The sequence below is a fragment of the Gymnoscopelus microlampas genome (genome assembly GCF_963454915.1).
Source record: "Gymnoscopelus microlampas genome assembly, chromosome: 24".
NCBI classification, from domain to species: domain Eukaryota; kingdom Metazoa; phylum Chordata; class Actinopteri; order Myctophiformes; family Myctophidae; genus Gymnoscopelus; species Gymnoscopelus microlampas.
Window position 1 is genome coordinate 14,941,032 of NC_139961.1, and position 72,089 is coordinate 15,013,120.

Below are 72,089 nucleotides of genomic sequence, written 5' to 3' on the forward strand. Positions count from 1 at the left end.
GAGTAAAAAGTACAATATTTGCCTCTGAGATGTAGTGGAGTAGAAGTAAAAGTATTGAAATTCGAAAATACTCCAGTAAAGTAAAGAAATACCTCAAAATTGTACTCAAGCACAGTACTTTAGTTACTATACACCATTGCTGCGTGTCTCTCCCACGTTTCCTCTCTGTCACAAAAAAAATCACACCAACACACAAAGGTCTCCACCTTTGCATCTTCCTTCCCACTCCCACTTATCCTTTTCAAAAACCATATACGTAACTATCTATTCTAACAGATCTCCTTTGCAAGCCGCGTCTGCCCCAGCCTGCCCCAGCCCCCGTCCGATATCTGGCCTAGAGGGGCGGATTCAAAACCTCCGGTGAAAACAATCGGTGGGCTCCCATTGGTTCACCGATCTGTGCGCCCTCCCCGCGCCCCTCTTCCTCCCCCCCCAATGTGCAGCATTGAGAGCCCTGACGTCACAACATTTGGAGCGACGCCCACTGCACTCTGGTTGGTTGGGGGAAATGAAAGGTTGACTCCCACTTCCTATGCAAGAAATTTCAACAGCTTGGTCCAGGCTTTCCTTTTTGAGCAAAACCCGAAGGGAAATAAAAGCCTGGAGATCAAGGCTATATGTCTGCCCTGGCACAGTTCATTTGGCTGTAGATTTCGCTCGTATGATGCTGCCTACAATAGTTCCTCGTCTCGTCTCAGTTTCACCGAAGTGATACACTTTCTCTTGGGTCTCTCTGTTAGGGAGCATTATCGTACTCATGTTACGGTTCTTCAGTTGCCGTTGGTGGCAGTCATCGTCGCCAGTTCCCACCGGCTGTCTCGCGGGAGTCCCGACCGCTCCAGACCGTACCGAATAACCGCTAGCTTGCTCAGCGTCTTCAGACTAGGACGTAAGTCCAAGATGAACAGCTCGTCGGGCGCGCTGTCTCCTCCGAAGAGGACGGCGCGATCCCCCACCGTGCAACAGCACATCCTGTAGCACACCTTAGACATGAACGAGCACGGGCCTTCCCCCTTGGTCTCGATCGTCTTCCAGGAGAAGGTCTCTGGATTGAATTTCCACAGATCGTCGAACGTCTGCTCCGAGTTGTCGCCGCCGAATATGTACAGCTCCCCGTTGTAGGAGAAGGCCGAGTGACCCCAACGTCGTTCCAGGAGCTTTGCAGGAGGCGTGCTCAGCCAGCGGTTTGTCTCGGTGTCAAACACTTTGATGTTGTTGTGGTGGATCTGGTTGAAGTTGAAGCTGAAGCCCCCAAACACAAACATATTCTTCCCTATGATGTTGGCGGTGTGATGATATAAAACGGGTGCCAGAGTGCCTTGTGTGTTAATTAAAGACCAGACCATCGTGGTGGCGTCCAACTTGGAGATGTCGTTAGTGCATCTAGCCTGCATATTGAATCCTCCAAAGACGTACATGACGTTCCCTGAGACGCAGGCCGAGTGGCCGAACCTCCCCTCCGGAAGTGTCCCGGAGATCCTGGGCCTGAACCATCTGTGGGCGTCGACGTCGAACGCATAAAGCACGTTGCCGAGCTCGTCGCACCAATTGATTCCCCCCCAGACGTAGACGATGTCCTCTATCAGCACGGCTGTGTGGTCCCAACGCATGGAGGGAACCTCGGCGGGGGTTGTTGGTGGGGGCAGCTTCATCCATCTTAAAGACACTGTGTTGAAGACATGCACATCAATGGGATTCATGTTGTTATAGATGACCGAGGAGCATTTCCCTCCAAACGAATACACCTTTTGTTCCACTGCCACAGCAGCGGCAGTGGTTTTCTCCGGCCCCCCAGTCAGGTGCACCATCCAGTGCAACATTTCACACACCTGCTCCAATGTGGATAAAAGTGGACCGGTCTAAATTCTAATGAACTGAAATCCCTCTCACTATTTGTTATCACTATTGTACACAGTATTGTTTTATATTTACGTTGATACAGTGGCAGAAGCGTCATGCGAAGCTTGACCAATCTGCTACAGTTTGGAAGTACATTTACTCCTGTAATTAAATAACTTTACTTGAGTATTTCCAGTTTTCAATACTTTATAACTTCTACTCCACTACATGCGGAGAGGCAAATATTGCACTTTTTACTCCACTCCAGCTATATTAGTTACAAGTTACTTTGCAGATTTGGTTTATTATTACAAAACATTAACTAATTAAGCCCTATTTTATACTTGGTCTATTTGAAAATAGCAGATCTACAAGCACACAGTGTGTTGCATCCATGACACGTGAGCTTATAGATCTTTAAGTATATGATGCCAATATTTTTGTAATTTTACTGCTATGTATAATAGGTTTAGAAACAAATCACTGAATTTCCTTTACAAGGTCTTCAAGGACAGGACAGTTATGCTTCCATTTGTTACGGCCCTGAGGTCATGGGGTCATGTTACTGTATGTGGGATGTGCTGTAAACTTGGAGAAGAAGGAAGCAAAGTTGGCATACTGTATCTGTAGCTCCCAGTAAAGAATGTATTTAGCAAAAAGTGTAACAATGTTTCGACCACTGTGAGTGAGCTCCCTGCTGTTGTCTGAGGGTGCTGTGCTGCAGCCAGGTGGTGTTTTGCTGATTGAGGGATTGGATAATAGAGGGTATGCACATCAGTCTGCGGTCCTGCGTACCACCTGTTTCTAAATGTCACATAATGCTGGAGGCAGCAGGACGTTGCGTTGTTGAGAACGAGTGCTTCCAAACTCCGACACTTTCAAGCTTTCCGTACAGCCGCAATGTTGGTGAGTTTAACACCGTTTAATACAATCAGATAGGACTTTTCTGTTTGGATGTATGGGGCTGTCAAGGCCAGACAGTCGTTTTTTTTTTTTGCCACTCCAGTAGGCGTTCCCGCATATATTCCGGGTACATTGATGTCACACGCATAGCCCCTATAGAGACTGAAGTTAGCGCCGGGGAGATGATTGGTTGCAGCCTACAGAGAAGGGTATAAGAGGCCTGTGGTGACCAGGTCCTGCTTTTTCCTCTCCTATCTAGACTGCCAGCTACCACATTATTTAATGTTTACTCATTGTATCGTGCAAAGATATTGAACTAATATACATTTACAGCCAGGGTTTGGTAGGGGTGGGGAGCATTTGTTTTGGGCCCACTTTGTTCTCCTGTTTTGTTTAATTAATTGTTGTCATTTGTTTATATTACTTCGGCTGGATAAGTTAGGGTGGTGACTGTTTAGTTTATAAAATGTTTTATTACATTATTTTAATTATTGGCTGTCACCCACTCTAAAGCTTGTCATAGATATATATACATAAAACCCATTCTATGCGGCTGACTTTCTGGTTGGCTCTATGCACAGCAGCCATATTGGAAAGAAATTAGGCCTCTTCTTACTTCCTTCACAGGCGTTACCAATGATACCAATGAAGGCTTTGTTCCATTCTGGTCGAACAGAGTCAGGGTGCTGGTATTGTGCATGTTGGCTCACTGGAAACACTTGAGGGGGTTCCAAATGGCCCCTTGCGGGGTGTGTAACTCTGAGAGTGTACAAATGGAACCAAATGGACCCATAAGGGTCCATTTGGTTCCAATTGTACACTCTCAGAGTTATATATATGAAGTGATATATATGAAGCTCTCAGGGTCCTAAAAATTAAAATGTTTGAGAACCACTGTGCTACATGGAATGGAACAGGCCACAGGGCCTTCATTAGTATCATTGGTAACACCTGTGAAGGAAGTAAGGAAGAGGCCCAATTTCCATCCAATAATATCTACACTTTCCTGTTGTGCCTCGGTTCCTCTAGCCCATTAAAACCGGGAAAGCATCTGTGTCATTTTAGATTTTTGCTTTGGCTATTCAAAAAATTTAAAAAATAGAAAATATGCACGCTCACTGCGCGCTTGTACATCTGCTATATTTGAACATTTTTGAAAAATCTTGAATGTAAATTTTGAATGTACGTATATTCTGTAAGTGCTGGAGAGACCCCTGTGACCGAACAAACGCTCTGTAGCAATGATTACTATAAGAATATAGTACTTTAACCTTTTTAACCAAAAAAAGAAAATACCAATAATGCAATATTTCTAAATATGTTTAAATGTTATCTTACTCACTTTGTCGATTATCTCCGACTCTGAACCAAAGCAAATGGCTTTAAACACACAAAGGTGCATGCATGCATGTGCACAGTCTACAGGCACAGTCTTTCAGGCGGTTGAATTCTGTGAAATCCTGGGCGGGTAATCGTGAATGAAACCTCTCTACCCCCCCCCCCCCCCCCAACTGGCCGATAAAGTCATTCTGACGGATTAGACTAGAGAGTAAATTAAGAAAAGAGATCACTTTAGTTGTGTTCATAATGGCGGTGACACTGTGGTATTGTAGATGATAATAATAACTAGTAATTTATGTCACAAATAATGACTGAACATCATAGGTACTTTTCAATGCAGGAAACAGTGTGAACTCCCCCCTTCCTGTCTGTATGTTCCATGCATCAAAAGAGCGGTGCTTTTCAGTGGTGTAAAGTAACTATAAGTACATTTACTCAAGTACTGTACTTAAGTACAAATTTGAATTACTTTAACTTCACTGGAGTATTACCAATTTTCAGTACTTTTACTTCTACTCCACTACATCCCAGAGGCAAATATTGTACTTTTATTCCACTACGATTATTTGAAAACTGTAGTTACTAGTTACTTTGTAGATTTTGATTATTATTACAAAACATACATTAACCACTTCAGCCCTATATACATTTCGGCCATTTGAAAATAGCCGCTGCAATATATCTGCTATTTTCAAAGCATTTTCATACATTTGGAAACTTGTGAAATGGGACATTCTGCAAAATGAGTTTTACTTTCAGTAGCTTACTTAAGTACATTTTAATGCTAATACTTTTGTACTTTTACTCAAGTACATTTTGAATACCAGACTTTTACTTGTAACAGAGTATCTCTACATTGCAATATTGATACTTTTACTTAAAGAACAAAATGTGAGTAGGCTACTTCTTCCACCACTGCTGTTTGATTGTTAAATATAGATGTCGATTTTTATTTTGTATTTTTTTCTCTCTTCCATGGAACAGTGCACTAAATGACCATGGTGACACGTCAATGTTGTCAGTTACTCGGAGGTCAGAGGTCAATCTCAAAAAGGGGAAGTGTGTACCAGATTGCCTGATTGAGTCATCATTATTAGGAAAATAAACTGATATAAAACTGATATAAACTGCAACAGCTGTCAATCAACCCATAACCTGGTCCCATATTGTGTGTTCCATTCCCATTGACTTATAATACAACTGTGGCAACAATATAGGCAGTGAAATTATTGTACTTAAAGCCTCAACAGTGTGATGACAATACAATTAACAGTAAGATGATCAAAAAGCCATGAAATAAAAACAAAAGAGAGGGAAAAAACAGTACGAATAGCATATGTTGCAAAATAGAATGAATAAAAAAAACCGAATGTAAATTAATTGTATGTACAGAGTGGTAGATTGTGACCTGGGGGTTTGTCTGTCAGAAAGTCCAGGATTCAGGTCCGCCCGCTGTCCAGGCACATACCACATATAGGCTCTTGTATTAATGTGATGATGATGGCAGTGTTGATTTCGTCGACTAAAACTATGATGAAAAATGTTCGTCGACTACCTTTTTTCACTGACGAAAACTAAATAAAAACGAAGTGCTATGATGACTAAAACTAAGACTAAAAAATATTGTCAATTTCGTCAACAAATAAAAGCTAGACTAAAATGTTAGTGAGGGACTAGTGGAGAAGAGATCCAGTAGAACTAAAAGACAAGTCATTTTATGTTTGGTTGCACTCCGGTGTTAGGGTCTAAAAATAGCCAATCTACAAGCTCACAACGCATCGCGCTGCGACGCGTTGTGAGCTTGTAGATCGGCTATTTTCAACATGCAACCAAGTGTAAAAGCAGCCATTACGGTACGCCAAAACACATTTTAGTCGACCAAATCAACTGTATATTTAGTCGACTAAAACTAGACTATTAACAGTAAAACATTTCAGATGACTAAAATATGACAAAAACTAAATGGAATTATATTCCAAAGACTATGACTAAAACTAAATCAAAATTTGCTGTCAAAACCAAAACTGGATGATGGATACGACAGTTGGTACTTCCGGACAATACAATGTTTGAGTGTTTCCTCATTTCCCTCATACTAATCACCAACTCCACAAAGCAGAACACCAAGCTGCTATTGCAAGTCTCCGGTATAGGAGACAAAAACGAAGGGGGAAAAAAATCGTAATTAATAGAAAAAAAGTCATTTTTTGGGGTGAAGTAAATACTCTTCACAGATCCTTCTCACAGATCCAGTTGTTTTTCTCTGATGAACAGCCCTTATCGGACCATTTTCCATCACTGCTCTGGTAGTATGCACAGTCCCAGTAAACGTAGCCACCAGGCTTTCCGCTGCCCCAGTACCTGCAGAGTAAACCACATCATGCATTTAACCACATCCACTCAGTCAGTCCATACATAGTCTGGGAGGGTTAGCGTCGGAGCTTGGACAGCAGGGGCGCGGCCACTGCGTTGTGATTCAAATCAACAGCCAATGAAGAAAAGGGGGCGGGATCCACATGCAGTGGGTGTTGCATCTAAATAGGATCGACGGGAAGCAATTTCCCCTTGAGAAATTTCGGCCGCCATTGTTGTGTACTGCTGTTTGCCTCTCGTCGGACTTTTTAGACGAGTTGCACAGCTCTCAGACCGGTAAGAGGCGTGTCCGCTCAGATTCAGAGCGTAAGGTACATTCCGCCCACAAATACCAGGGCTCTGGCCCAGAAGTTCTTCGCCGCGCCGGCGAAAACTTCTGGGAGCTCAGATTAGTCCATACAGGGACTTTGATAGAATCAGTGGTGGAAAAGGTACTCAGCTGTTTTACTTAGGTAAAAGTATCAATACTGCAATGTAGAAGCACTTGAGCAAAGTAACTAGTATACACTTCAGAAACCCGTCTACCAGTGACATCATCGTTAGGAAGGGTTTTTTTTTTACTTCAAGATTTATTATATTTTGATTTTTATTAACGCGAGAACAATAGCTTCCATAGCATGCTGCTAACTTTCCAGGAATAGAAAGCCTGAAGTTTCTATTAGCTTGGATTCCCCATCGATGATGTCACTGGTAGACGGGTTTCTGAGCTGTCGTCCACACAGGACCAAAGCCCTCCTCTGAGACACAGACTGAGTAAACAGAAATGGTGCCATATAATCATGAGCAGCATTAGTGAGGACCAATTATATGAAGACAGGTTGAAAATGGGTGAAGTCGTTCTTTAAGTAAATGGACTCAGATACTTTCCACCACCGGATAGAATTGCAATAGAAGACCGTCTAAAGCATTAGTTCTCAAAGTGGGGTCCGGGGACCCCCAGGGGTCCTTAGGGGGGTTCCAGGGGGTACCCAGCAAGATGTCTTAATATAGCATCACAATCATTTTAACCCCTTTAACCTTTTATACTTTGGCTATTCAAAAATAGCAGATCTACAAGCTCATAGCGCGGCACTCGGTGCCGCGCTATGAGCTTGTAGATCTGCTATTTTTTTGAAAAATGTTGAACATTTGTGCAAACCTTTGTATATATATATTTTTTTTTTAAGCGAACATTTGTAAGTCAAATCTTTGCTTCTGGGTCCCTGGAACAAAATATTTTTAGATGGGGGTCCGCGGCCAAATACATATCATTTTGGGGGTCCTTGACATGAAAAAGTTTAAGAACCACTGGTCTAAAGTGTCTCACCTTGTGGTCAGTGCTGTTCCATCCACCCACGTCCAGGCGGTCCCCTCTCTCTTCTGCAGTCCAATCCATACGTCACCCTCACCACTCCATCCACTGATGAAGTCCTGATCATTTGTACATGATTGAACCATAATTAATTTTATAATAATACATTTAGATCTTCACTATAATGATTTACTTAAAGGTAGGGTAAGTGATATTTTTGGGTTAAAACAAAAAGTATTTTGTTAGAAGGTTAAAGCACTATATTCTGATAGTAATCATTGCTATAGAGTGTTTGTTCAGTAACAGGAGTCTCCCCGTCTCTCCAGCTCTTTAATGAACAGAAAATACAACAGATAATAATTTTCCGGTAGGTGTCAAAATCTCAGCCAATCAGGAGAAAGTACCCATTTTTAAGCTTCATTTTTTATAGCGTTCCAGTTCCAATTTTGCCTGCTCATTTCTAAGTGTCATCACTTCCAATTTTACTTGTTTAATCTATATCCTGATTGAGTTATCTATCCTGATTGGATAAAATTGAAATGAAACTGAAAATGCATTTTCTGTTTTATAAAGAGCTGGAGAGACAAGGAGACTCCTTTTACTGAACAAACACTATAGAAATGAGTACTATCAGAATATAGAGCTATTGAACACTTATTTTAACCAAAGAAAATCACTTACCCTACCTTTAACTTTTTTACTTTACACAGGATTTAGCAAAGATGCTAATTTACATCCGCAATCCCCCCCAAAACATAAAAAACAAGCAGACAATAGAGTAGCCTACATTACATTACATAAAGAAAGCATCACAAGCATCATAATCACGCACAGTGGTGGAAAGTACATGTAACTACTGTAAGTACATGTACTCAAGTACTGTACTTAAGCACAATCTTGAGGTATTTGTACTTTACTTGAGTATTTCCAATTTCCAATACTTTTACTTCTACACCACTACATCTCAGAGGCAAATGTTGCACTTTTACTCCACTACAATTATTTGAAAACTTTAGTTACTAGTTACTCTTTATTAGTAGATTTTGATAATTATTACAAAACATACATTAACCACTTCAGCCCTACTGTATATATATTTCAGCCTTTTGAAAATTTTGCAGATCTACAAGCTCACAAATCTGCTATTTTCAAAAGATTTGTATACATTTGAAAATGTGAAGGGACATTCTGCATAATGAGTAGCCTACTTTTACTCAAGGTACTATAAGTACATTTTGAACACCAGACTTTTACTTCAACAGAGTACTTCTATATTGCAGTATTGATACTTTTACTTAAGTAAAAAAATGTAGTACTTTTTCCACAACTGATAAGCACGCACGCTCGCGCGCGCGCAGAGACAGATAGGCCTACTACACCAACCTGTTCTTCTTTGCTGTTGATGATCACCAGGTGTGCTCCTGTCTTTTCACATTCTCCTTTACTCTCCACCCAGGTCTTCTGTTCAGTAGATCTGTAGTAACAGCTGCATCCAGACTGCTTCCATCCACTGGGACACGACTTGACTGAACAGTAGACAGGAGTTTTAGAGATGGATTTCCTATCATACTGACAGATAATCAAGACATAGAGCAGGGGTCTTCAACGTTTTCAGCCAGGCCAAGGACCCCCTAGCTGAGAGAGAGATGAAGCAGGGACCCCCTACTCTATATTGTATGAAATTGTGTTTCAGATTCAAGTTTTTTTTTACTTAGTCTGCAATTTCTTCCCTCAACACCTATAGCCTCTTTGCCAAAAATAGCCGATCTACAAGCTCTCAACGCCTCGCAGCGCGAGGCGTTGAGAGCTTGTAGATCTGCTATTTTCGGCTAATGTTCCCCTCAGAAAAGGAATTCTAGGGTTCAAGTGTTTAATGTAAAAAAAACTAAATCCTATCACACAAAGATTTGGCGGACCCCCTATAGTAGCTCTGAGGACCCCCTAGGGGTCCCGGACCCCCTCTTGAAAGACCCCTGACATACAGTAGTAGAGTATTTATAAGAAGACAATTACTCAGGGAAGTAGTGAAGGGTAAGCATCTGTCTGTCTGTCTGTCTGTCTGTCTGTCTGTCTGTCTGTCTGTCTGTCTGTCTGTACATTCACCTGCTCTCTCTCTCTTGCACCGGCTCAATTCACGTTCCAGCTGGGTTATCTTCAGCGTCAGGTCGTCGCCGTGTATGGTCTGGCACAGCACGGTCAGGTTGTCATATCTGGACAGGAACAGCTCTCTCTCCAGGGTCAGGTTGTTAATGGCCGATTTATCTGCAAAAGGACACATCAAGGTGTCGATAAACACAGCTGTTGCTACTGCTCATGATGAGGTCCAACTTAAGCATCTGTGTGGAAAAGGAGATTCAAGTGTTCCTGATCGGGTGTGTTTTTTATGTCAATATGATAAAGTTACTAGGGTACTGTTTCCCAAACAGTGGGTTGGGACCCATTTTTGGGTCGCGGACCAAGTTTTATGGGTCGGTATTTTTATATCCCCCTTTTTTCGCTTCCTACATAAAAAAAAAACATCTATATTATTTCAAAAGATTTAAAAAGGTTAAATCACAACTTTTCATCCATTAGAAATCAACTCCAAAAGTGTTTCATAAATCAAAACAAATAAATCAAATCATTTGCATAAATAAAAGATAAAAAAGTCTACGAAGTAGTGAAAATAGCAGATCTGCAAGCTCACAACGCGGCACGAAGCGACGCGTTGTGATTTGTCTTGTAGATCTGCTATTTTCACTAGTTTGGGTCCCCGATAAACGTCCAATTTTTTCTTTTGGGTCTTGAGCTAAAACGTTTGGGAAACCACTGTAGGGAACACACACTATAGTTAACTAAGTATGGCAGGGGTCTTCAACAGGGGATCCGGGACCCCTAGGGGGTCCTCAGAGTTACTACAGGGGGTCCGCCAAATCTTTGTGTGATAGAACTTTTCTGAGGAGAACTTTAGCCAAAAATAGCAGATCTACAAGCTCACAACGCCTCGCAGAGGCGTTGTGAGCTTGTAGATCTGCTATTTTTGGCAAAGAGGTGTTTGGTGTAGAGGGAAAAAAGAACAGACCAAGTAAACAAAACACAATTTTATACAATATAGAGGGGGGTCCCTGTTTCATCTCTCTCTCAGCAAGGGGGTCCTTGGCCTGAAAACGTTGAAGACCCCTGAAGTATGGTATAGGGTTCTTGTGTGAGAAACAAGTGTCATTGTATTGGTGTAAGTGCATAGATTTGACCTTTGACCCATCTGATACTCACAGTCCATGGCCATGTCTACGGTTCTGGTCACGAATAGAACAGACAGCAGTGTGAGAATCACCGCACACGTTCTGACGATGTTTATCTGGATGGTGAGCTGCTTCTGGATGACGACCTCTCTCTGGAGATCGAGTTCTCTCTGAAGAACTGGAGGATATTAGTACAATAGAGTTCAACTTTAATATGATCAGCTTAAAAGGGATAGTTCACAAAACATTTTTTCTATCGATTAGTCACCCCATGGAGACTTGAATTTATGGATATTTATTTGTTTTTGTCGCATTCCTAAGCCAATAATTTGATGACCGGCAGCGGTAGTTCCAGTAGGAGACACAGAGAGTCTCCTTTGTGTCTCCTACCGGTACGATGGTCATCAAAAAAATTGGTTTAGGAATGCGACAAAAATCAAAAAAAAGTCTCCATGGGGTGACTAATCGAGAAAAATAGAAAAAAAATAATTGTTTGGGTGAACTATCCCTTTAAATGCTTTAATTCAAAGAACAGCGTGAATAGTATATAGTTAAAGCGGGACTATGTAACTTTTTTTATTCATGCATTAGATGTAATTTTGTTCAATCTGCATGGTAGAGTATCGTCACCTTGCTAAACTAATGGCCTAATTCATTTTTTGAGGAAAATTATATTTTTGCCTAAGTCAGCTCCTCATGACACTGGCCACCTCTGGTAAAATCGCCCATCTCCTAATTGAAAAGGATCATGCTGTTCACTCCCCTTTTAGTATAATGGCCTAACTCCCTAGTGTGACTTAGGCCAATATAGACATTTTATTTGGGCCTAAATCACATGGTTTTGTGATTTAGGTTTAAATGGGATTAAATCTGAATTTATTTTGGCCTATTTAAAAACTCTTATGTTACTTAACTGACAGACAGTGTTATTTTTATTTTAATAGACATCATTTGTTATGAACGTTTTGGGTGAAATGATTAAGAAATATCATATAGTTTTGTTTTGGATCTGTTTTTTATTTTTCCTGAAAAACTTAAAAAATGACTTGGGCCATTAGTTTAGCAAGGTGACGGTATGTTAATACAATATAACTTATTTGGATGGTAGTATTTAGTCTCCCTGCTCTTCTATTAAGACATTTAGATCCTGTGTCTAGGTGAGACACAACCTTTGACACGATCCTGTTTCTGGTTTGACACAAATTTTGACGAAGGTCAAGATTCAATTGTATCCCCCGAGCAAGCAGGCAGGCTCTACTAGCTCAATGGTAAACATTTCAGCACTTTGGCAGGAGATCCGGGTTCAAATCCGGGGTAGAGGAGGAAAGTTACACATGTGCAGCTTTAAGTGATTTGGTATATTGGACTCAGAATGCCTTTAAGACCTGGAACGCATCTGTGTCACTTTAGATTTCTTTGGCTATTCAAAGATAGCAGATATACAAGCTCATAGCGCGGCACCGAGTGCCGCGCTATGAGCTTGTAGATCTGCTATTTTTGAAAAATCTCGAAAATCTTTTTTTTTTTTTTCAAAAAACTTGTTAGGATTTAGAAAAAAAAATTAAGAATCTTCTCAGGTCTTAATGGGTTAATTTCTGCTGAAAGGTTCATATGCCTGATGTACAATAATGCATCTGAGCATGTCTTCAACATGCAATGATGACTTCATCTAAAATGCCACACAACGAAATGAGAGGAAAAATAAAACACAAGACATATTGGGTGAAGTGAGAAGCGAGAGCAGTGGTGGAAAAAGTACTCACATTTTTTACTCAGGTAAAAGTACCAATACTGCAATATAGAAATACTCCGTTACAAGTAAAAGTCCAGAATTCAAAATGTACTTGAGTAAAAGTACAAAAGTATTGGCATCAAAATATACTTAAAGTACCAAAAGTAAAAGTACAAAAATATTTGAAAATAGCCATAAAATAGGGCTAAAGTGGTTAATGTATGTTTTATAATATCATAATTTATATCTGGAAAAAGTAAAGTACAAATACCTCAACATTTAACTTAAGTGAATGTACTTAGTTACTTTCCACCACTGAGACAGAGAGAAACACTATAAGTGTGTTACTGTGTACCTGTAACCCCCCGCGAGCCGGAGCCTTGGTCTCTGAGACGTTCTGCTCCTTCATCAATGCGTTCCACTCTCTCCTCCTCCTCTCTTTTCTCCTTCTGTCTCTCCTCCCTGTCTCCTCCAGCGTGCCTCACACGCCTCGATGGGCCCGGCTTGTCAGAAGTATCTGCAGACATCTTAAGGAAGGACGGAACAGATCATTAGTAAAAGTATGTGTTAATAATATACATACCGATATTGTGCATTAAGTGCAGTGGTGTAAAGTAACTATAAGCACATTTACTCAAGTACTACTACTTTACTTGAGTACAATTTTTAGGTACTTTTACTTTACTGGAGTATTTCCAGTTGTCTATACTTTTACTGCTACTCCACTACATCTCAGACGCAAATGTTGTACTTTTACTCCACTACAATTATTTGAAAACCTTATTCACCCTATTCACTTTCCAGACATAAATTATTATATTATAAAACATACATTAACCACTTTAGTCCTATCTTATACCTAGGCTATTTGAAAATAGCAGATCTACAAGCTCACAACGCGTCGCGATGCGACGCCTTGTGAGCTTGTAGATCTGCTGTTTTCAAACGTTCGGTACTTTTACTGTTTGGTACTTTATCATCATCTTGATGCCAATACTTTTGTACTTTTACTCAAGTAAATTCTTAACACCAGACTTGTACTTCTACATTGCAGTATTGATACTTTTACTTAAGTACACAATTTGAGTAATTCTTCCACCACTCGCATTAAGTGATTACAATAATGCACTTTTTTTCAAAATGTGTTAGAAATGTTATCCATCTTACTCACTTTGTCCGTTATCTATGTTGTCCTACATTGGGGTTCCTTGTTGCAGAATTGACTTTTAGCAAATAGTTTTAGACACACTTGTTAATGTGCATGCATGCATGCATGTGCACAGACTACACACAAACACACAACAGTGCAGAATAAGCAATAGACTCTTGACCACAGACTATACGTGGAAACTTGCTGTTGACGTAACAAACAGAGTTATGGCTTTCAGGCGGTCGAATTCTGTGAAATCCTCGGCGGGTAATCGTGAACGAAACCTCACCACCTCCCCCCAACCACTGCTGTGGATGTTGGCCAGTAAAGTCATTCTGACAGATTATAGTGAATAAAGAGAGTTCAATTTAGTTGTGTTCATAATAGCGGTGACACTGTGGTATTATAGATGATGATAATAATAATTAGCAATGTATTATGTACATTTATTTCACAAATAAGGACTCATCATGGGTACTTTGTGGTCAATGACACCGCATTCACCTTTTTTTCTTTCTCATGCAGGAAACAGAGCTACAGCTCCCCTCTTCCTGTCTTCTATTATATTTCGTGCAACAAAACAGCAGTGCTGATTTTGCTGCATTAAGTGGTTGTTGTATTACAATAGAAAGCATAAAGTATGTCACTTCAGTATTCATACATACAATTCCATACAGTGTGTTAAGTGTATTTTATTGTTGATATGAGTCATAAATGGTAAATGGTAAATGGTGCATTTATATAGCGTTTCTATCCGAAGCGCTTTACATTGATTGTGCCATTAACCCATTCACACACACATTCATACACCGATGGCAGAGGAAACCATGCAAGGCACCAACCTGCTCATCGGGAGCAATTAGGGGTTCAGCGTCTTGCTCAAGGACACTTCGACACTAACTCTAGGGGAGCGCCCCAGCCCGGAATCGAACTGAGAACCTTGCAGTTTTCCAGTTCACTCTACCCGGCCACTCTACCCCTGAGCCACTGCCGCCCCAGTCATGACATACACTTGACATGACATGGCATCCCATTGATATTCACAGAGAGTGGATTCTGGTGTTCAACCGCCCCAAGTTCTACCACACAACTCCCCTTCTCCATTCTCTACACTGGCTCCACATAGTGGCTCGCATCCAGTTTAAAACCCCTGCCCGACCACTTCGGTCTGCCGCCTCAGGGTGACTAGTTGCCTCGTCGCTCAGTGGTCCTTCTGGCCGATCTACACGGTCACAGCTTTTTTCTGTTCTGGCCCCACAGTGGTGGAATGAACACCCCACTGATGTCAGGACAGCAGAGTCACTGCCCATCTTTCGTCGCAGGCTGAAACCCCACCTCTTCAGGAAAAACTACCCTGACCCTTCCTCTTAGCCTTGCCTACTTGTTGTCAATTATTTGTTACGAGCTCTTGTTTTATTGGATCTTGTTTATTCGACTTAGTGGTTTTAGCTCTTGCTCATTTGATTTCCTCTTTGTCTCATCTGTTTAAGAAAATAGGTAGCTGATATATTGCACTTTTACCTTAGCGCTAGGTATACTCTTAGTTGCTTGTTTTAGAAGATAATGCACTTAAGACTTCCGGTGATTAGTAGTTTCGTTCCCTACAGTACCTATGTTGAATGCACTTATAGTAAGTTGCTTTGGATAAAAGCGTCTGGATCTGCTAAAGCTAAATGCACTGTAATGTAATAATGTAATGTGGATCTCCTAGTCCAAGCTTTATTTAATAAACACAGGATCTGCAGTTTTACTGGGTCATATAGGTCCTCCAACTTTGAGAGGTGTCTGTTAAAGACTGAACCAAATTTCATGAGAATACATTCATTTAAAAGTAGGCTATTTGTGTACAGTACATGTCCTTACAGTTTTGGCCATTCAAACATGTTAATAGACAAGAATTGTCACGATCGTGTCCCGCTTCCCTGTTATTAGTGTGCCCTGTAGTGTCTTTGCCCAGAGGTTCTGTTCACCCCCTCCCCTCTCTGTGCGGCCTTGATTGGGAGACGTGTTCCACCTGGGGTCCCCAGCGGTGACTGTTTGGGTTAATTGAGACGTTGGGTATTTAATGGGTGTGGTTGTGTGATTTAGTTGCTTGTTTGTTATTCTTTAGTTTCAGTCAGAGTGGGAGAACTTGAGTTGCTATTTTATCTTCCCTGTGAGCTATACTTCTGTTTGCAAGTGTTTAAGTAAAGTTTGGTTCAAGTTCAACTCTTGGTTTCCTGTGTGTTCCTGCATTTTGGATCCTTACCCGTTTCTGAGCCTTATCGTGACAAGAATATTGCTTTGCGAGTTCATTTGTTCATAAAAACGTAGAACACGATACATTCTTAAGGAATTGCAGAACCCACCAATTTCTTTAGTATCAAGCTGTTGTCTAGATGTCCCTAACTGCAAGCACTGGCTTTTCTTTTACCACATATTATTGTAACACCCATCCTCAATATTGGCTGATACTAAAGATTACACATGTATCCTGTGAAGTGGTTAAGATCACCTTCAGTTTCTGTGCCCCCTCATGGCCTTGAATGACACCTACACACCTCATCCCATACGGTCACCTCAGTTCCAATGAATTCCTCCCCACACACATTTCTGTGTGTTGTCACTGCTGTTGTATCCTACTGACTCACCTGCCAGTGAGGAGCCCCCACCAGGCGGACGTAGGGCCTTCGTCCTACTCCTCCCGCCCAACACTCCCTGCTGACAGGTGCCGTCCCAGCCCGTAGGAGTACGTGCAATGACCAATATCACCCTCCCTACCGGGTTACCCACCCCCAAACTTGACTCCCCCAATTGTTTTTGCATAACCGGATGCACCACGGTGGATTCAAACCTCTGTGGTGGTGGACAGGGGCTTAACCACTGCGCCACCCGAGCGCCTTCCTCTCAATGAGTGCTGTTCTGCAACGGAAAATACAGCTACTAGTTTCGCAGTCACTGAGAGAGTTGAACAAAAATAATACAATGCACTCACGCACACACGCACACACACACACACACACACACACACACACACACACACACACACACACACACACACACACACACACACACACACACACACACACACACACACACACACACACACACACACACACACACACACGCGCACGCACAAAACAGGATGTTCGCGGGGTTTTAGCAGCAGAGGAAAGTTTCAGAACAAATGCTGTTGTTCATTGACCGCAGTGCACAGTGGCTTACAACACTGACTGCAGAATGTACAATGGACAGTTTGTATACTTTATATATTATGACATCTGACTGAAAATATTTGGCTATAGTACACTTTTACTGTAAAGGCTTGCTGAATAAATATGCAGGAAAGGCAATACCTTGTTTCTGTATAATAAACTCTTTGTCCACTTTCACCCATTAAAACCGGGAAAGCATCAGGTGTCAGGTGAAAAAGTTTGAGAACTACTGATTTAGAAGGCATTTGTAGAATCCGCCTCAGAACAAACGTTGTTGTTCATATTAAATATGTGATCACACATTGACCGCAGTGCACACGCACAGTGGCTTACGACACTGACTGCAGAATGCAAAATGGAAGGCTATTGTACACTTTTACTGTAAAGGCTTGCTGAACAAATGTTACGTTTTTATCTAAGTGATATTTTATTTTTGTTCTTAAAATAAGTGTTAAAAAGCTCTATATTCTGATAGTAATCATTGCTATGGAGTGTTCAGTAACAGGATCTCCCACCTCTTCAGCTCTTTAGTAAACAGAAAATATATTTTCAGTCTTATTTTATACTTCGGAAATTTGAAAACAGCCAATTTACAAGCCATAAAGTAATTGCGACCCATTGTGAGCTTGGTGTGGATCTGCTATTTTCAGAAAGGTTGGTGCGAGGAAGCCCAACTTCCGTAATTCTTTTAGCTATTGTGACATTAGCCAAGACAGTAATACAGTTTTTTTAATGAGCACTGATGATGATGATGATGATGTTCTTCTAATATGTATTAATTGTATGGCAATTACTTATACACATATATTGATGAGTGTGGCATTGTTATTGACTGCCTACTGTTGACAACGTGACATTGTTTTGTCAATAGAAGAGCAAAAACCACTGCTGATGTGCAGATGACAATATAAATAATATCGTATTAACATACTCTACCATACCATAGAGTTAAAAGTAACATACAGATTTGTTAAAATAAACTTTTATTCAAACTGCACAGTTTACAAGTTCATACAAAACCTTGGATACAATACAATAAATCATCGGAATGCAACAGTATGTTTTTGTCACATGTAGCCTATTTATGATACAAATGTGGCAACATTACAGATAGTGACATTATTGTACTTAACGCCCTAAAAAGTGTGACAACAACGTAACATAATAGATCAATAAACCCTAATACAGGCAAAATAAAAAAATAAACAGTACAAAAGAATGTGTTGTGAAATAGAATAAAAGCAAAATGTAAATCAATTGTATCGACACAGCCTGTGACCAGGGGTTTTTCTGTCAGAAAGTCCAGGATTCAGTTGCACAGGGTGGTGTTGAATCCTGGGTCTCCGCTTAGTGGTGAGCTTAGAGGACACAATGGTGTTGAATGTGAACTGTAGTCAACATTCAACAAACAGTGTTCACACTTGTGAGTTCCTACTCACTACTTCCAAATTGATGGTGTAAACATAACAGTGTCCTTAAAGCAAAATTAATAAACATGCGGTTTGTATTTATATGATTTTGGATACAAAAAGTTTGAGTTTGTCTCAGTTTCACTACTGATTACTAATACATCTTCACAATGCAGAACAATTTGCTGCTGGTTCATCAATGAAGTTAATCAGTAAAGAACTTCTCACAGATCCAGAAGGTTTGAAATGAACATGATGTAGAACTCAATTCTCCAATCCCATGCCAGTAGTATGCACAGTCACCATACTGTCCACTGACCCTGTTCCTGCAGAGTAAACAGCATCATTTATTAACTACATCCACTCAGTAACTCACATACAGTGACTTTGAATGACAATAGAAAAACTTCTAAAATGTCTCACCCTGTTGTCTGTGGTGTCCCGTCCACCCATGTCCATTTCTCCTCGGTCTTTTTCAGACCAACCCAAGATAATACATCTCCTTGGCTCAACCCTCTGATGAACTCCTGAACATTTGTAGATTATTAAACATAATCAACATTCTCTAATACATTCAGGTCACACGCACGCACGCACACACTCTCTCTCTCTCTCTCTCTCTCTCTCACGCACGCACGCACGCACGCACGCACGCACGCACGCACGCACGCACACACACACACACACACACACACACACACACACACACACACACACACACACACACACACACACACACACACACACACACACACACTGATGCACTAACCTGTTCTTCTTCATTGTTGATGATCACCAGATGTGCTCCTGCCTTCACACATTGCTCTCGACTTTCCTCCCAGGTCTTCTCTTCAGTAGATCTGTAATAACAGCTGTCTTCAAACGTCTTCCATCCACAGGGACAGGACTTGACTAAACACCAAACAGGAGTTTTAGTGATGGATTTTCAATGTAGGCCTAATGATTATCATGTCTAACCTTTATACCTGATATCAGAGATCTCTTTTTCAAGTGAGACCTGGCCAAAATGACAACTGTTAAAAAGACACATACTGTATAGTAGGCATATTCAATACACAGAACATTAAAAAGACTAGTGATTGGGATGGGATAGTTGGGATAATAATGTCTAGGGGTTAGTGGATGATAAACGTATTTATTTATTCTATATATGTTGTTTCTGTACCTCTTTTAAAATATGTACAGTATGTATGTTTATCTAGTATTTCATAAACTCTAAATGCCACTCACACATTATGCTCACACTCCTCTTGCACATGTGACCTGTTTTTCATAGCCCTAGAACTCTGCTGCTCATCACATATCATGACAGATTATTAAACACTGCCCCCTTGTGTCTCAACGTGACATAGCAGCCTGCACTAAACAGAACCTGGACACTACACTACTGAGTAGACATTTAGGGCCAGTGAATAGAGATATAGAGACACACTGTTAAGAGTCAACATAAAGAGGACAGTAATGCAGTAATATAGTATTATATGCACACACACACACACACACACACACACACACACACACACACACACACACACACACACACACACACACACACACACACACACACACACACACACACACACACACGCGGTAGCCTATAGATGGATAGAGATATAGATATATAAATTAGATATCACACAACTTCTACAGCACTACATCCATGACAATGATTAAAATATCAATAATAATATCTATGACAATAACACAAAACAATATCACTTAAAAAAGGTTTGTTACCTGTCTCAACTGCTGTGCCTCGACACTGGTTTAATTCAGTTTGTAACTGGATTATCTTAAGGGTCTGGTTGTCATATCTGGACTGGAACTGCTCTCTCTCCAGTGTCAGGTTGGCTGATTTATCTGCAAAGAACCAAACGTGTCATGCATCTGTGTGTAAAAGGAGCTTTGAGAAGAAGAACCACCTTGTTCAGGTGTGTTTTTTATGTGAATATATGTATCATGAATTACTAGGGAACACACACTATCAAGAGTTAAGCATGGTAGAGTTCTTGTGTGAAAAACAAGATGGGGGCTCGCAACTCACTTTAAAATGCTCCAATTTTATTCACAGTTTTGACCTTGCGGTCTTTTTGTCGAAACATTGTATATTGCTGCTGTGCTGTGAATAAAATTGGAGCATTTTAAATGAGTTGCCATCATTATTCTGTTTTTTCAGTTTGGCTCAGCACCAATAAGAAACGGAGGATGTGTGTTATTCTTTCTTTGAGAGTTCTTGTGTGAGACACAAGTGTCATTTTATTGTAGTTAGTGCATTAATTTGACCTTTGACCCTCTGATACTCACAGTCCATGGCCATGTCTACGGTTCTCACTGTGAATATAGCAAACAGCAGCGTGAGACACACTGCACACGCCCTGACGATGTCTCTGTAGATGGTGAGTTCTCTCTGGACAACTGGAGGATGATAGTACAATAGAGCTGAACTTTAATATGATCAGCTTCAATGTTTCATTTCAATAAACTGGGTGAATTCACATTAAGTGATTTGGTCAAATTAACTCAGAACCCCTTCAATCTTCAATTTCTGCAGAAAAGTTCATACCTCTGATGTAGTTGAATATTCATCTTATTACTATGCGATTGCAGAGGTGGAAAGTAGCTAAGTACATTTACTTAAGTACTGCACTTAAGTACAATGTTGAGGTATTTGTACTTTTCCAAGGCAAATATTGTACTTTTACTCCACTACAATTATTTGAAAACTTTAGTTACTAGTTACTCTTCAGATATAAATGATGATATTATGAAACATACATTAACCACTTTAGCCCTATTTTATACCTCGGCTATTTGAAAATAGCCGATCTACAAGCTTGTGAGCTTGTAGATCTGCTATTTTCAAACATTTTAGTACTTTTACTTTTGGTACTTTAAGTACATTTTGCTGCCAATACTTTTGCACTTTTAATCAAGCAAATTTAGAATTCTGGACTTTTACTTGTAACAAAGTATTTTTATATTGCAGTATTGATACTTTTACTTAAGTAAAACATTTGAGTACTTTTTCCACCACTGTGCAAAGACTTTCTTAAAAATGGCACATGAGGAAATGAAAGGTGAAATAAAACACAAGGAGGTTGAGGCTCTAATGTTAATAATATTTTTTTGATTGTCATTCATCCAACATGGTGGCATGTCTCTTGTAATCATTGGTAACTAATACTTTAAATATTGGGTGACAAGCTGCTGTAGTAGCCCAATGATGTGAGAAGAGATAGAAACACATAGATGTGTTAATCAGTGTTGATTTTGTTGACTAAAACTATGACAAAAAATGTTAGTCGACTACTTTTTTTCACTGACAAAAACTAAATCAAAACGAAGCTACGATGACTAAAACTAAAACTAAATATATTGACAATTTTGGCAACAAATAAAAACTAGACTAGCGATTCAGTAGAACTAAGCCCGCCAAGTCATTTTATGTTTGGTTGCGCTCGGGAGTTGCGCTCTGAAAATAGCAGATCTACAAGCTCACAACGCGTCCGCTGAGACGCGTTGTGAGCTTGTAGATCTGCTATTTTCAGCAGGCAACCAAGTGTAAAACCAGCTATTACGACGCCATCAAGCCACCACAAAAATACATTTTAGTCCACTAAATCAACTGTAGATTTAGCCGACCATAATCTTATGATATTTAGTCGACTAAAACTTGACAAAAAGTTAAACATTTCAGATGACTAAAATATGACTAAAACTAAATGTAATTGTATTCAAAAGACTATCCTAAAACTAAATAAAACTTTGTTGTCAAAATCAACACTGGTGTTAATGTGTACCTTGATCTCCTGTAACCCCCTGTGAGACAGAGCCTTGGTCTCGGAGACTGTCTGGTTCTTCATAAATGCAGTCCATGCTCTCCTCCTCTCTTTTCTCCTCCTCCCTCTCCTCCCTGACTCCTCCATGGTACCTCACACGCTTTGATGTGCCCGGATTGCCAGAAATATCTGCAGACATCTTTAGGAACAACAGAAAAGTAACTCAAGTTAATTAGTAAAAGTACATAATAATGCACATATTAATATAATGCTGATTATATTATAATCAAGATAATGCAACTATTTCCAGTGGTGAAAAAAAAAAAAACTAAATTTACTTAAAGTACCAAAAGTAAAAGTACCCATGATGCAGAATGTCCCCATTACAAGTTTTCAAATGTACAAAAATATTTTGAATATAGCAGATCTACAAGCTCACAATGTGTCGCATCGCAACGCATTGTGAGCTTGTAGATCGGCTATTTTCAAATGGCCTAAATGCATATAGGGCTGAAGTGGTTAATGTGTATTTTGTAATAATAAAACAAAATCTACAAAGTAACTAGTAACTAAAGTTTTCAAATAATTAGTAAAAGCATAATATTTGCCTCTGAGGTGTAGTGGAGTAAAAGTAAAAGTATTGGAAATTGAAAATACTCAAGTAAAATACAAATACCTCAAAATTGTACTTAAGTACAGTACCTGAGTACATGTACTTAGTTACTTTACACCACTGACTATTTCTAAATATGTTCAAATGTTATCTTAATACTCACTTCGTCCAAGATCTGTGTTGTCCTACATTGGGCTTCACTGTTGTGGCATACAGTACACTCTGACCTGCTGTCTGTTCTAGTCTGGCTTTAACACTGTCAAAGCAAAGCAAGTAGTTTTAGAGACACTGAATGTGCGTGCTGTGCTGTGCTGTGCACGCACAGCACGCACATGTGCACGCAAACACACAGTGCAGAATAGCCATACTCTTTACTGCAGAATGTGAACTTGGTGTTGGTGTGACCAACATGTGTCTTTCAGATGTGTGAAATCCTGGGCGGGGAAAGTTAAAGAAAGGTTCTCTTCTCCTCCTTTAACAACTGTTGCAGATGCACCCTCAAACAACAGGCCAGTACATTGAAACAGATTATAGACAGTAAAAAAAGATAAAATAAGGAAAATTTAGTTTCATTTAGTGTTCATAATAGCGGTCACATGTTTGTCATATTGTATACTGTATATAATAATGACTTGCAATGTATGATCAGTGGTGGAAAGTAACTACATTTAAGTACATTTACTCAAGTACAGTACTTAAGTACACTTTTGAGGAATTACAAATATTGTACTTTTACTCCACTACAATTATTTGAAAACTTTAGTTACTAGTTACTTTGGAGATATACATTATTGCATTATGAAACATGCATTAACCACTTTAGCCCTATTTTATACCTACTACTAGGCTATTTGAAAATAGCCGATCTACAAGCTCACAACGAGTTACATCGTGATGCGTTGTGAGCTTGTAGATCTGCTATTTTCAAACATTGTAGTACTTTTACTTTTGGTACTTCAAGTATATGCTGATGCCAATACTTTTGTACTATTACTCAAGTAACATTTTGAACACAGGCCTTCACTTGTAAGAGAGTATTTTCATATTGTGGTATTGCTACTTTTACTTAAGTGAAATATCTGAGTACTTTTTCCACCACTGATCATGGGTAGTTTGTGGTCAATGACACCTGCACAATGCAGGCAACAGAGTGAGTTAAACACACAGCTCCCCTCTTCCTGTCTGCTGTTATATTTCCTGCAGCAGAAACAGCAGTGCTGTTTGCATCATTCATATACAATGGCCATTGTATTGTAACAGTGAGCATAATGTCACCTCAGTTATCCTTTTAGTTCAAATTCCATTCAGTGTAGAGAGTGAATGTCATTGTGTACACGTTGATCTGCACAGAGTCCAAGCTTTATTTAATAAATTACACAGGATCTGTTGTTTCACTGGAGCAGATACTGAGGGTCCTTTAACCTTAAAGCGGCACTATGGAACTTTTTAATGAATACAATGTAAGTTTGTCCAATCTGTATGGTAGAGTATGTCAATACAAAACAATATAGCTTCATGTATTTTGTGGGTGGTTGTATTTTGTCTCCCTGCTCTTCTATTGAGATCATGTCAAAGGTCATGTCTCACCTAGACCAGTGGTTCTCAAAGTGGGGTCCGGGGGTACTTGAGGGGGTTCCAGGGGGTCCCCAGCTAAATGATGGATAGGAACCAAATGGACGCTTATGGGTCTGTAACTCTGAGAGTGTACAAATGGAACCAAATGGACCCTAACGGGTCCATTTGGTTCCATTTGTACACTCTCAGAGTTAAATTGACATTGATTTTACAATATGAATTGGGCTCCCAGAGATATAAATGACATTAAATGGGGGTCCGTAGCCCTAATGCATGTCAAACTGGCGGTCCTTGAAATTAAAATGGTTGAAAATCCCTGTTAGAGCCGTAAAAAATAATCATCTCTTATGGGGGTCCCTGGCAAATATTTTCAAATGGGGGTCCGCGGGCTAGTAAGTGTCAATTTGGGGGTCCTTGACATGAAAACGTTTGAGAACCACTGACTTAGACACAGGATCTGACACAGATTTTGACCTCAAGGTTCAAATTTGAAGAAAGAAATGATAATGAACTGACCAATACATACACTTAATTAATTCATTCTGAATCATCTTTTAACTTCAGCAAGAAAAACCTTAGCAAAAGACCTTAGCCTTGTTTATGTAAAATTATGTTTTCCCACCCAGTAGACCTAATGTATGTTCACAGACGCACTACCGCCACTAGATGGCAGCCTTAGAGCACGAGATCTTTGTTTATAAAATGATGTCCAATTTGCGGCTATAGTTTAGTTTGTTTATTTTGCCTCCAAAATGTCATTATAGGCAATTGGCAATTTAGCCACTTAAGCCCTATTTTAAATATTTGTTCAACATTTTGAATTAGCCTATTTTCGCTATTTGAAAAAAGAAGAGGACATTTTACTTGTAGCCTACTCCACTAGCCTATCTCAGAGGCAAATGTTGCACTTTTACTCCACTACAATTCTTTGAAAACTTTAGTTACTAGTTACTTTGCAGATATACATTATTATTTTATAAAACACACATTAACCACTTTAGCCATATTTTCTGCACGGAACGACACATGGGCGTGATAAATGGGCGTCTCCAGCCCTGAAACGTGATCCCTGAATCATAGCGCAACTTGTTCCTGATTTGGACATTTCTCCATTTACAACCCGTACATCTACATAAACGTTCAAATTTCAAATATAAAGTGTTGACCCTACGGCCACAAATGTGACACGTTGAAACGCTTAAATCTAAGTACCCATATCTTTCGTATTGTTCAATAAAAAGCATTTTAATCCGATCGGCGGCCATTTTTTCATAGAGTTGAACGATATCAGAATGCAATACACCTTCTAACCGATAGGGTCGCGTAGTAGAAAGCATATGAAGGAAATTTGAAAAAATGGCCACCAATCAGATTAAAATGCTTTTTATTGAACAATACGGAAAATACGGGTACTTAGACCCAAACGGTTCAACTTGTTACATCCGTGGCTGTGGGGTCAGCACTTTATATTTGAAATCTGAACGTTTATGTACATGAACGGGTTGTAAATGAAAACATAAATAAATGAAAAACAGGAACAAGTTGCGCAAGTTGAACATGTTTCAGGGCTAATAATGGGCGTGATGAATGGGCGTCCCCGTGACTCTTTTTTTGTTTTTTTTACAAAACAACCAGCGCTCTCCCTTCTTCCAAACGCGCTCGTCTTGACGCGCGACGCGCACCATGGCGACAACGACCCCGGCGCTCAGGCCGCTGATCACAGCCCTCCGCGGGGGCCGCAGGTCCTCCAGGACCCCCCCGGAGCTGCTGCTGGACCACCGGCTGTCTCCATGCCGACACCTCAATGGACAGGCAGCGACCACCGACACTGCTGCTGCTGCTGCTACCACCAGCACCACCTCCACCAGCACTTCGATCCAGGGGAAATATAAAAGCATCAGCGACCTTCCAGGACCAAGTGTGGCCACCACTCTGTATGGGTTGTTTGTGAAAGGATACGCCAACAGGACCCACTACATGCAAGTAATGTCACTTTATATACGTTTTCTTTAGTGTTGTGTGTGTGTCCCAGGGGCGTAGCACCAAATTCTGGGCCCTGGGGACAAAGATTCACTGTAGGCCCCCCTATGATTGCTTTTCTTTAAAAAAATATATATTTTTAGGCCCCCTTTACCTGCTAAAGTAACTAAGTACATTTACTCAAGGACATTTTTTTTTGTATTTTTTTTACTTTCCAATTTTCAATACTTTTACTTCTACTCCACTACAATTATTGGAATTACCTCAGAATTGTACTTAAGTACGGTACTTGAGTACATGTACAGTACTTAGATACTTTCCACCACTGGTGGGCACAAGTAAGAGTGGGCACTTCATAGCCTGGTAAACCCTCCGTCCGGAAATCTCATTTCCATTTGATCAAATGGAAATGAGATTTCCGGAGGGAGGGTTTAGGCACTTCAGTGTTACATTTGTTATTTTTTTCCAAAATGTAAAAAAAATAAAAAAATATTTTGACTTTTTTTTTTGCCAGTAAAAAAGTATACACGATAACAAACATGCTTAAACATTCGACATTTAAGGTCTAATAATATTTCTACAATTGCTACAAATTGCTACAAAACCTGTATGTCCATTGTCCAGTCATTTTGGGGCATAAACAAGAAGTTGAATGACAAGAACGTGCATGACATGTTCACATCATGTATACATTACATCATTGGTTCTCAAAGTGGGGTCCGGGGACCCCCAGGGGTACTTGAGGGAGTTCCTGGGGGTCCCCAGCTAAATGATAGATTAGGAACCAAATTGACCCTTATGGGTCTGTAACTCTGAGAGTGTACAAATGGAACCAAATGGACCCTAACGGGTCCATTTGGTTCCATTTGTACACTCTCAGAGTTACATTAGCATCGATTCTACGATATAAATTGGGGTCCCAGAGATAGAAATGCCATTAAATTGGGGTCTGTAGCCTCTAATGCATGTCAAAACTGGGGGTCCTTGAAATTAAAATGGTTGAGAATCACTGCTAGAGCTGTAAAAATCTTCTCGTATGGGGGGGCCCTGGCATTTCATTCTTTTTAAATGGTTGTCCGTGGGCTAATAAGTGTCAATTTTGGGGTCCTTGACATGAAAAAGTTTGAGAACCACTGCTTTACATTACTTAAGACCTTTTTAATCTTTAAAAAAAAACTTTTTGGACGAAATATCCAATTTTACCCAGAGGTGCCCAGATATCCCTAGTAGTGCCCACCAATCCGGTATCCTTTCAAACACCAGCAGCAGCAATATGGAGTTGCAGCAGAACAGATCTCGTTTGAGATGCACTTTTAACACGAATCTCCTCTTCTGAGGGTCCCTGGCACAACAAATCAATCTTTTTCAGATGCGGGTCCGCCGCCAAATACACATCATTTGGGGGTCCTTGACATGAAAACGTTTGAGAACTAAAGTGCTCCAGAGAAACGCTGCGGGTTCAAATTTAAACTATTGTGGAGCTTGGCTGGAATTAATAGAGCTACTGCATTTCCTCTGCATTGGACCACACCTCCCCCATGAGGGGGCCACATTCCTTACCTGTCCCAAACTCTTGTTTTACTCATTTTACATTCATTTGATACATTCGATATTAACCCTTTAAGACCTGAGGCCGATTCTACAAAATTTATTTTTTTAGAATGTCTTCTAAAAACTGTTTTTCTTTTTGAAAAAAACGTGTTACTATGTCAGTGGGTTTCAAACTTTTTCATTTCAAGGACCCCAAAATGTATATGTATTTGGCCAAGGACCCCCCATCTCAAAATATTTAGTTCCAGGGACCCCCAGAAGCAAAGATTCGCGTTACAAATGCTTGCTTGAAAAAAAAAAAACCTAATATTTGCACAAATTTATACGATTTCTCAAAAATAGATGAGCTTGTATATCTGCTAAAAGTGTAAAATAATGCTTTTTTTTTTAGCTCAAATTCAAAAAGATACGACACAGATGCGTTCCAGGTCTTAATGGCTTAACGTTTATTTGTATTTTTTATTCATTTACAGATCGACCACAAGCGCATATACGGGCCCATTTGGCGATCCAAGTTCGGCTCGCTGGAGGTGATCAACGTGGCCTCTCCGGAGCTCATAGCCCAGGTGATCAGACAGGAGGGCCGCTATCCTGTCCGCACCGACCTCCCTCACTGGAGGGAGTACCGCGACCTGAGGGGACAAGCCTACGGCCTCCATGTGGAGTGAGTGAGTGGGTTGGCTTTAAAAGCAGTCAAAGCGGCCGTCTTGGAATCCGAAAGGGTCTCGGTTTGATCGCCGATTCCTCCTTGGCCGCATGTCAGAGTGTCCTTGAGCAAGACACTCAGCTCCTAATTGCACCCAATGAGCAGGCCTTGCATAGCTTCCTCTGCTGTTGGGTGTGATTTCTTTGGGCTGTTCAAAAAATAGCAGATCTACAAGCTTGTAGCGGCACCAAGTGCCGCGCTACTGATTTGTCAAAAACGCTATTAAACAGCTGACATTTGGGGAAAGCCGAGAGAACCGGGCAGAAGAGATTGGGCACAGACAGACGCACAGACAGAGCTTTGTAGAATTATAGGATGATGATGTCTGCTTTAAAACATATACATTCAAAGATTTGCATACATTTTCATGTTTTTTTTCTGAAAATAGCAGATCTACAAGCTCATAGCGCATGAGCTTGTAGATCTGCTATTTTTGAACAGCCAAAGAAATCTTAAAATGACACTGCGTTTCTCGGATTGAATGGGTAGACCCATTTAGACCTGAGGCCGATTCAATGAAATGCACGTTGCAAATCGCTTTGGATAAAAGGCGCTATAGAACCATGCACTAAGCATTTCTTATTTACCTGTTCCCCTTCTTTCCCCACAACGTCTTTAATCCAACCGTCTACCACCATCCCACCCAGTGTTGATTTTGACAGCAAATTTTGATTTAGCTTTAGTCAGTTTTTTGAATAAAATTCCATTTAGTTTTAATCATATTTTAGTCATCTGAATTGTTGTAGTTTTTGTCTAGTTTTAGTTGACTAAATATCATCAAGATTAAAGTCGACTAAATCTACAGTTGATTTAGTCGACTCAAATATATTTTGGCGGTGCCTTGATGGCGTCGTAATGGCTGATTTTACACTTGGTTGCACGCTGAAAATAGACGATCTACAAGCTCACAACGCGTCGCAGTGCGACGCGTTGTGAGCTTGTAGATCGGCTATTCTGCCCTGCCAAGGTAAAGTGCAGTAACTACGAAAAGAAAAATCACTGAAAAAAGTTCTTGAGGCAATTGTTTATGCCCCAAAATCACAAAGGCTAATTTGACCTTTGGGATACACAAATAAGTCGGTGTGTCCAAAAACGTAGTTACTGCACTTTACCTTGGCAGGGCAGTATTTTCAGAGCGCAACACCCGAGTGCAACCAAACATAAAATGACTTGGCTTTTAGATCTACTGGATCTCGTCTCCATTAGTCCCTCCCTAACACTTTAGTCTAGTTTTTATTTGTTGACGAAAATGTCAATACATTTAGTCTCAGTTTTAGTCATCAAAGCTTAGTTTTTATTTCGTTTTTATTTAGTTTTCGTCAGTGAAAAAAGGTAGTCGACAAAAAAAAATCGTCATAGTTTTAGTCGACGAAATCAACACTGACATTCCCACCGTCCCTCCCCCATTCAGCACCGGTCCAGAGTGGTACCGCATGCGTAGCGCCCTGAACCCCAAGATGCTGAAGCTACGCGAGGTGTCGGCCTACGCGCCCGTCATCCACCAGGTGGTCGGTGACCTGCTCCAGCGCATCGAGGTGCTCCGCCTGCGCAGCCCGGACCAGGCCACCATCTCGGACCTGCCCGCCGAGCTCTACAGATTTGGGTTCGAAGGTGGGTAATCGGGTCCTAAAACGAAACGACACAAACTACGTTAGGTCATTTCAATCTCAGTTGGTCAGAGACATTTCAACCATGCTGGCTTGAGAACAATGCAATAGCAGGGATGCAATAGCAGAGTATGCCAATTCGGTTTTTAACCCATTAAGACCTGAGGCCGATTCTAAAAACGTTTTCTAAATCCAAAACGTTTTTTGAAAAATATATAATATATAATATATAAAAATATATTTAAAAAATATATTAAAAATATTTTTTCGCGATTTTTCAAAAATAGCAGATCTACAAGCTCATAGCGCGGCACTCGGTGCCGCGCTATGAGCTTGTATATCTGCTATTTTTGAATAGCTAAAGAAATCTAAAAGGACACAGACGCGTCCCCGGTCTTAATGGGTCTGATGTTATTTTGTAGTCCGATCGATGTCACTTCTGTCTGAACCCGTAAATCTTTTTACAATAGCCTCTATTTTTAAGAAATTAACCATTGAGGGTTAAATAGGGTCTTAATGCTAATATCATTGACAGTAAAAAGTAGGCTAATATATATTTATATACATATTTATTATATAATATTATTTATTATTATTGTTATATTTTTAATTTTTATAGTTTCATTATAACCTAAACTGCAGTAAAACTAATACAAGAATACAAGAGGGGAAGGGGGGGGGGGGGGGCGAAATGGGGCAGAGTGTGTTTTTGGGGCGAGCGTTTCGGTTACCCCGCCAAGCATTGACATGCACTGACCTTGGAACCCACCGTGGGTTTGCTTTTGTGTCCTTGCTCGCTTGGTGGAAAGTACATTTACTCAAGTACTGTACTTAAGTACACATTTTCACGTTACTTGAGTGTTTCCAAATTTCAATACTTTTACTTCTACTCCACTACATCTCAAAGGCAAATATTGTACTTTTACTCCACTTCAATAATTTGACAACTTTAGTTACTAGTTACTTTGTAGACTTTGATTACAAAACCACTTCAGCCCTATACATTTTGGTCATTTGAAAATAGCCGATCTACAAGCTCACAATGCGTCGCATCGCAACGCATTGTGAGCTTGTAGATTGGCTATTTTCAAAAGATTTTTATACATTTGAAAACGTGTGAAATGGGACATTTCTGCATGATGAGTACTTTCTACTTTTGGTACTATTAAGTACATTTTGATACCAATACATTTGTACTTTTACTCAAGTACATTTTGAATTCCCGGACTCTTAACTTGTAAGTAACAGAGTACCTCTACATTTGCAGTGTCGATACTTTTACTTAGGTAAAACATTTGAGTACACTTTTTTTCCCCACCACTCTTTGCTCACACAGGGATCTCGTCCATCCTGTTCGAGACGCGTCTGGGCTGTCTCCTGGAGGAGATCCCGGAGGACACGCTGCGCTTCATCTCCGCCGTCAACTCCATGATGACGCTGTCCGAGACCGTTCTGTTCATGCCCCGCTGGACCCGCGCCTTCCTGCCCTACTGGGACCGCTTCGTCCAGGCCTGGGACGACCTCTACGGCGTAGGTAGGTAAGAGCTAGCCTGGTAAACCCCCCCCCCCCCTTCCGGAAATCTCATTTGCATTTGATTTCAGGAATTGCTCTGGCCTGTAGACCTGTATGGGCAATTTCTTGGCTGTGGGCTGGAGCTGGGCGGGAGTAATACCGTTGACTGACAACCCCTTCAGCCAATCAGCAGTTCTTTCCCCTTCAGCCAATCAGCAGTTCGTTCCCCTTCAGCCAATCAGCAGTTTGAATTTGTAGATCTGCTATTTTTGAAAAATCGTGAAAATGTGTGCAAATCTTTGAATATATATATATATATATATATATATATATATATATATATATATATATATATATATATATATATATATATATGTATATATATATATAAAAACATTTGAACATTTTTACATCAAATCTTTGCTTCTGGGGATTATACAAATGTCTTCAGTTTTATTTTTTTTAAACTTATGTTGCAATAATATCAGTGGTTCTCAAACTTTTTCATGTCTAGGACCCCCAAAAGTATATGTATTTGACCCCCATCTTGAAATATGTTGTTCCAGGGACCCCCAGAAGCAAAGATTTGAGTTACAAATGTTCCGCTTTAAAAATACATTTTGCCGCGCTATGAGCTTGTATATGTGCTATTTTTTTTAAATATAGACAAAGTATAAGATAATGGTTAAAGTTGGTTAAAATCTAAAATGACAGATGCTTTCCCGGTCTCAATGGGTTAAGTTATTTTGGTAATGATACAGTAACGTTACTGTAGCTCGTCTGAGATTCCTCAGGCCGGCGGGGCGTAGTCTGCGCTGCGTGCTGGAATTTGATCTACAGGCCAGCCGAGGACATGCTGCTCCAGAGTCGGTGGCCCAATTCCAGTGTACACACACACACACACATGGACTTTGAGACGCAATTCCTGCTAAATCCACGATAGCCTAGGGCTGTCCCAATGTCAAATCGTCAAGTGCATGAGAGGGCTCTTTTGGCAGACTTTGAGACCTTTTTATACACCAGTGTTGATTTCGTCGACTAAAACTATGAAGAAAAATACCTTTATTCACTGACGAAAACTCAAACGAAATATAAACTATATAAAAACTAAGCTACGATGACTAAAACTAAGACTAAATATATTGACAATTTTGTCATCAAATAAAAACTAGACTGAAATGATCCAGTAGAACTAAAAAACAAGTTATTTTATGTTTGGTTGCGCTCTATTTTCAGCATGCAACCAAGTGTGAAATCAGCCATTAGGACGCCATCAAGGCACCGCCAAAATACATTTTAGTCGATTAAATCAACTGTAGATTTAGTCTACTATAATCTTATATTTATTCGACTAAAACTAGACAAAAACTAAAACATTTCAGATAACTAAAATATGACTAAAACTAAATGGAATTTTATTCAAAAAAATATGACTAAAATTCAATCAAAATTTGCTGTCAAAATCAACACTATTATACACACTTTCCGTACACTTTCCGTACATCAAGTCTGCATTTCTGCAGATTTTGCCTACGGGGAATAGGGGATTACAATTCATTGCAGTGGTTTTGTCCCATGATGGCGATGATGACGATTTACGAATAAGCTTTCATCGGATTTGATCCAACATTATGATTTTGCTTATTTTGCAACATTGTGGATAGTCTGTAGTCATTCATTTCAAATGATATCGTTGATAGACTCATATTCATTCATGTATGTTTTGGCGATAGATGTATATTAATTCATAAATTCACTGTACATTATATTTATTGATAAACTGTATGTTCATATTCACTGTACATGTTATTTATTAATAAGCTGTATGTTCACTAACAGTGCAGATATCAAGGGCCAGCAGCTCAGTATTTAGTTTCGTTCTTGACTCTTGCTTCATTCTCACTGCTGTTGCTGCTACGACTCCTGGATTTCCCTCTGGGGATAAGCAAACGTTTATCTTATCTTATAAACAGGCTGACGCTCCCAATTAATTACATTACGTTATGGAAACTGACCCTCACTTTATCTCTGTCGTTGATAAGCAACAACTTTCATTGTCAAGATAAACACGATGTCATAAAGTGCTGTCTCATTGTCAATTGTGTAAAGTCACTAAGTATATTTACTCAAGTACTGTACTTAAGTACAATTTTGAGGTATTTGTACTTTACTTGAGTATTTCCAATACTTTTACTTCTACTCCACTACGTCTCAGAGGAACATATTGTACTTTTACTCCACTACATTTATTTGAAAACTTTAGTTGCTTTGCAGATATAAATTATTACATTATAAAACACACATTAACCACTTTAGCCCTATATTATACGTAGGCCATTTGAAAATAGCCGATCTACAAGCTCACAACGCGTCGCATCGCGACGGGTTGTGAGCTTGTAGATCTGCTATTTTCAAATATTTTAGCAACATATTTTCTTTTAAAGCGAACATTTTTAACTCAAATCTTTACTTCTGGGGGTCCCTTGAACAACATATTTTGAGATGGGGGTCGGCGGCCAAATGCCAAACGTTTTAAAAAATATATATTTTGTAAAATATTGAAATATTAATTTTCATATTCGAATATGCATATTATCCCAATATTCAGATAATATTCAAATATCGAATATTCGTTTGACAGCCCTAGTGCGCGCGCATGCGTACAAATGTTTATCTGCACCTGTGTATGAATCTACTCATGGACTTCTCTTTGCGTTTTTGGGGGGCAGCCAACCGCCTCATCAACAAGCGGTTGGCAGAGATCGAGGCCCAGGTGCGGCAGGGCCGGCCGGCAGAGGGCATGTACCTCACCTACCTGCTGTCCTCGGACAAGATCTCCCTGCCCGAGGTCTACACCAGCCTCACTGAGCTCCTGCTGGGCGGAGTCGACACGGTAAGAAATCAGCAGTGTGGGGGGGGGGGGGGGGGGGGGCAGATCGGGGGAGCAGATCTAGAGATCGGCTGTTTTCAAATACAATCTTGCGGGGAAATTATGATAAGCAGATCTGGCAACCCTGGGCGTGTTCTCTTCTCTCCTCATCAGCGCCCATACCCTAGGTGGGGGGGTATGGGCAACCCCTAGGTGGGGTTGGCGAAAGGGTCTCTCTGTGTGGAGTTTGCATGTTCTCCCCGCTGGGTCGTCTTGCACAAATACATGAATTACCTATTACCATTTGAGCATTGAATGCATGCAGCGTGCGTAATGGTTTCTCAATAATCTGTTGCGTTTGAACACATTTCCTTCAGAATAGCAAACAATCAAAGGGTAGCCTACTGTACAGGAATGCCGATCTACAAGCTCACAATGCGCCACGAAGCGACGCATTGTGAGCTTGTAGATCGAGCTTGTAGATCAGCTATTTTCAAATGGCCGAAATGTGGGTTGAAGTGGTTACTGTATGTTTTGTAATAATAATCAAAATCTACAAAGTAACTGGTAACTAAAGTTTTCAAAAAATTGTAGTAGAGTAAAAGTACAACATTTGCCCCTGAGTAGAAGTAAAAGTACTGCAAATTGGAAATACTCCAGTAAAGTAAAAATTCCTCAAAAGTGTATTTAAGTACAGTACTTGAGTAAATGTACTTAGTTACTTTACACCACTGGTAGCAACATATGTTTGTTCAGAAAACTGGCGGAACGCTGTGGTGAATTCATATGGATTGCTCCTGTGACATACAGTACTGTACTGTAGAAGTGAGTGTTGTAGTGACTACTACTGTAGGCCTACAGTGTGTGGTATATGTTTGTATTTTTTGTTTTTTGAAAAGTTAATACGTGTAACTGAAGTTATATATCAGATTTAGTTTTCTGTCTCTAAGCCAAATGAAGCGTAGCATACCTGTGAGATGTGAGTGGGAAGACTATGGTATCCCCGCTGCCTGGGGAAGAAGGTGTTAGGACGTGTGTGGAGTCCCGAGGGGAGACAGTGGCCAATGATAACGCAGGAAAAAAAGGTCAATTTGACCAAAAGTCCATCTGTGTGGTAGGTGGACTTTATGCCGTCACACAAGTGTCATGGTCTTCATCAGGGAGTGATCGGGTTCAGTTCTCGCGCTTTATATAATAATCTGCATATTAGCTTTTTATCCTCTCCTCCACATGTTTTGAGTGCTCCTGTTCTTTTTACAACCCAGTAAACAGATCATCTCATGCCCCCTGGTCAGCCGGGGCGCCTGATGGAGGGGAAGGGAACTGGTTGGAATAACGTGTTCCTTCCACGCAAAAAAAATAAAAAAACAAAAAACAGATCATCTCATGCCCCAGAGAATCAATCAATCAATCAATCAAAGTTTATTTATATAGCACGTTTCATACATCAAGTGCAGTTCAATGTGCTTCACAGAATAGGTTTAAAAATAAAGATTAAAAACCCGGAGGAAGACAGCAAAAAAAAGGAAAAAAGAAAACGTTTAGAGAAGAAAAACAAGAAAATAATAAACAATAATAATAATAAAGCAAAGCAAAACATATACATATACATATATATACAAGTACATGCATAGAAGGCATGCAGAGAAGTGTGCATAGCTAAATATCCCAAGGCACAACACACACACATGATGTCGTAGATACCGATCCCGTGGGTGCTCCTCGTCATAAACACACACCTGCCAAAGTTTGCAGGATTGGTTCGTTTTGAACAAAATGCCTCAAATCCTGAACGCAGCATGCGATTTCCTTTGGCATTCTAAAATATCCATTACAAAGGGCAGGTTGTAGTTCTTGGCAGGGGGGCAGGAGAGACACACTTGGCAGGTATATACTAGCAGTGGTTCTGGTTTTCGAATGACTCTTCAGAATGCCTGACGTTTCTAACCTTTCACTACTCTGCCTGCAGCAACCTGTCTGCAGTGGTGGAAAAAAGTACTCAAATGTTTTACTTAGCATTACACATTCCTAGCTGATTCTGAACACAATATGGTTGTGAACATTGGAAACAAGTAAAGTAAAGGAAACAATTAAATGTTGAGTTTTATCCCTGCAACAGCCTGTCCTGTCCAACTGTCCTGGAATCCACAAACTGCTCACTAGTATAAGTTCTAGATGGGAGTGAGAATACGAGACTCGGTGCTCAGCTAAATGACTTGTGGAAGTATAGACATGCTTTTACAATGCATTTCCCAATGGCTTTACAGCTTACAACAGTTGCAGAGCACAAACGGGGCTCTCTCTTCTACGTTGTGTAGTTGATTTGTTGTTTCTTGAGGGCATACGTTTGTGTGCACACAGACTTATAATGACATACTTGGCCAGTCGGGCTGCATTCCCTGGTGTGGTCTAGGTTTAGCTGTGGTGCATGTTACCATGTATTCTCCAATACACTCCACAATGTGTGTGTTTGCGTGTGCGCGTGTGTGAACCTTTCAATCATCAGTATTTGAAATTAAACTTCAACTTGCAAGGACTTGTGTAACTTGCTCGAGATAGGTAATCCAACATGCTAAATATACAGTAATTGTTTTTGGTGTAGCTGAGCGAACAGCACAATGATGTTTAGCCAACATGGTCTTTTAACATCCACGTTAGTGTTTACATACGCCAAACAAGGTGTGATATATATGGCTGATTCTGTGAATAGACAATGACTTGTATGGATGGTGGTTTGGTCCTTGAACCACATGAACCCGAGGGTCCCTATTCTGGGCCAAACATTTGGCAAAAATAGCAGATCTACAAGCTCCCAAACGTGTGACATTATACTGTACTGTATCTTCGGTGTAGAAAGAAAAAAGGAGTGGACCAAGTATAGAAACCTGGGGTACCCTAACCAGCGTTGCCAGATTCTGTGAGAGAAACAAGCAACCAGGTCTAGATAAACCAGCCCAAAAAGAAGCGACTAGATCGGCTATTTTCAAATAAAATATTGCGGGGAAATTATAATAAGCAGATCTGGCAACCCTGACCCGGCTAACCCTGGTCAATTAAGTATATTTAGGTTTTTGTGGTTAAGAGGCCGAGAGTGCCTCACATACAGTAACTGTTTTTCAACCCTCTCTCTCCATCTCCCTGCTGTCTGCCTCCCTCGTCCCTCTCCTTCCCTCGCCCTTCTTTGACTTCTCTTCCCCGCCTTGCCCTTCCTCCCTCCTTCTATCCACCTCCCTGCCGTTGCCTCCGTTCTTTCCTTTCTGTCTTCGCCCCCCCCAGACATCTAACACGCTGTCCTGGACGCTCTACCACCTGTCCAGGGACGCCCGGGCCCAGGCGGCCCTCCACGGGGAGATTCAGGCCGTGTGTCCCGGGAGACGGGAGCCCACGCCGGAAGACCTGGCCAGGATGCCGTACATGAAGGCCGTGATAAAGGAGACGCTACGGTGAGACCGACCACCACCGCCTATACGCAAAAAAAATAGTTCCTGCGTAGTAATAACTCGTCTAATTGTCAAGATGCATTCCACGCCTATAGAAACAACGTGTGTCCTTTGTGCTTCTCAAAGTGCGACCCTCTCTTTCACGCATTTAACCCATTAAGACCTGAGGCCGATTCTACAAATGCCTTCTAAGTCAGTAGTTCTCACACTTTCAAGGTTTTTTTCCCAAAAAATGAAATACAAAGCAGACATACAAGCTCACAGTGCGGCACTGGGGCGATGTCACCGTGCCGCCATTGCCCGTTGACAAGGCCCACACATGCACGCACGCACACTATAAACACACACTCCGCAGGCTGTGACAAACGACACACTGTTGAATGCACTTTGCTCATTGGCTGTTCGACCAATGAGCGGTTGTGTCACCGCGACCCTCCGTTTTTTAGTTATTGGCTGTTGAATGCAGCTTGTTCTTGCCAAAAACGCAGGAAAAAACAAGAAAGCAGAGAATCTTTTTTTTTCTATATCCTTTAACATTAGATCGGACGGGCCTGGGTTTGTTGTGATCACGTTATTTCCGGGTATACTCTTCTCCGTAAGTCATAGGATCACTCATAGGTTGGCGAAGAGCGCCATCTAGCGTGAACACTGAAGGCACCAAAACACGTCAAACACATCATTGGCAGTTAATGAGTTAAGCTCATGAATCTTGACTCTGCAAAGTAACTAGTAGCTAAAGTTTTCAAACGATTATAGTGGAGTAAAAGTACAATATATTTGCCTCTGAGATGTAGTGGAGTAGAAGTAAATGTATTGACATTTGGAAATACTCCACTAAAGTAAAAAAAATACCTCAGAATTGTAGTCAAACTACAGTACTTGAGTAAATGTACTTAGTTACTTTACGCCATTGGTGGCCTTATAGCTGCCGTTTCTGGTCAAAGTGTGTGTGTGTGTGTGTGTGTGTGTGTGTGTGTATGTGTGCCAGGATTATCTCACTGTCTGCTAGCCTGTTTACAACCGTGACTGTCGTCATGCCTTTTGATGATCTGTTATCTGCCCTGCAAGCTTTGGCCTACTGTATTTGCACATGAGCTACAGTATTACAGACACAGATTACGGTGATTAGCCTGATTATTTTTCACTTCCTCTATTGCTCTGTCCAGTGGTGGGAAAAAGTACTCATATTTTTTACTTCAAGTAAAAGTATCAATACCGCAAGGAAGAAATACTGATCTGTTACAAGTAAAAGTTGGGAATTCAAAATGTAGTTGAGTAAAAGTACAAAGGTATTGGTATCAAAATGTCCTTAGAGCGCAAAAGTAAAAAGTACTCATTATGCAGAATGTCTCATTAAAAAAAGAAATGTATAAAAATCTTTTGAAAATAGCAGATCTACAAGCTCACAATGCGTCGCGAGCTTGTAGATCTGCTATTTTCAAATGGCCGAAATGTATATAAGAATGAAGTGGATAATGAATGTTTTGTAATAGTAATCAAAATCTACAAACTAACTAGTAAGTACATTTTTTTTAGATAATTGTAGTGGAGTAAAAGTACAATAGTTGCCTCTGAGAGGTGGTGGAGTAGAAGTAAAAGTATTGGAAATTGGAAATACTCAAGTAAAGTAAAACATTCTCAAAAGTGTACTTAAGTACAGTACTTAAGTAAATGTACTTAGTTACTTTACACCACTGCTAATTGGAAACAATCGTGGTCAGTGTTCTTCTTCGTGACAGAGGTAAATAGTCATTGTTTGCACTCATATAAACCCACAATTCATATTTTGCACTCAGTCCATCATAGCTACTTGCAGGGTTGGGAAGATCATATTTAAAATGTAGTCAGTTGCAGATGACTAATTACCTGCATTTAACTCTTATACTGCCGTTTATAAACGTTTTTTTTGTTTAAAAATCAAAAACAAAATAAAAAAAAATCTAAAATTATTCTTTATTTTTTGGGTTATTCCGTTTTTCGGTTCTTCACAAAGAACCAGGAGATAACATTTTCCAAAAAGTTGCTGCTCCATTCACTTCAATGTTAAAAAATAAACGGAGAAAAAAATAACATGTTACCTATGTTTTACCTGGAAACATGCGCAGAGGTGGCAACCTATTTTTGAAAGACCCTGGCAGTTTAAGAGTTAATTGTAATTTCCAGATCATTTACCTAATGAGTAACACGGCTACTTGCTCTTGAGCTCAACAGACGTTGTGCCGGTTTCAAAACTATTAAGCTGCGGGTCTGTGGTTGTGTCTGGAATTAAGTCCAGGTCTGATGTCTCAATGTAATGTTACATAACAAGGTCCTATTGCTCCAATGTGCGTCTTGCAGCTCTGTATTGTCAATGGTCCTGCTTTCAGTGTCAATAGCCTATATGCACAGCAGTCATATTGGAAAGAAATTGGGCCTCCTCCTTACTTCCTTCACAGGTGTTAACAATGATTCTAATGAAGGCTCTGTTCCATTTAGTGTAGCGCAGTGGTTCTCAAACCTTTTTAATTTCAACGACCCCATAACTCTCAGAGTGTACAAATGGAACCAAATGGACCCGTAAGGGTCCATTTGGTTCCATTTGTACACTCTCAGAGTTACTCGCCCGCAAGGGGCCATGTGGAACCCCCTCAAGGAACCAATGAGGGTCCCTGGACCACACTTTGAGACCCACTGGTGTTTCCAGTGGGCCAACATGCACAATATCAGCCCCCTGACTCTGCTTGAGCAGAATGGAACAGAGCCGTCGTTAGTATTATTGGTAACATCTGTGAAGGAAGTAAGAAGAGGCCCAATTTCTTTCCAATATGGCTGCTGTGCATAGATCCTATTGTTTCAAATAATTGTTTAATAATTCATATCTATTCTGCAAAGTAGCAACTAAAGTTTTCAAATAATTGTAGTGGAAAGTAAAAAGTACCTCAAAATTCTACTTAAGTACAGCACTTGAGTAAATGTACTTAGTTACTTTACACCACTGACAGTAGATTTGGTTGTGACTTGCGAGGAAATCTCCTCAGAGAGCATGACAAAGTAATTGTGATTGTGACTGATAAGGTTCGGGCAGGATGGGAGGGGGAACAGTTTGAGGGCTTCGTGCGGGACAGGGTCATGTGAGGACGAGGATAGTGCGGAAATGCACACATTCCTTCTTTTTTTTTTCACAGGAAGTTTGTGGCAGTGGTGTAAAGTAACTAAGTACATTTACTCAAGTACTGTACTTAAGTACAATTTTGACTCTACTCCACTACATCTCAGAGGCAAATATTGTACTTTTACTTCACTACAGTTATTTGAAAGCTTTAGTGTGTGTGTGTGTGTGTGTGTGTGTGTGTGTGTGTGTGTGTGTGTGTGTGTGTGTGTGTGTGTGTGTGTGTGTGTGTGTGTGTGTGTGTGCGTGTGCGCGTGAGATGTGTGCATGGGTTATGCGAGGACGAGGATAGTGTGAGGAAATGCACACATTCCTTTTTACACGGGAGGTTTAGTTTTATAGAGCAGTATAAAATGCTCCATGTTCTCAAAACAGAGGAAATGTAGAGAAACACGTGGGCTGTCTTTGGCTTTATGAGATTTCATTACACAATGTTTGTAACACACACACACACACACACACACACACACACACACACACACACACACACACACACACACACACTGTCACACACAGTCTCACACACACACACACACACACACACACACACACACACACACACACACACACACACACACACACACACACACACACACACACACACACACACACACACACACACACACACACACACCAGTGGTGGAAGAAGTACCGTACTCAGATATTTTACTTAAGAAATAGTAGCAATACCACAATATAAAAATACTCTGTTACAAGTAAAAGGCCTGTGTTCGAAATGTTACTTGAGTAAAAGTACAAAAGTATTGGCATCAAAATATACTTAAAGTACCAAAAGCAAAAGTACTAAAATGTTTGAAAATAGCCGATCTGCAAGCTCACAACGCGTTGCGTTGTGAGCTTGTAGATCGGCTATTTTCAAATTGCCTGGGTATAAAATAGGGCTAAAGAGGTTAATGTATGTTTTATTATCTAATAATTTATATCTGCAAAGTAAGTAGTAACTTAATTTTTTTTAAATAATTTTAGTCGAGTAAAAGTACAATATTTGCCTCTGAGATGTAGTGGTGTAAAAGTAAAAGAACTGAAAATTGTACTTGAGTAACATTTACTCAAGTACAGTACTTGAGTAAATGTACTTAGTTACTTTACACCACTGACACACACGCACACACGCACGCACACGCGCTCGCTCGCACACACACACACACACACACACACACACACACACACACACACACATGCACACACATACACACACACACACACACACACACACACACACACACACACACACACACACACACACACACACACACACACACACACACACACACACACACACACACACACACACACACACACACACACACAATGCAAGAACCTGCAGGACTGTTCTGATCTCCAAATCAGATTTCACTGTTGTTGTTCTTTTTGCATACCAGGAAACATGATGTGGACGGAACAGGCAATATGCTTAGATTTTGAATAGGTTTGTTCAAGCCTAAAAACACAGATGCAGACACATGGGTGTGAACTTACACACAAAATTCTATCGACACATGCGCGTGCACTCACACACACACACAGATTCACAGATTCATACAAATACAGTACACGTATTCACATGTCGTTTTGTGGATTGTCTCATTTTCTGTGTATGATTGATATATATTTGGCCGCGGACCCCCATCTGAAAATATGTTTGTGCCAGGGACCCCCAGAAGCAAAGATTTGTGCTAAAATGTTTGCTTAAAAAATATATATATATTCAAAGATTTTCACATACATTAACCACTTTAGCCCTATTTTATACCTAGGCTATTTAGCCCTATTTTATACCTAGCAGATATACAAGCTCAAAACGCACCGTGATGCTATGCGTTGTGAGCTTGTAGATCGACTATTTTCAAACATTAAAGTACTTTTACTTTTGTTATTTTAAGCAAATTTTTATATCAATACTTTTGTACTTTTACTCAAGTACATTTTTAATTCCGGACTTTTACTTGTAACAGAGTGCTTCTACATTGCAGTATTGATACTTTTACTATAGTAAAAACATTTGAGTACTTTTTCCACCACCGTGTCCATTAGGACATAATGACAGAATCTCTGACGTTGGAGCTTTGGCTGTCTGGTAAAACACTATCTCTGTCATATATTCCATCCAGCTTGTATCCCGTGGTTCCTGGAAATGGCCGCCTGACAGTGGACGATGAAGTGGTTGTGGACGACTACTGGTTCCCAAAGAAGGTATGTGTACTTTCATTGTCCCTGGACCCTGTCAAATAAACATAATTAAAACAAATAATAATAACAATATTCAAATATATTCGAATATCTGCCAATTTTGAAGCAAAGATTTGAGTTAAAAATGTTCGCTTTAAAAATATATATATTCAAAGACTTGCACACATTTTCACGATTTTTCAAAAATAGCAGATCTACAAGCTCGTACCGCGGCACTCGGTGCCGCGCTACGAGCTTGTATATCTGCTATTTTTGAATAGCCTAAAGTGTAAAATAATGCTTTTTAGCTCAAATCTAAAAATGACACAGTTCCAGGTCTTAATGGGTTAAGACCAATATTCGAATATCATTTCTGAGGAATGTTACCAGCCCTACTAGGGCAAGGGTCTGCGGTCCATTGACAGGGGAGAAAGCCCGGGAAGGGAGCCACAAAAGGACTTTTTCCATGCCAGGGACCCCCAAATTGATACCTATTTGGCCGCGGACCCCCCCATCTGAAAATCTGTTATGCCAGCGACCCCCCCAGAAGCAAAGATTTGTGTTAAAATGTTTGCTTAAAAAATATTCAAAAATGTTCACTAATGTTCAAGATTTTTCGAAAAAATAGCAGATCCGAGCTTGTAGATCTGCTATTTTTGAATAGCCAAAGTATAAGAGGTTAAAGTGGGTTAAAAATGATTGCGACGCTATATTAACACATTTTGCTGCACGGGGACCCCCTGGAACCTCCCCAAGGACCCCCGGGGGTCCCCGGACCCTACTTTGAGAACAGACCAATGAACCTTTGTGTCACGTGTCAGGTCAGAGCAAACTCTCAGATTCTCGGAAATGAGGAAATTCAGATGTTGTTGTGGGACTGATGGACAGTGGTGTAAAGTAACCAAGTACATTTACTCAAGTACTGTACTGAAGTACAATTTTGAGGTGCTTTTTTTTTACCTTACTGGAGTATTTCCAATTGTCTATACTTTTACTACTACTCCAGTACATCTCAGTGGCAAATATTGTACTTTTACTCCTCTACAATTATTTGAAAACTTTAGTTACTAGTTACTTTGCAGATATAAATTATTATATTATAAAACATACATTAACCACTTTAGCCCTATTTTATACCTGGGCTATTTGGAAATAGCAGATCTACAAGCTCACAACACGTCGCGTTTTGAGCTTGTAGATCTGCTATTTTTTTAACATTTTAGTACTTCTACTTTTGGTACTTTAAGTACATTTGATACCAATACTTTTGTACTTTTACTCAAGTACATTTTGAATTCCGGACTTTTACTTGTAACAGAGTACTTCTACGTTGACAGGGGCTGTGAAATCCTCTGGTGTTGTTTGGCTGGAATGAAAAAGCCTGCACAGACATGGCCCTCCCCATGGAACCTGATAAAAAACAAACACACTGAAATGGTGTTGTGACAAGGTTCTGGTCTTACGGCTGACACAGGACCACAGAATCACAGACGGAACAGCAGACATCTATCTACACATTACAGCAGACATTTATATACATCATTGTGAAAACTTTGAGTAAAAAAACTAACAAAACAAAAAAAGTTGAACCGCTGAAAGGACAAACATAAATCGCAATGCAATTAAGTAGACATTCTTCCAGGGGCGTCAATAGGCTCTATGCACAGCAGCCATATTGGAAAGAAATTGGGCCTCTTCTTACTTCCTTCACAGGTGTCACCAATGATACTAATGAAGGGCTCTGTTCCATTCTGGTCAGGGTGCTGATATTGTGCATGTTGGCTCACTAGAAACACTCCATTTTGGTTCCCAAATGGCCCCTTATGGTGGGTGTGTAACCGTAAGGGTCCATTTGGGTCCATTTGGTTCCATTTGTACACTCTCAGAGTTATGGGGGTCCTTGAAAATAAGACAACCACTATGCCACACTAAATGGAACAGAGCCTTAATTACTATCATTGGTAACACCTGCGAAGGAAGTAAGGAAGGGGCCCAATTCATTCACAAATATGGCTGCTGTGCATAGAGCCAATTGGGCATGGCAAGGTATGTGTACCTTGCCATGCCCAGAAAATAAAAAATAAAACAAATAAAATCATGAATAGTAGCCTAATGCAGGTGTAAGACCACTGTGTTTGTATTGTGTTATAGTTCTTATAATAGATAGTTTTCAATGCATTTCGGGGGTTTTGGGGGGTTTGACCTAGAGTTCTCAAATTCTACCCGAACCCGACCGGGCCCGACCCGACCCGACATTTTCGGGCCGAGCCGGGCCTCAAAAGTATGCTAATTAGTCGGGCCGAGCCGGGCCTCGGGCTCCATGAAAAAAAAAATATATATATATATATTTTTTAATGATTTTTTTAAAATAATAATAATAGATAAATACACATTCAGAACAGGAAAAAAAAATCTTATTTTTTTCCCCCTCTGGTTTTTTCGGGCTTTCGGGCCTAACATGATGGTAATAGTCGGGTTCGGGCCGAGCCTCGGGCCGGCCCAGTCGGGCCCAGTTAGGGCCGAGCCTTAATTTTCAGGCCCGTTGAGAACTCTAGTTTGACCGCCCAAAACAAAATTCGGTCGCGCAACTTCGCCGCACGCCCAGGATAGGTGTCCCTTATTTTAATCTCCGGGAGTTGGCAACCCTAACCTTGCCATACCTTAGCTTTTGCTGGACGGACGGCCACTGCATACTTCTGTGTTGTCAGACTATTATCACTCTGGTATTTTTGCCGCAACTCTATGTAAACTTGCGCTGAGGGAAGTTTCACAATAGTGACACTACTCCTCTATTTACCATACATTTCTGTCCCTGTCTACTTCTCTCTCTTGACTTCACTCTATCGCCCGACTCCTCCTCGTCCCCTTCCCTCTGTCTCATACATGGGCAACTGGTGGCCCGGGGGCCACATGCGGCCCCCACCTTCACTCAATGCTGCCCGCAGGTTAATATCGGAATACTGATATATTATTGATTTCAGCTGTTACAATTCCAAACGTGCACACATGACCCGCTTTAATTACTTCAGTCTATATTAGTAGCTTGACTAGTATTACAATTCTATTGTCTTTTTTATGTATTTGTATTTAAGTTCATAAAGTTAACATACTGTAAGTATAACCTCAGCCAACATAATGTGTTCTTGCTTACTGTAAATCGCTCTGGATTAAGAGCGTCTCAGTCTGCTAAATGCCTAAACTGTAAACAGTATAACTAAATGCATGTGAAATGAAATAAAAATGTTACTTTTCAGGATTCCAATTCAAAAATAGCAAAAATAGCAGATCTACAAGCTCAAAACGCATCGCAGTTTTGAACTTGCAGATCTGCTGTTTTTGCTACTTTTGTGTGCCATAGAGTGGCCCGACAGTATATGCAATGTTGCCCTCTGGAGTGAGTGTGGAAATATAGTGGCCCTCTCCATCATCAATGTTGCCCAACCCTGCTCTGCAGTGTTGATTTTGACAGCAATTTTTTTAAATTACTTTTAGTCATATTTTAGTCACCTGAAATGTTTTACTGTTAGTCTAGTTTTAGTTGACTAAACATAAGATTTTAGTCGACTAAATCTACAGTTGATTCAGTCGACTAAAATGTATTCTGGTGGGGCCTTGATGGCGGCGCAAAGGCTGATTTTACACTTGGTTGCATGCTGAAAATAGCCGATCTGCAAGCTCACAACGCGTCGCACCGCGACGCGTTGTGAGCTTGTAGATCTGCTATTTTCAGAGCGCAACACCCGAGCGTAAGCGAACATAAAATGACTTGTCTTTTAGTTCTAATGGATCTCTTCTCCACTAGTCCCTCACTAACATAGTCATTGTTGTAGTCATAGTTTTAGTCATCATAGCTTAGTTTTTATTCATTTTTGAGTGGTGCCAACCACTCCTATATCTGACTTTGTCTGTGTGTCCGTGTGTATGTCCGTATGTCCAATAAACAAACATTGATGACAACATCAATACGGGGCTCATCAAAGGCACCACTCTCTTCACACAGGGTGTGATTTTTGTCTCCGCCAGGAGACATTGTTTTCACTTTCCACATGTCAAGCTAACATTGGTCAAGCCTCACGTGACACGTGACAATACGGTGAAATAGTGTGATCTGATTGGCTAGAAAGAGTCTTTGCCTCTTTCAAAGTGAGGTAAGACAGGAATAATCACGAAATGGCTGAGAAATGGCGGATACTGTAACAATTGGATAGGACACTTACACAGACAGGACAGATAGGACACTTACATAGGACACTTACATAGACAGGACGGATAGGACACTTATACAGACAGGACGGATAGGACACTTATACAGACAGGACGGATAGGACACTTATACAGACAGGACGGATAGGACACTTATACAGACAGGACGGATAGGACACTTATACAGACAGGACGGATAGGACACTTGTGTCATGTTACTATGACACAGTAACATGTTCTATTTTTGTAAGAATTAGAACATAAGAAGTAGAACATTCCCAACATTCCCAACACAAGTCTGCTGGCGGAGACTTGTGCACTTTTTCTAGTTTATTTTGTTTTCGTCAGTGAAAAAAGGCAGTCGATGAACATTTTTGTCGTTAGTTTTAGTCAACGAAATCAACACTGCTGCTCTTGTCTCCTATGAACACACTCAGACGCAGTTCCATCTGTGCCACTACGCAGCCAGTCACGACGAGGAGGAGTTCCCCGACGCCGAGAGCTTCGTCCCGGAGCGCTGGCTCCGCGGCGGGGGGCCCGGTAGTGGCTTCCGGCACCACCCCTACAGCTTCATCCCCTTCGGGGTCGGCGTGCGCGCCTGCGTGGGCAAGAGGGTGGCCGAGATGGAGATGTACTTTGCCCTCTCCAGGGTGAGTGGCTGACAGGGATGGAGAGAAAATAGACAGACAGACAGGCAGGCAGGCAGACAGAGACTGTTTTGCTGTTTTATAGAGATAGTGTAAGCAACAAGGGTAACTAACAGCCTTGTACATAAGCAGGCAGTTTTTCTCAAGTGCTCCACGTCATAGACATATAACGGTAGACGCCTTCTTCGGGCTCTGAGGCATTGGTATCTCGGGCGCCATTTAAGAGGAGGCAAGCTTGTCCGCGTGCGTCACAGAAGGGGGGGGGGGCGTTCGGTAGGCCAATCAGAGGCAGGTGGGGGGGCGGGTCTTTTCGTAAGAGGCAGCCGCACAGCAAAAGTCAGTTAGACACGCTGTGATTGGCCAGTAGTCAACGCGCTGTGATTGGTCAGTAGTCGGCGCGCTGTGATTGGCCAGTAGTCACTTTGAACGGTAGCTTGCCTCCTCTAAAATGGCGACCGCGATACAGGTCGCTCCAACGAACTGCAGAGGCAAAGCAAAGCAAAGTTTGTTGTTTACCCAGGGTGTCGGACTAAGCACGAAGCTTGTTTCCAGCCGGACCCTGCATGGAAGCCTTGCTCAAGGGCTATTCAGCGGTGATTCATGATTGATGTGATGAATTGGGGAATCGAACTAGGGACCTTCCGGTATCAAGGCCGCCCCTCTAACCACTAGGCCACCGCTGCCACTAGGCCAATGACGTATCTAGGTTTCTATATCTATGCTCCACATAAGTAGCAATAGTGACATCACTTCCAGCACTTCCAGACAATTCTTCTTCTTCTTCTTCTTCAGCTGATGCAGCACTACGAGGTTCATCCAGAGGAGGGCGCCCCTAGTGTAGAGGCCAAGACCAGGACCCTGCTCATCCCAGCACAACCCATCAACCTGCGCTTTATGCCCAGAGGATGAACCAGTCAACCAACAACACATGGTAACTATAGTCCACGTTATCCATGGATAAAAGTTCTCATTCGCAACTGCTGATTTCAGTCATTTGGATTCCACAGAAGCCAGCATGTCTTCTATGGAAGCATGTTGTGCAGCGAAAATACAGTAGCTGATCTACAAGCTCAGAAAGGCTATTTTCGGTTATCAATTTAAGATTATATTATTTGAAGTGGTCAAACTAGCAAAAATGTTTAGAAGCTTCTTCCATAAAATCATATTGGTCTCGGATATTTCATATACAAGCAAAGGTTAAAGCCTCGATCTGGTTGGCAGTATGTATACCAGCAGGAACGATATTAGGCTTCTAAAACATCCACATATTGTGTTAATTGTTTAGGAATCAGCGCTTGTGTGTGTGGGGGGGGGGGCTCCTTTCGCACTGTTTCACCAATCGCACATTAGGACTTGGTCCTAAGAGCAATATCCCCTCAGACCACGTGAGGATTTTGTCTTGGTTGAACGGTACATGTTTGATCTCTCACGTGAGCGACCCGGGTTTGAATCTTGTGTAGGACACAAAACGTACAGATTGCAGGTTAAATCTTTTTGCACATCTCTTGGTGATTGCACACATAGGACATTAATTATATAAATTGACCAAATTATTGAAAACTAGACCATACCCGGTCGACGCATCCGTGGGGGGATATGCGCACATGATCTGGCAACCCGGGAGGAAGTTCGTCCCATAGCTGGGCAGCCCCGTAACCATGGCGACATTCTTTGACACAAAAGCGCTAATAAGAAGCTGAGATTTGATGAAATTGAAAAACGGGCTTCACAGTTAAGTTCAGATGGTAATGGTCAATGGCTGTGTGCAAAATCAGAGCAATTGGTCCAGCCACTGAGGAGAACCGGGTAGCTTCACGTACTCACGTACTCACCTACTCACCACTACAGACAGAGGTTACTAGAATTATAGTAGGATTGACATCTCTTTTGTGTAAAAGGAAACTCGAAAGTGTGGTGTACCAGGAATTATTTTTTTTGCCAAACATTTTCTGTGAAGTTTCTGAACTTGTCGCGTCATGAGAGTAATACATTTCATTTCACATTCTATACTTTTGCAGGCTCTGCTCCATCAGCTGTCGAAACCTGTAGAACAAGATGACATGAAGGGTATTTGTTTTAGAAAATCAAATGAAATCAACTGGTTGTCGCCAACCCAACCGAAGAGGTTCACGAGAAAACTACCCCTGCACTGTAAAATGTGTTTATTTAAAGGGATAGTTCACCCCCAAAATGACTTTTTCCTATCGATTAGTCACCCCACAGACACTTTTTTTGGTTGTTTTGCTCGCATTCCTAAGCCAATAATTTCATAACCGGCAGCGGTTCCGGTAGGAGACACAAAGAGTCTCCTTTGTGTCTCCTATACCGGAATCGCTGCCTACCGGTCCGCTGGTCATTAAATTATTGGCTTAAAATTGACAAAAACTAGAAAATATCCATGAATTCAAGTCTCCATTGGGTGACTAATCGATTGGGTGAACTATCCCTTTAATGAACACTTCGTCAGGTAGCCAGCTGCACTACACAGTAAAATGCTCAGTGTTGATTTATTTATCAGTTTTTAACTCATGTGTTCATAAGTTAAATGAACGCTCTGGTTGAGCCTGACTCACAGTATACATTCCACCTGATATCAACCATCAAACAACCGTCATGAAACCATAGGCTGATTTTGTTGGCAGTTTGAAAACTTCAGAAGGGTAAAAACATGACTGGCTGTATGAGACTGACCTTATAGTACAGTGGTTCTCAACCAGTGGTCCGGGGACCCCCAGTGGTCCCTGAGGGGGTTCCAGGTGGTCCCCAGCTAAATGATGGAGAGTTGTTAACCAAATGGACCCTCATTACTGTAGGTATAGATCTTTAACTCTTGAGAGCGTGAAATGCATTTTACGCTCTCAAGAGTTAAATTATTGTTAAACATCTGCATTATTTAATTTACAAGAACTCTACACAATTAGAGAACGTAGAAGAATTGTTATTTTGATCAACGTTTGCCTGTTATCTCTCCCAATGGTACCAACATCAATACGGCATGGATGGAATTGTGGACAAAATCGTATCCAACGACAACAAAATATTCTAAGTTTTGGGTCTGAGAGTCTAAATCTCATCAAACGGTGGCCCGTGGCTCAAATGGCGAATAAATAATGGACCTCGATATGAAAAGGGTTGAAAACCACTGTTATAGACCATATTCACACGGCGGCCATATTGCCATTAAGTCAACCAAATGCCACCCCAGTTGCCACAGCAACGGGGTGGCATTTTCAACGTTAAATTCCCAAATGGCTGCTGTGTGAATATGGTCTATAGTACACTGTGACGGAAACAACACAGCTGCAGCTAATAGATGATTAGATTTAGGTTGACTACTACTGTCTATGCTTGCACATTGGCACACACCCATGGCTCTGGGCACACATGAATCCAAGGGCATGGTCAAACATCTGCGTCAGAAAGCGGTGTAGTAGCCAACACAGGCCGAGGTGTCACATGGATGGCAGTGATGTTTTTCTGGTGTGTAGACTTATGTTGGAGTGTTTGCTTCAATGAAAGAAAACAACAAGCAAAATGTCTACTAACCATGGCGCTTCTTTTATAATGGTTGACACCAGTGGCGTCCCCAGGAATTACATTTAGGGCAGGCGAGATTTCTTTTTTGCACCCCCACTATTACCCCCAAAAAAGAAATTTCAACTCAATTGAAAATCGGCGATCGAAAACCGGCGAAAGTGGCCGTTTTCAAGATGTTTTGGCCATTATCTCTGGAAAGGAAGGTCCAAACTGCTCAGTTCAAAGCTTGTTGGATGCGTAACTTTGAGGACATTAAGCACGCAATGACACATTTTCGGGTTATTTGGGTTTTCTAGGGGAGGCGAGATCTTAGTTGGGCAGGCGACCGCCTGCCCTGCCTCTACAGTGGATACGCCACTGGTTGACACCCCGGTCAAAGATCATCGATGTTGAACTCCACGCTTCAGACGCGCTGCAAGCATTGCGTCAAAACGCTGCAACCGGATGCTCTACCGGCCCTCGCTTCCATAGAATAGAAGTGAACCGTTGACATTTCTGAAGCGTATGTCATGTGTCACCGCGCCGTGCCGTAACACACCCCATATTTATTTCCAATGCAGCAGGTGTGTTGCTTATTAGCCTGCCATGTTTTTAATCCACTGTAGTTTTAAAATCTGAACCCGAAAACATAATGCAAAATCAGCATAGGGCCTTTTGGAGGATGTACCATAGTATGTGTGTGTAAAAGACTCTTTACATTTATGTATGACTGCCTAGGAAAATATGACGTTTTGTTTATGAATTTATGAAAGCTATTATATACAGTATAATATAAACCTATTACCTATAAGCCTACTCTTTTATCGGGGTCACCATGACTGGCAACTTCACAATTGGACTTTGTCAACATTGTAATTATTAATGAACACTCTGATTAGATGTAGGTGATATGCTGTACAAGGTAATAAGTGTGTGTGTGTGTGTGTGTGTGTGTGTGTGTGTGTGTGTGTGTGTGTGTGTGTGTGTGTGTGTGTGTGTGTGTGTGTGTGTGTGTGTGTGTGTGTGTGTGTGTGTGTGTGTGTGTGTGTGTGTGTGTGCGCGTGTGCGTGTGCAAGTATGTGCGTGTGTTTGTCAGTGCCCCTTATTCCATCTCTCTCTCTATCTCTCAATGCAATAGTAAATTGCACTTTGTCTTTGTGGTGTGTGTTTGTGTAACGTTAGCCCTTTCTGTATGTTTGAGTGAAATCACGTGCACTTTGACATATCAAGGTATTAATTAACTCTCTGTCTCTGTATTAATGTGTGATGACTGTTGTGTGGCACATTATGTTGAATAAAAGACGTCAGAAGTTTTGCTTTGTTTCATTGAGTTCATAGAGAGAAGGGCAGATACCACTGTATGGGTCGGTACTGAAATAACATTCACACTGTGATATGGGAAGTCAATACACTTTTTATCCTAAGTGAATCTCAAGTTGGTGTATACTGCCACCTATTGACATTATAGTGAAAAACATCCCATCCTAATCATACAGGTTAATTCCAATGAACCCACCATTCTAAATTAAGCCCTTTGCAGGCCCTTTGGCCTATTCAGTTACACTTGACAATCTTAAAACCTTAAACGTTTTACCTTAACAAATGTGTAGCTATTGGCAGTTCAAACATAAGTATACGTTATTTTAGTTTAGAATTATCGTCCAGATGAACCAAAATATTTCCAAATACAGACAAAGAAATGTATTGCATATGTAGACTAAGTAACTAAGACTTAAGTAAGCTACTTGGGTAGGGTACACTGCAGTCATATTTGTAGTTTGCTGAGGACTGGTCATGCGAGACTACTGCTGGAACTATGCTGAGCTTCTTCCATAAAATGTATTGGGTACTAATAGGCTATGCTCATAACTATTATACAATTAGATTGTGGTAAAGCACTGCACATATTGCTGCTCCCACTTTACTCAAGTAAATATATACATCACTGGCCCTCATTGGTCACAGCAGTTCCATTATTTTGGACCTTTGGTACATATTATACCATAAGGGCCCTGAAAAAGCCCCCCAGGTGTCTGTACTTGGTCCCCTGGGCCCCTCCTTTCCCCCCTCTGCACCAAATCCCTTTGCTGAAAATAGCCGATCTACAAGCAACGTATTGTGAGCTTTACGCTCTACAAGCTCACAACTGCTGAAGTAGCTTCTTCAGGAATTGTGCATTGTGTACTGTAGGCTAACTGCTGTCATTGTTCTGTTTATAAGTTATAATTGTTTGTCCAAGTTCAAGTCCAAGTTCATAATTAAGAGGCTATAGTAATACTTTTTGAGTCAAAATCACGTTTGTGTATCTCAGTGGTCTGCTCATGTGAATTGAATACACACAGGACTTTTGCATTGAGCAATTAGGCAGCAAGCAGCAAGGTGCAGAAGCTCCATTTTATGCTGGTCACAAGAGACTGTCTTAATTTCATAAGAAGGGTTATAAGGACCTGAAGGCTGAAGAGTATTCCCTTTTATGTAACATGCAGCCAACAAGGCATTTGTTCGTCCATATTTGCTTGTATTGTCTGTGTTTTACTTTGGTAAAATGTTGTGTCATTTTATGTTATTGTAACATGCATATTTTATGTTGTTGTTTGGTTTTCACGGTGGATTTGGAGGAAGACGAGCCTTCAAAAAAATCAGTAGTGTTTTTGAACATTGGTTTGGTTGGAGTAATTAGTTAGGTAGGCAGGCTTTTGTTTCCACTGTTACTAGTTAGTTAGTGTTTTACCTATAGCTGCTGCTTTTGTTATTTTGGCAACACCCGTGTCCCCTGGTAGTGGCTTGTTTTTGGTTTATTGTATGCCTGTGCATACCTACAATATGTAAATACTTGTTGAAATACTAATACCTCAGCTGAAGAGTAAAAGCACTTTGCACCTTTTGCTCAAAACCTTGTGTGGTCTCCCTTATTTGCACCTCTTATGCTCAACAGCCTGGTAAATATTGTTATGTTACAAACTCTTATCCCTAGACCAAAAAGTGTTTTGTGACATAATTGTGGTTTCAAACCACTTGTGTCTGTCTGTGCTTGGAGGGAGTTACATGTACTATGCATAACTATTATACGATTAGATTGTGGTAAAGCACTGCCCAAATTTCTGCCACTAGGCCTACTCAATACCTACTCCACCACTAGTCCCAGCAGTTCCATCATGTGGACCTTTTATTACATATTATACCCAAAGAGCCCTGAAAAATAGGACAGTATACTCCCTAACACAAACAATTTCCATTTAGCCACTGAACCCAAAGACCGGGAACGCATCTGTGGTGGATTTATTTGGCTATTCAAAAATTGCAGATATGCAAGCTCATAGCGCGGCACCGAGTGCTGCGCTTTATGCTTGTAGATCTGCAAAAAGAAATCTGCGGCCAAATATGATTTTGGGGGTCCTTTGACATGAAAAAAGTTTGAACCACTGATATTATAGCAACATAAGTTTTTTTCAAAAAACTGTTAGGATTGAGAAGACATTTGTAGAATCCCCCAGAAACAAATATTTGAGTTACAAATGTTTGTTTTTGAAAAAAAAGTTGTATGTTAAAAGATTTGCACAAATTTAAGATTTTTCAAAAATAGTAGAAAATATATCTACAAGCTCGTTTATCTGCTATTTTTGAATAGCCAAAGAAATCAAAAAATTACAGATTCTTTCCCGGTCCAAATGGATTAAACTCAATTGCTAATCTGTTCTTGGTCTCCTGGTTCCCTCTAAACCAAATCTCTAGAATTGGAACACTAGGATTCATGTGGTTAATAACACTCATAGGTGTAATGTAGGATACATTCATATACTCAAACGTAAATGTAGGATACATTACATAATGTATGTGATGTACATTATAATGTACCTAGGTTTAAGCAGTGGTGTAAAGTAAATACATTTAGTCAAGTACTGTACTCAAGTACAATTGAGGTATGGTTTACTGGAGTATTTCCATTTTTCAATTTTCTACTCCACTACATCTCAGAGGCAAATATTGTACTTTTACTCCACTACAATTATTTGAAAAATTAGGGTTCACGACACGTGGTTAATGTGATTAAGATATTCTACTCTTAGGTGTTTTCTTCTTGTGAACCATCGTTGGAGGTCATCCATTGGGTTGGACCACTGACTTCTTGTCCAATTTCTCGATTTATTTGTCTCCCCTGCTATTGATTCACATCCGTTTTTTTACAAACAAAAGTACTCAAGAATCTAAATGAATAGGTGGACCCTCCACCTACTGTATTAATGGAGGGATAAAGGGGTTCTAAAGAACTCTTACTATAGAAAACAATACATTCACATCACCACTTAATGGCCTAGCTGTGAGGGAAATAAGGCAAAAGTGATCCTCAAGTACATTTTAATATTTTAATGACCGCATAAAGAATGGTGGACGGGGAAAAAAAAGGGTGACAGTCACCATGTGCTGAACATTTGCATGCATTGGTTTGTACAATCTACATTGTACTTTTTTACTGTCATTACAATAAAAAAAGAATTCTTGACAACAAATATATGCACAAAGAACTTAATATTCCCAAAAAATCACTGTCCCACGTCCTGCGAATGCAGCGGTCCCTTATTTCAGCAACTCAAGAGTTTTGAACATTCCATTCACATCATGCCACACAGGATCAGGGAGAGATGGGAACAAATCTTTCTTTGAACTTCTTGTTGATGTCAGTGAGGGTCTTGTGGTCCAGGCTGCATAAAAAAACACATTTATTCATGTTATTAGTGGGGAAACTGAATCTATTTAGTCTGTGCTTCATTTTATTGATTGAATACTTTAACAGAGGTACAATAATGCATTTGAAAAGATATGCCAGGGACCCCCATAAGAGAAGATTTTTATGGCTCTAGCTAATTTCAAGGACCCCCAGTTTGACATGCATTAGGCTACGGACCCCCATTTAATGGCATTTCTATCTCTTCGATCCCCAATTTATATAGTAAAATCAATGTTAATGTACTGAACAACTCAGAAAGTGTAAAAATGTAACAAAATGGATTTGGTTTCATTTTTAAAATCTCTGAGTTACAGACCCATAGGGTCCATAATTGGTTCCTAACTACCCATCATTTAGCTGGGTACCCCCTGGAACTCCTTCAAGGACCCCTGGGGGTCCCTGGACCCCACTTTGAGAACCAATGCTTTAGCTTACCAGTGAACAAATTCAAACATTTGATTCGACTTTGATTTGACTTTGATTCCCTCCACCCAGTAAGGCATGGATCTCTTGCCTCGGCCCCACTGGGTGTACAGAAGGCCGAAGATGAAGAACTCCTTCTCGGCGGCCGTCATGGCCGCGCAGTAGTGACGGGTAGTAGTAGTCGTAGTAGTAGTAGTAGTAGTAGTAGCAGTAGTAGTAGTAGTAGTCGTAGTCGTAGTCAATGATGTAGTCCGTGTGTTGCGTCATACTACAGGACCCTCGTCCTCTGCAGCCGCAGACGAAGGTCTGAGCCAAATTGCTTTCTTCTTCGTATTGTCGCCACCTTTCGTTATCGTGGTCGCTGTCCGCCATGGTGTTAAAAGACCGTTTTCTAACTCTTCTTTCTTTACTGGTTGAATTAAAGTGAACAACTTGGCTGACATTAGGCTACTATGAGAAACACCTGTGTGCGTCGTTGATTGTGCCGCGCCCAGAACAGCGTTGCCAAATTTTGCGACAGAAACCACTGACAGGTCTACGAAAACAAGCCTAAAAAAAAGAAACTCTCAGATCAAAGAAATCTGATATGACCGACAACACTGCAGGCTCTATGCAAAACAGCCATTTTGGAGAGAAATTGGGCCTCTTCTTACTTCCTTAACAGGTGTTACCAATGATACTAATGAAGGCTCTGTGCCATTCTTGTCAAACAGAGTCAGGGTGGTCCAGGCAGGGAGTGGGGGTCCGCCAAAATCTTTATGTGATATATATATATATATTTTTACCTTAACTTGAACCCTAGCATCCCTATTCTGAGGAGACCTTTAGTCAAAAATAGCAGCAGTGGTCCTTGGGGGTACCAGGGGGTCCCCAGCGAAATGAGTTAACGTAGCGTCACAATCATTTTAACCACTTAGCTTTGGCTATTCAAAAATAGCAGATCTACAAGCTCACTTGTAGATCTGCTATTTTTGAAAAATCTTGAAAATGTGTGCATATCTTTGAATATGTATTTTTAATGCGGACATTTTTAACTCAAATCTTTGCTTCCAGGGTGTCTCTGGCACAAAGCATTTTCAGATGGGGGTCCGCGGCCAAATGTATATCAATTTAGGGGTCCTTGGCATGAAAAAGGTTGAAAACCACTGATGTAATACATGATTTTAAGCACCAGAGGGTAGCATTAGCTACCTATACCATATGTCTTGTGTGGCATTTATGTTTAGGTGCCATATTATACGGTGCCATTATTATACTGTGTGTGTGTGTGTGTGTGTGTGTGTGTGTGTGTGTGTGTGTGTGTGTGTGTGTGTGTGTGTGTGTGTGTGTGTGTGTGTGTGTGTGTGTGTGTGTGTGTGTGTGTGTGTCATGGAGCCATAGCTCATGGGATGCAGTGTCATTTTGAATGTAAAACAAGACGACTAAATGTGGTCTTGTGTCTCAATGATGATGAGGCCATGGCTTCTATCATGTGGCCCACAGGTTAATATCAGATTACTGATATATTATTGATTCCAGCTGTTACAATTCCAAACAGCAAACATGACCCACTTTAATTACTTCAGTCTATTAGTAGCTTAATGACTAGTATTACAATTCTATTGACTTTTTTTTTTATATCCAATGTATTTGTATTTAGGTTCATACAGTTAACATAAGTATAACTAAATGCATTTGTAATTAAATAAAAATGTTACCTTTCAGGATTCCAATTCAAAAATAGCAGATCTACAAGTTCAAAACGCGTCGCACTGCGACATGTTCTGAGCTTGTAGATCTGCTATTTTTGCTACTTTTGCGTGACATAGAATGGCAAAATACGCATTCATTTACCAAAAAAAAGTTAAAATACGGAGCTAGGAGGTTTCTGCCCGACAACAACAATATGCAATGTGGCCCTCTGGAGTGAGTGTGGAATTATAGTGGCCCTCTCCACCATCAAAGTTGCATCACCCCTGGCTTGTATGAATGTATACCGTTTACACCTGGCTGCATTATATCATGAAGTTACTACAATATCACATTATCCCGATACACCATATCGCCATCTACAAAAGTTGCAGTTATACGTTATTTAGTCCCAGTAACATCAGTGGTTCTCAAACCTTTTAATTTCAAGGACCCCAATAACTCTCAGGGTTACAGACCTGTAAGGGTCTGTTTGGAACCCCCTCAAGGGTGGGTCCCTGGACCCCACTTTGAGAACCACTGGCCTGGTGGACCATACCTACTGCATCTCCATACTGTTTTAATTCGGTATCAGCAGGAAGAAAGTGAATACTGCCTTTTTTTTGTTTAGTTTTTCTTAAAAAATAGAGACAATTAACATAATTGAATTCATAAAATGAAATAAACTTTAAATACAATAGAAACATCTAAATAATAAAATATTTAAACTGTACACTCTGATATATAGATACATTGTAATAATAATTTTGTTCTATCACTTATTTGCATCTACTGAAGGCCAACAATTATGTATAGGAATTAAATAATGTAATACATTTGTGGTATATATATTCCATTTCCTGCAGAATGCATGTTGACGCGAGGTAATCATTTGCGGCTGGTTGCCTGACAACCAACCAACAACCACCACCAATCATGGCTGTGCCCGCGTCCTCCCAGGCTGTGGGATGTGTAGACTCCACAGCAGCGTTGACATGTCGGCTTATTACAAGCGAGTTTGGGCTTCTTTTTCTGCAAAGTTGCTTGTATAAATTGGTAGTTCCGTGTTGCGTTTTCTAAAGTGTACTAGCTTATTTAGGCTTGCTTCCAATTGTTTTAATTATTGTTTAAACCTGTGGTTCTCAAATATTTTCATGAAAATGTTTTATTTATTTATTTATTTTAAGACAAATATTCCACATTTTATTGCAATAGTTTTTGAAAATAGCAGGTACAAGCTCACTAGCTCGGCTATTTTCAAAAAGCCAATTGCATATCGGTTTATATTTATAAAGTGCTCATGTGGCCCAATTAAGGCCAAGTTGCTTCTTTTGGGCTTATTTTCCTAGACCTAGTTTCTTGTTTCTCTCGCGAAACCTGGCAACGCTGTCCTCAGCGTGTGACAGTAACGCGCACCCAGAGAGACCGCAGTGGTGCCGCCGCCTCAGACGCTCCACATCATGCACCGCGCGCCCCGCATCATCAGCCCATCATCACCGCCTTACTGACGCTCTGGAGACGGGGATTTAAAGCCGTATTCCGCCTACACACCGCGTCGAACGTGCATATACTAACATTTCTTAGACCGTGTAGTGGTGTGCGTGTGTGACATTTCCACGGTTCTCCTCCTGGTCCAACGCCCTGCTGCACGCACCGCACCAGGACCGAGAGAGTGAGACACAATCCCCGGGACAAGGTGCTCCGATCGCCGGGGATTCAAACGCAGTGTGAGCCCTCTGGTCACACGGTGACAATGAGCTTGGGGTTCGGCGGCTTCGGCTTCATCGGCCCCCGGGAGATGACTGTTCTGTCGGCCCGGCTAGGATGAACCGCAGGACGGCAGAGAAGCATCGACCCTATCTATACCCGCGGCAGGATGCTGAGCGTGCACAGCGACGATGATGGTGAGGATTATGAAGATGGATGATGATGATGATGATGATGATGTTAATTATGATTTATGATGATTTTATTTGTATTATTATTATTGCAGCTCCATCACTTTTGTTTAATTTCATTCCCATATATATATATATATATATATATATATATATATATATATATATATATATATATATATATATATATATATATATATATCTGCTCATATCATATCATATCTATGATGATGAATGTGATGATTGTGAAGATTATGACATGATGTTGATCATGATGATTTTGTTATTATTATTGCAGCTCCATCCCTTTTGTTTCGTTTTCATGCCCATATATCCATCTGCTCAGATCAAATCTATGGTGATGGTGAGGATTATGATGATTGTGAAGATTATGATAGGATGTTGATTATGATGATTTTATTATCATTATTGCAGCTCCATCCCTTTCGTTTAATTTTCATTCCCATATATATATATATATATATATATATATATATCCATCTGCTCCGATCAGATCTCTGCCGTTGTGATGATTATGACATGATGTCGAATATGATTTTTGATTTTTATTTATTATTGTTATTGTTGTTGTTATTATCATTCATTGCAGCTCCATCCCTTTCGTTTCATTTTCATTCCCACTCCCACATATCCATCTGCTGAGATCATCATCTATGCCATCTTTCCAAAAAATGATGCGGGGGTGGATGAATGGATGGTGAGCTTAATATGAGGGGTTGTTTGCGGTGAGATTATTGTGTGCCAGAATGTCACAGCAGGACGCCAGGCATGTAGGCCGTCGTCGCCACGGTGGAACCGTTGGAATGGAGTTAAAAACTGGGGCGTTCAGCCTAGATATTTTTTGCTCTAATTGGGGTCAGTAGGCATCGCATAAAAGAAAGCGTGTGCGGGGTCAAAGATGGCTAGGACTTTTGCATGATCGCATACTAATAAGTCTTTTTAATTTCCACGGGAAGCAGGCTGCAGCCCTGTCATAGTAGTCGGCTATACCTTGCAATTGTAATTGGATTCACTATCAGAGAGATGCTATGAACAAGCAGAATTTAAGACCGGTGTATTTTAAGTACCTCAGGAGTCCTTCGAGGGGGTCCCCAGCAAAATGTGTTAATATAGCATCACAATAATTGTAACCACTATACTTTGGCTATTCAAAAAATAGCAGATATACAAGCTCATAGCACGGCACCGAGTGCCGCGCCATGAGCTTGTAGATTTGTTATTTTTGAAAAATCGTGAAAATTTGTGCAAATCTTTGAATATATATATATATATATTCTTAAAGCGAACATTTGTAACTCAAATATCTGCTTCAGGGGGTCCCTGGAACCAAATATTTGGAGATGGGGGCGGGGGGGGGGGGGGGGGGGGTCCGCAACCAAATTCATATCATTTTGGGGGGAAAAGTTTGAGAACCACTGGCCTACATTTCTGTAGAACAGTCTTTCTGTTCCATCATAGTCGGTGTCCTTGCGATAGCTTAATTTCAGCACAATCATCAGTGAGAGAGAGCAAGGACAAAGTGCAGAACGGTGCATTTAATCCACTTTACGGCATGCCGAAAGACGGACATGCATAAGGGGAATTACTGAAACACTCTCACCGCCCCATATGTCTGCATTACTTATGCAGAATTGCAGATGAGACCTTAAAGCCATCTGCGAGAGGATCAGAAGTGATGCTACAACTGTATGTTAACTGTATGTTAAATCGTTGGTTCTCAAAGTGGGGTCCGGGGACCCCCAGGGGTACTGGAGGGGGTTCCAGGGGGTTCCAGGGGGTCCCCAGCTAAATGATAGATTAGGCACCAAATGGACCCTTATGGGTCTGTAACTCTGAGAGTGTACAAATGGAACCAAATGGACCCTAACGGGTCCATTTGGTTCCATTTGTACACTCTCAGAGTTAAATTGACATAGATATTACAATATAAATTGCGGTCCAAGTGATAGAAATGCCATTAAATGGGGGTCCGTAGCCCTAATGCATGTCAAAATGGGGGTCCAAATGGTTGAGAATCACTGCTAGAGCCGTACAAATCTTCTCTTATGGGGGTCCGTGGCATATCTTTTGAAATGGGGGTCCGCGGGCTAATAAGTGTCAATTTGGGGGTCCTTGACATGAAAAAGTTTGAGAACCACTGTGTTAAATGATGGTGTGTGTGCTGCTTGCACAAAATAGACACAAACATACATTACATGTTGTTGTGTTCCTGCACTTTATAGCGTTCTTTTCACTGCATTCTACATGGATCATGCCATAGTCATTGCTTTGCTCCGCATCATAACGGCTCTTTCAGAACTTAAAATGCTGAGAATGTCATGTTGCATGACCATGATAGTGCTAGTGTTGTGTTTCAGTGCTACTTTATGGCCCTGGTAGAGAGGGACATAGCATGTATAGATTTCTTTACAGTCCTACTCCACACATAAGTGGAGAGTAGGTCATGAGTCAGGACCCTATATAGGGCTCTTGAGAGACGTTCTGATCAACTCAGCTTCACTCAACTTTAATCGGTGGTGTAAAGTAACTAAGTACATTTACTTAAGTACTGTACTTAAGTACACATTTGAGGTATGGTAGGTGTTTACTTGAGTATTTCCAATACTTTTACTTCTACTCCACTACATCTCAGAGGCCAATATTGTACTTTTACTCCACTACAATTATTTGAAAACTTTAGTTACTAATTGAATTTTAGATATAAATAATTACATTATAAAACATACATTAACCACTTTAGCCCTATTTTTTACATAGGCTAGTTGAGAATAGCCCATCTACAAGCTCACAACGCGTCGCGATGCGACGCGTTGTGAGCTTGTAGATCTGCTATTCTCAAATCTTTTTGTACTTTTACTTTTGGTACTTTAAGTACATTTTGATGCCAATACTTTTGTACTATTATTCAAGTACATTTCTTTTTCTGGACTTTTACTTGTAACAGAGTATTTCTATATTGCAGTATTGATACTTTTACTTAAGTAAAGAATTGGAGTACTTTTTCCACCACTGACTTTAATGCTGTATATACTGCATAGTGCTGACCTAATGGTTAACCCAAACGTCAGGTTTTGGACGGTGCAAAAGCAGTTAGTTAGACAAGACACGCGAGTCTAGATCAGGGGTGGTCAACCTTGATGATGGAGAGGGCCACTATATTTCCTCACTCACTCCAGAGGACCACGTTGCATATAATATACTGTCGGGCAGACACCTCTTATCTCTGTATTTTAACTCTCAGACACCTCTTATCTTCGCCATTCTATGTCACACAAAAGTAGCAAAAATAGCCGATCTACAAGCTCACAACGCCTCGCGTTGCGAGGCGTTGTGAGCTTGTAGATTTGCTATTTTCACAATTATAATCTGTGGAACTAAGTCAAACAAAATGTAGTGCCTCAACTCCTACAGTTCCAAGAGCTCGTCAGGGTGGGGGGTCCCCAATTCAAATATGATTATTTTGGGGGGGTCCCCAATTCAAATATGATTATTTTGGGGGGGTCCCCAGTTCAAATATGATTATTTTGGGGGGGTCCCCAGTTCAAATATGATTATTTTGGGGAGGTCCCCAGTTCAAATATGATTATTTTGGGGAGGTCCCCAGTTCAAATATGATTATTTTGGGGGGGTCCCCAGTTCAAATATGATTATTTTGGGGGGGTCCCCAATTCAAATATGATTATTTTGGGGGGGTCCCCAGTTCAAATATGATTATTTTGGGGGGGTCCCCAGTTCAAATATGATTATTTTGGGGAGGTCCCCATATTTTATTTTGGGGGGGTCCCCAGTTCAAATATGATAATTTTTTGGGGTCACGGCCTGAAAAGGTTGAGGACCACTGCCACAGCAGACAGTGCATGGTCATGGTGCAGTGATTGACCAGAGAGAGCAACAGGCCTGCCTGGGAGTCCAGTCCATAGCCCTACTGCATAAGGCACCATTACCTTTCAACGGAAGCCTGTAGTTTTACTTCTTCACAGGTGTTAATAAGGACACTAATTAAGGTTGTGTTTCATTCAGGTTAAACAGCCAGGGTGCTGCTATTGTGCACGTTGTTGTGTTGGCACACTGGAAAGAACTCTGCTACGCTGGGAACAGAGCCTGATTGGTAACACCTGTGAAAGAAGTGATAATGTTGCAGCTATTTATGTCACCGACCGAGGCTGCTGTGAAAAAGGCCTGTAGGCTTTGTGCTTTGCATGCTTTCTGTGAGTCAGACTGCCTGCTCGTCGGCGTTGCCAGGTCTGCTTATTGTAAGCGACTTTGGGTTTGTTCGTTTGTAACGTCGCTTGTAAACATTTGGTAGTTAAGGGGTTAGTGCGTTTTTTGGGCTTGTTTCTAAAGTGCAGTTGCTTATTGTTTGGGCTTGCTGTCTAATGCTGTTTAAACCATTAGTTCTCAAACTATTTCATGTGAAGGACCCCCAAATTAATATATATATTTGGCTTCAGACCCCAATTTGAAAATATTTTGTGCCAGGACCCCCCCCCCCCCCCCCCCCCACATACAAGATTTGTGTTGTTAAAATGTAGAAAATATCAGATCTACAAGCTCACAACGAGACATGCTGTGACACGCTTTGACACGCTGTGACGCGTTGTGAGCTTGTAGATCAGCTATTTTCAAATAGTCGAAACTTGCTTCTTTTTTGGGCTTGTTTTCGTAGACCTGGGCGCTTATTTCTCTCGCAAAATCTGGCAACACTGCAGTGCTCATCTTCCCAGTCAGGCAGGCAGGCAGGCAGGCAGAGAGCCCCCACCAGGGAGTTGAGAAGGCCACGGCCTGCTGGTGATGCATACACACTGCTTTGTTTCCGCTAGTGGGGTCAACAGACAAGAAAACAACATCTCAGGCTTGCTTGCCCGATGCTGACAGCAGTCTGGCGCCCGCACGCCGCTGCTGCTATTATCCATTCTCTCTCTCTCTCTCTCTCTCTCTCTCTCTCTGTCTCTATGTCTCTCTGTCTCTCTGCCTTTTCTGGTTGCCGTCCTATCTGTTGTTGCCTTGTCTCTTCAAATCTCATGTGGGTCGAAGGGAACCTTTTCCATTTGTTTGGAGCCTTCTCTGTATCAGCCGATAAGAAGTGCACTGACTGAGCTGTGGGCTCAGTGGTTCTCAAAGTGGGGTCCGGGGATCCCCAGGGGTCCTTGCGGGAGTTCCAGGGGGTCCCCAGCTAAATGATAGGTAGTATAGGAACCAAATGGACCCTTAGCCTATGGGTCTGTAACTCAGAGAGTGTACAAATGGAACCAAATGGACCCGTACACTCTCAGAGTTAAATTAACATTGGTTGTCCGATGTAAATTGGGGTCCCGGAGATAGAAATGCCCTTAAATGGGGGTCCGTTGCCTAATGCATGTCAAACTGGGGGGTCCTTGAAATTAAGATGGTTGAGAATCACTGCTAGAGCAGTAACAATCTTCTCTTATGGGGGGTCCCTGGCTTATCTTTTCAAATGGGGGTCCGCGGGCTAATGAGTGTCAATTTGGGGGTCCTTGACATGAAAAAGTTTGAGAACCGCTGACGGAGGCTACAGCCGAAAGGCCTTTTTTACATGGTAAGCAACTAATGTGCTAGCCATGGTTCACATGACGCTCGTCTGCCACAAGCGTCATGGAACCGAGAGTTCCTGGTTTTTGATTTACATTAAATGAGTTACATTGACAACTCTCACATGTATATAAACGTTCAGATTTCGAATATAAAGTGCTTACCTACGAGCCACGGATGTTACAAGTCCGACCCGCGATAAGTACCCGTAGCTCCTGTATTGTTCAATAAAAAGCATTTTAATCCGATCGCCGGCCATTTTCTCCAAATTTTCTCCGTTGCTTTCAACTATGCGACACTAATGGTTGGGAGGTGTATTGCACTCTGATACATTACAAAAAAAAGAAAATGGCCGGCGATGGGATTAAAATGCTTTTTATTTAACAATGCGGGAGATAAGGGTACTTATTGCGGTACGGATCATCGTCATTATCGTCATAATAATCGTTTCCACGTTGGAAATGTTCTGTTTTTTTTTTCAAATAGCGGAAATAGCAGATCTACAAGCTCAAAATGTGTTGCGATGCGACACGTTTTGAGCTTGTAGATCGGCTATTTCCACAATATTTCCACTATATCCAAAAGTTTCCACGTTTATTTTTACGTATCAAGTAATTTGATTTGTGGCATTTGTCATATATCTGCCCTGTGCAACTTTTGTTGTTATGAACGGAAATGTAATTTTTTATTCATAACGTTCCAATAAAGTTCAACGACAGAAACACAATTAAATCGTTAATCGCAATTATTTGAGTGACAATTAATCGTCAAGTAATCATAATCATAATAATCGTGACAGCCCTAGCGGGGGCATTCCCGTCGCGTTCATGCTCGCGTCACGCACATGCCCACCCGCTCCCCAGAGTTGAAATGTGTTGAACATTATTTCTGCATGACACGCAGAAACGTGTCTATTCACATGAGGAGATCTACAAGCTCACAACGCGTCGCATCGCGACGCGTTGTGAGCTTGTAGATCTGCCTATTTTCATTTTCATTTGTGATAAGGGTCTATGTCGCTCCCAATAAGGGCAACTAAACTACTAAACTAAATTAAATGTAAATGAGAAGACACTGCAGTGTACGATATGTGAGCGCTGAAGCAACCTGATACCAGAGTAACCTGTAAATCTACCCACTGTCTGGATCTGTCTGTCTGTCTGTCTGTCTGTCTGTCTGTCTGTCTGTCTGTCTGTCTGTCTGTCTGTCTCTGTCTGTCTCTCTCTCTCTCCCTCCATGTCTCTCTCTCTGTGTCTCTCTCTCTGTCTCTCAATCTCTCTGTCTCTCTCTCTCTCTGAAGTGAGTCGCTCTTTATCGATAGACAAACGAGATACGGGAGGATTAGGTTCCACAACACACTGCAGGGTTCAAAAAGCGCTAATTAAGGCCATTGAATATGCCAACAGACTAACCAACGGAAACGCCTACAGTATATGTGCAATAATGTCACTAATTAAATGACACACTTTAATTACTTCAGTCTATATTATTATCAGTTTAATTACTTTTTTATGTCCAATGTATTAGTATTTAAGTTCATAAAGTTAACCTAAAGGTAACCTAAAAAAGTTACTTTTCAGGATTCCAAAATAGCAGATCTACAAGCTCAAAACGCGTCGCGTTGCGACACGTTTTGAGCTCGTAGATCTGCTATTTTTGCTACTTTTGTGTGACATACTAGAATGACGAAGTGCGGCATTAACCCATTAAGACCTGGAACTGTATCATTTTTAGATTTGAGCTAAGAAGCATTATTTTACACTTTGGGCTATTCAAAAATAGCAGATATACAAGCTCATAGCGCGGCACCGAGTGCCGCGCTACGAGCTTGTAGATCTGCTATTTTTGAAAAATCGTAAAAATGTGTGCAAATCTTTGAATATATATATTTTTAAAGCGAACATTTTTTAACTCAAATCTTTGCTTCTGGGGGGTCCCTGAACAAAATATTTTGATGGGGGTCCGCGGCCAAATACATATGATTTTGGGGGTCCTTGACATGAAAAAGATTGACCACCACTGATATAGAAACATACGTTTTTCAGAATACTGTTGGGATTTAGGAGACATGTAGAATCGGCTTCAGGTCTTAATGGGTTAATTTAGGGAAAAGGTTAAAATACGGAGATAAGAGGTTGTCTGCCCGGCAGCAACAATATGTAACGTGGCCTCATGGAGTGAGTCTGATGATGGAGAGGGCCACTGTCTATGTTTACAAAGTTGCCCACCCCTGCTGTATATCTATGTACTCATTTATGTCCCTTGTGATCTACAAGTACATAGATTCCTATGTGTTGGTTATCGTGCGACTGTAGCCTATATTGAACTACAACAGAGGACAGAGTACAGCAACACGTTCTTATGGATTCCACCAACGTTATGTCCTATTTGAAAACGGTTAATTAAGTATTCAAGCAATCGATCGATAAAACAATGAATTTAGAGGTCAGGCTATACAGTGCAAAACCAAATGTAAACAAAACCAGCACAGGCCTTGAACCTGATTCATACTTAGTTGCACCCGAACATTTTTAACTCAAATCTTTGCTTCCGGGGGTCCCTGGCATATAACATTTTCAGATGGGGGTCCGCGGCCAAATTTATATCAATTTAAGGGTCCCTTGGCATGAAAAGGTTTGAAAACCACTGACGTAGATTAACAGATTTGAATCCGTGAAATCAAATGTTACTGTGGGCTGTAAAATGGCCATCACATGTGAAGTCGAGCTTTTGCACACAGTTTTCGTTTGCCTTTTTTAAACCCCTTCCACTGCTTCTTCCTGGCTGCCGGGTTCTGCTTGCCGATTGGCCCACCCAACCAACAAGCTTGGGGGAAGAGTTGTTATTTACCGCCCGCTGAAGCAATTGAGCTGGAAGTTAATTGTGTTGATGATGGGGGGGGGAGCGCATGATAACAGTTCATCGCCCGGCCTGGAAAACTCTATGAATTCCATTGATCCCTCTCACTGCATTGTGCTGCATTGTTATTCAATGGCTGGCAAAGAGGTTAATCCAACACGTGCCGTGTGTGTGTGTGTGTGTGTGTGTGTGTGTGTGTGTGTGTGTGTGTGTGTGTGTGTGTGTGTGTGTGTGTGTGTGTGTGTGTGTGTGTGTGTGTGTGTGTGTGTGTGTGTGTGTGTGTGTGTGTGTGTGTGTGTGTGTGTGTGTGTGTGTGTGTTCTCACAAGCTGACCTCGGTCAATATTTTTCCATCACAGCTCATCAGGCAGACATTAACCCATTAAGACCTGAGGCTGATTCTACAAAACACATTTTGCTGGGGGACCCCAAGGACCCCCGACAATGATATGTATTTTGCTGCGGAGTGCGAACCAAAATATTTGGTTCCAGCAACCCCCCTCAAGCAAAGATTTGAGTTTAAAAATGTTTGCTTTAAAATAATATTTATAATCACAGATATGCACACATTTTCACATTTTTTCAAAGAAAAGCAGATCTACAAGCTCATAGCGCGGCACCGAGTGCCGCGCTATGAGCTTGTAGATCTGCTGTTTTTGAATAGCCAAAGTGTAAAATAATGCTTTTTTAAGCTCGAATCAAAAAATTACACAGATGCGTTCCTGGCCTTAATAATAATAATAAGGGTAATAATAATAATAACTAGAAAATGTGCTCCTCGGAGCACAGGTCTCCGCCAGTACTGTTCCTGATTAATCCTGTCTTAAGTGTTACTTGATTAATCCTGTCTTAAGTGTTACTCCGCCATTTCTCAGCCATTTCGTGATTATTCCTGTCTTACCTCACTTTGAAAGAGGCTAAGACTCTTTCAAAGTGACACATCTATTTATAGGCCGCTGATACGTCATGCGTCTCACTAGCCAATCAGAGCACACTCTTTCAACGTATTGTCACGTGAGGCTTGACCAATGTTAGCTTGGCCGAGGGGGGACGGGGACGGAAAGTGAAAACATAGTCTCCTGGCGGAGACAATAATAATAATAATAATTGCCAGGAGATAATAATAATAAACTTTATTTGTATAGCACCTTTCATGACCTGAAATGCAGCTCAAAGTGCTTTACAGAGCAAGAATACAATTACAGAAAAGTACAACTACAAAAAAAGAAAAGCAAAAGCATAAAACAACATTAAAATAATAGCAAAACAGTGAGGCTGGGTTAATGGTATAATCCAAACTGATTATATGTTGTGAGAACAGTCTGTTTGGATCAAAACTAATAATTCACAAGACATTTACGATATACAGATAAATGACATCCATTATAATTACAGAGAGACGGCGCCAACCGTGACGCTTATGGAATGTATTTTGCTGTGGGGCAGTGGTGTGTAACGTAACTGAGTACATTTACTCAAGTACTGTACTTGAGTACAATTATGAGGTATACTTTTACTTTACCGGAGTATTTCCAATTGTCTATACTTTTGCTTCTATTCCACTGCACCTCCGAGGCAAATATTGTACTTTTACTCCACTGCAATTATTTGAAAACTTTAGTTACTTTGCAGATATTACATTATAAAACAGACATAATCCACTTTAGCCCTATTTTATACCTAGGCTATTTGAAAACAGCCGATCTACAAGCTCACAACGCGTCGCATCGTGACGCGTTGTGAGCTTGTAGATCTGCTATTTTCAAACATTTAGTAGCATGGTGTGTGTGTGTGTTGTGTTCGTTCATGGCCAAAAGGTGCTTCTGTCTTGTGCTGTTCATGCGAGTGGCCGTGTGATGTGGGGGGACATGGCATGGATGCATACGCACAGACAAACCCTCTGGAGTCTAGAGACCAGTGGTTCTCAAACTTTTTCATGTCAAAGACCCCCAAAATTGACACTTATTACCCCGCGGACCCCCATTTGAATAGATATGCCAGGGACCCCCCCATAAGAGAAGATTTTTACTAGCAGTGATTCTCAACCATTTTAATTTCAAGGACCCCCCCAGTTTGACGTGCATTAGAGGCTACGGACCCCCATGTAATGGCATTTCTATCTCTGGGACCCCAATTTATTGTGTAAAATCAATGTTTATTTAACTCTGAGAGTGTACAAATGGAACCAAATGGACGCGTTAGGGTCCATTTGGTTCCATTTGTACACTCTCTGAGTAAATGTGTTAATACAGCGTCACAATAAGTTCAACCACTTTAACCATATTTTATATTTGGAATATTCAAAAATAGCAGATCTACAAGCTCATAGTGCTGCACCAAGTGCCGCTTGTAGATCTGCTATTTTTGAAAAATCGTGAAAGATTTGTGCAAACTGTTGATTTGTGTTCAACTAAAGTCTTTGCTTCTGGGGGTCCCTGGAAAAAACAATTTTGAGATGGGGGTCCGCGGCCAAATGCATATCATTTTGGGGGTCCTTGACATAAAAAAGTTTGAGAACCACCGCTCTGCTCGGCCTTCAGGCCCGCCATTCAAAAGTGGACATCATGTGTTCCATCTACCTAACTACAGTACCTACTCCTCTAGCTCCATCTTCATCCTCAGACCAGGCAGGTGGTATGCAGGGAGGAATTTTGTCACAGTTTCTCTCAAATTCCCTTCAGGTGGTATGTACTGTACGTATGTATAACCATCTATTTTCTGGATCAAAAACTGGTCTCGCATAGCCGTGGCTCATAATTGCAAGCAATCACACATTCCATCTCTCCACAAACTGTTCAGAGGCTCCATCTTTCAGGGCATATCTCCATCTTTCAGGGCATATCTCCATCTTTCAGGGCATATCTCCTTCCAACCAGCTCTCTGGCTTGTGGTAGCATGTCCCACCACCAGGTATCCCCCAGACAGACCGCTGCACAGAGTTGTTTGTGTGTAGTAGTGGATAGCATGCGAACAAAACACTCTTATGTAACTGTAAAAAATAAGAGCCTGGACCAGCCTGTTGTTGACGTTCCTGGAATAGGAAGCGTTTCATTTCGTCGGGACCGTCGGGAGCTTGTAGGTAGACGGTTCGGCGATTTTCGGCACGCTACACCATCCCGAGAAGACCACGCATA

General features: G+C 41.0%; 3 protein-coding genes and 1 long non-coding RNA gene across 4 annotated transcripts in view; 2 read left to right on the plus strand and 2 right to left on the minus strand.

Moving 5' to 3' along the window:
* Positions 1–5,930: 5,930 nt before the first annotated feature.
* LOC311040958 (CD209 antigen-like protein C) lies at positions 5,931–23,075 on the minus strand. The gene is made up of 7 exons (XM_084051398.1): positions 23,030–23,075; positions 22,275–22,452; positions 20,779–20,889; positions 9,851–10,009; positions 9,131–9,273; positions 7,763–7,866; positions 5,931–6,444 (listed from the first exon to the last, which is right to left on the minus strand). The coding sequence occupies exons 2-7, from the start codon at positions 22,450–22,452 to the stop codon at positions 6,312–6,314; spliced, it is 828 nt and encodes a 275-aa protein (XP_083907524.1). The 5' UTR covers positions 23,030–23,075; the 3' UTR covers positions 5,931–6,311.
* Positions 18,644–19,327, minus strand: LOC311040710. Its single transcript, XR_014600290.1, has 3 exons — positions 19,223–19,327; positions 18,877–18,980; positions 18,644–18,779 (listed from the first exon to the last, which is right to left on the minus strand). It is a non-coding gene; the product is annotated as an uncharacterized lncRNA (long non-coding RNA).
* Positions 23,076–26,102: 3,027 nt separating the features above from the next.
* cyp27a2 (cytochrome P450 family 27 subfamily A member 2) lies at positions 26,103–52,665 on the plus strand. The gene is made up of 10 exons (XM_084050701.1): positions 26,103–26,424; positions 28,446–28,636; positions 30,090–30,289; positions 31,622–31,819; positions 34,528–34,691; positions 37,944–38,110; positions 43,388–43,469; positions 48,086–48,298; positions 49,088–49,226; positions 50,314–52,665. Exons 1-9 carry the CDS (start codon positions 26,125–26,127, stop codon positions 49,202–49,204), a joined length of 1,632 nt encoding a protein of 543 aa, XP_083906827.1. The 5' UTR covers positions 26,103–26,124; the 3' UTR covers positions 49,205–49,226; positions 50,314–52,665.
* A 7,408-nt stretch (positions 52,666–60,073) lies between these two features.
* Positions 60,074–72,089, plus strand: part of tmem198ab (transmembrane protein 198ab) — a 46,578-nt gene continuing 34,562 nt past the window's right edge. Inside the window, exon 1 of the mRNA XM_084050706.1 lies at positions 60,074–60,532. Within this exon, the coding sequence (XP_083906832.1) occupies positions 60,505–60,532 (28 nt within the window). The 5' untranslated portion in view covers positions 60,074–60,504. The remainder of the gene's footprint in view (positions 60,533–72,089) is intronic.

Coding starts and splice junctions, on each gene's coding strand:
- cyp27a2 (XM_084050701.1), top strand. CDS start 26,125: ATGGCGACAACGACCCCGGCGCTCAGGCCGCTGATCACAGCCCTCCGC. Junction 26,425..28,445: donor ACAGGACCCACTACATGCAA/GTAATGTCACTT, acceptor ATTCATTTACAG/ATCGACCACAAGCGCATATA. Junction 48,299..49,087: donor TGTACTTTGCCCTCTCCAGG/GTGAGTGGCTGA, acceptor CTTCTTCTTCAG/CTGATGCAGCACTACGAGGT.
- LOC311040958 (XM_084051398.1), bottom strand. CDS start 22,452: ATGTCTGCAGATATTTCTGGCAATCCGGGCACATCAAAGCGTGTGAGG. Junction 10,010..20,778: donor CGTAGACATGGCCATGGACT/GTGAGTATCAGA, acceptor GTCCTTTTGCAG/ATAAATCGGCCATTAACAAC. Junction 7,867..9,130: donor TCAACAGCAAAGAAGAACAG/GTTGGTGTAGTA, acceptor ACAAATGATCAG/GACTTCATCAGTGGATGGAG.